This window comes from Nannobrachium achirus, assembly GCF_963921795.1.
Source record: "Nannobrachium achirus genome assembly, chromosome: 12".
NCBI lineage: Eukaryota > Metazoa > Chordata > Actinopteri > Myctophiformes > Myctophidae > Nannobrachium > Nannobrachium achirus.
The window spans coordinates 21,170,763-21,242,851 of NC_137832.1; the positions used below are offsets into that span (position 1 = coordinate 21,170,763).

A 72,089-nucleotide genomic window follows, 5' to 3' on the forward strand; every position below is an offset into this window, starting at 1 on the left:
CGCGCGGGCGTGCCTTTGGCCTGGCGGAGACAGTCAAATGCCAAAATAGGGACACCAGGTTCAAAGCGGTTTAATTGTTTTTCAGGGTTCTCTGGTTTCTCCCTTTGTAGGTTTGCAGTTGAGCAACTCATAAGACATACCGTACCTACGCTACGCCCACAAACAAGCTTGTCATCCATGTCCTGTTGTTTTAATGGCTAATCTGAACCAGGACAAAACCAGGTAATCTCTTAAATACGAGGGGGATCAGCATGATGGGCTCCTGAAGATGTACACCATGACACAAAAACACACCTGACGCAAAGAATCAACAGGGTCAACACCCAGCACTGAGCCGCACTGCTTCCTGCCACGGCTTCCAAACAATAACACACAGAGAGAGATGGGAAAAGCTATTCTCAGACAAACAAGATTAAAATCTGCCGGAGCTCAGCAACAGGCATTCTATTAAGTGCATCTTCCAGACAACAAAGGCAAACAGACTGTTATTTTAGCTTTTAGGAGAAGCACGACACGCACACACACACACACGCACACGCACACGCGCGCGCACGCGCACACACACACACACACACACACACACACACGCACACGCACACACACACACACAAAACACCACTATGCGCTGGCAATCTGCAGTAATCGCCTTGGAGAGCACTGGTGGACCATCACACTATACAATCAGCCACTCAAGCAGTTCACTGCTCTTGATCTGCTCAGGACTCAGGGCTCTATTTTGTACCAGCTCTTATGCCTTAACTTAAAGGCCTGTCCATACTGTCGCCGACCAACTAACTTTTCGTTGGAAAGGTCCGGTTCAAGTACAAAATGACGTCACTCGCATCTTCTGAAAAGTTCAGTGGTCGGAGACAGTATGGACAGGCCTTTAAGTTAAGGCATAAGAGCTGGTACTTAAGACAATCAAAATAGAGCCCTGAGTGGTAACTGGAACGCTTGCCCAAAAACACACTCTCCCCATGTTCTTCGCGGACTGCTCGCCCTCGCCGGTTCTTCTATTCTTGTATTTGTTTTAAGTTTAGGATCAGGCTTAGTTTTTCTGAGGTTAGGTTTGGGAATACATGGTGGCGGCTGGTCCGAGGTCGCCAGATTAGACCTGGGGCGTGTGAGTTTTGGGGCGAGCGTTCTTTGTATCCCTCTGAGTTCCTTTGGGCAGTAATGCAGTCGGTGAGAGTATAGGACTATAAAGGCTAATTTCTGTGGTTCTCAAACATTTACATGTCGACCCCCAGATTGATATGTATTTGGCCGCGGACACATTTGAAAAAATAGAAAGAAAAAAAGGGTATTTGGGGCCCTGGCTCACAGACCGTAAAATCCTGCAATTATTCTTTTTAATTTTGAATGGGGAGAGACATGCAGCAAAGGTGCTCGGGAACGGGACTCGAACCCGCTACACGCTGTCGGGCTACATTTAGCCTAGGTGCCCGGACCGCTAGGCCAGCGATTCAGGCCCCTGCAATTATTCTTTACTTCCGTGATGCCCATTGTTATGCTGAATTCATCACCAGTTTGTGCTGCACACACACACACACACACACACACACACACACACACACACACACACACACACACACACACACACACACACACACACACACACACACACACAGAAACTGGTTGATGCTGTTGTGCTGTGTTCCCACCCATCTCCACCCAGTCCGGAAATAGGCTAAACTAGGTTATACATCATACACGCGCACACACGCTCACAGAAAGCATGAGGTGACTGAGGCAATAGAGGTAAACCCCATAATGCAAAAAAATAAACTTAGTGTCTATCTAAAGTGCTTATCAGTGCTGCTGTGTGCAGTAGTCATGCCATGCAGACCCTTAAACATAGGTTCTAAAAGTGGGGTCCGGTCCGGGGAGTCCCGGGGACCCCCATGAGTCCTTGAGGGAGTTCCAGGGGGTCCACATGGCTAAATGATAGATAGGAACCAAATGTAACTCTGAGAGTGTACAAATGGAACCAAATGGACCCAACACTCTCAGAGTTAATTTATCATTGATTTAACAATAAGCCTATACATTGGGGTCTCAGAGATAGAAATACCATTAAATGGCCTAATGCATGTCAAATAACTGGGGGTTCTTGAAATTAAAATGGTTGAGAATCACTGCTAGAATTGTAAAAAAGAAAAAAAAAGAAAAAGAAAATCTCCTATGGGGTCCCTGGAACCCTGGCATATCTTTTCATTCAAAGGGGGGTCCGTGGGCTAATAAGTGTCAATTTTGGGGTCCTTGACAATTGACATACATGATACGTTTGAGAACCACACCACTGCCCTAAAAGCAAAAGTGAGGACTTGCTCGCCCTATCGGCCGTGCATGGTAGTGTTCCCGATCATAGGGCTGGACTGGCTCCAAGTGCAAAAAAGCTGGCAACCTCATTAGAAAGAGAAGAGCTCCTCGGGATCCGCTGATCACTTCAGCGCAGCAGCAGAGGAGGAGACCGATCGTTGCCAGACGCAATGCTTTGCAACAGTTGGAGAGTTGTTGTTCAGTTTAACGTGACTTTACGACTCTTGTCTCGTTTCTGAACAAGAGTGTTTGTCTTTCGTCGGTTTTGGTAGTTAAATTCCTGATGCGAGTTTCGACAGTTTCGGAATAGTTTTTTTTCACATGTCAAATGAAACAACATAGCTGATCAGGAGCGCTGGATATTACGCAGATAACATAGAAGTGCAGGTAATGGCCCGACGTTTTTAAACTATTATCCTACTGCTTGATAAAATGCTTACAGTATATGGATAGCCTACTATTTAAATCTAATTTCACGTTTTTTACTCTTTTGCAGAAGTCGGCTTGGAAACGTTCAAGGATTGCTTTATACTCTTTTTTTTTTCTTTTTGCGCACGGCTGACTTGGATTGGAAGCGCCTCAAACGAATTTGTCAGTCACTGCGAAGACTTCGTCTGACTTTTTGACTCCGATCCTGTCCCAGAAATGGTGGGGCATTTACACTTACAAGCTATGGATGACAGTCTGAAAGGCAAGAACCGGGAAGGGCTGCTTGACAGTCCGGATTCAGGATTACCCCCGAGTCCCAGCCCACCCTTCTGCTCGCTGTCTCCCGGGCTGCTGGAGTCGCGCTCCGGGAGCTGCGCGACCCCGGTGGAAAACCATCTGGGATTTTACAAGAAAGAAAGCAGAGAGGGCAAACTGGTAAGCAGCAGTGGTGGTGGAAGAGGTTCTTACATTTCTTGAGTAAAAGCAGTGGCGTGAGTTCAGCCAAAGCTAAGGTATGGCAACATGACTGGTGTCTTGCACGCGCGCCCTCGCGCGCGTGCAAGACACCAGTCATGTTGCCATACCTTAGCAACAGACACAATGAAAAGTACATTTTATTATTTCCCCTGTAGCCAAGGTATGGCAGCTGCCATAGCTTGCCATACCCAATTGATGCCTCTGAGTAAAAGTATCAATACTGAAATGTGGATATAGGCTACTCTGTCTGTTGCAACTGTTGCAAGTGAAAGTCCGGAATTCAGAATGTACTTGAGTAAAGAAAGTAAAGGTACAAAAAGTATTGGTATCAAAATGTTGGCCTACTTATAGAGTACCAAAAGTAGAAGTTCTCGATTGTGCTAATTTGTGCAGAATGTCACATTTCAAAAGTTTTCAAATTCTATACATTGTATAAAAATCGTTTGAAAAATCTGCTATTTTCAAATGGCCGAAATGTAGTGGTTAATCTGTGTTTTGTAATTATAATCAAAATCTTCAAAGTGACTTGCAACTAAAGTTTTATTTGTAATGGAGTAAAAGTGCAATAGGCCTATTTATTTGCCTCTGAGATAAGTAGAAGTAAAAGTTTTGAAAACTGGAAATACTCCACAGTAGCCTAAAGTAAAAGTACTTCAAAATTGTACCTCAAAAAGTAGACCTACACTACTTGAGTAAATGTACTTAGTTACTTTACACCAGCATAATTGTTCTCAACACAACTCAACACACTTTCCGGGTTATTCTATTATTTACTTTTGCATTGCCGAGGGAGGCCTATATGGTTCATTTGACATGTTGAATCGATTCGTATAGCCTTAAAACACCAGCCAAACTCATTGTTGGTGTGGAAATCTCTGGGTAGGGTAGGCTGTTGTTGGCCTGAAATGGATTTAACTTCAGCCCCTCTCAAACATCTGGAAGCCCTCTCTCCGTGGTCTCTGCTGTTGTCTCATTTTCTGATGCAGCACAGTTGCTGAAGATGCCAAGTACATTTAAGTTCATTTTTTCTTCTCCCTGGTATACAGTGGCAACTTGTTAGACATAACTAGGTAGTTATGTGATATTACAGCCTATATGATATTCTTGTATTCGGCTAGTCTTCAGGTGACAGGGTCAGTGTACTATGATCCGTCCGTTAGACCAAAGTGGATACAAATGGAACCAAATGGTTCCATTTTTACACTGTCAGAGTTAAGGGGAGACCTTGAAATGTGAAGGTTTGAGAAACACTGCGTTAGACCTGTAGGCTACCCTATTTAGAAGATGGATCTTTGGTTTGTCTGTGGATTTAAATAAGAGAATACCAGCACTCACGGAACTGTCATTTAAGGCACTTTTATTATATATAAGTTGTCTGTGGATTCCCTGACATTATAATCTCTCAAAACAGACTGATGCTACGCAACTGAAAATGAAGAGGAACAAACAGAGTGGGCGTTCCCTTTTATTTGATGATGCTTAGCCAGACTGCTGACATTCTAAGTGGGGACTTATAGCCTAGTAAGCCTACCCTCGATAGGTTGAGGGTAGGCAAGCCATTACCATAGATCTAATATGGTTTGTTTGTGGTTATACTGTCTTACAGTATGTGTATATTAACCAGAGTTAAGCCTCAGGCTACTCATTTGACAACAACACAAACTCACTACGGTTGTATCCTACTGAGTGACTACTAGTGAGGCAAGTGAGGAGCCCCCACCGGGATGACATAGGGCAGGGTTCCCCAATAGGCGGCCCGCGGGCCATTTGCGGCCCATGGGGGGCTACTGTCTGGCCCCCACCAACCCCAGTAATAATGGTGGTGTAAGAGCAGCAACAACACTAGTATATCGTCGTTGTCGGGTGGAAATCTCGTATCTCCAAATTTGTAAATTCTTTCGCAAATCAAACAAGGCCGTCGCACAAAAGTAGTGGAAACAGCAGATCTACAAGCACACAACGCCTCGCACTGCGAGGCGTTGTGTGGTTGTAGATCGGCTGTTTTCACTAGTTTAAATGATTTTTAAAATGATAAATTCAAAACGAACGGTTTTGGACATACAAGATTTTCACCCGACAACGACGAAAACTGTCGCTGTAGTAGTGGGAACGCCACCGTCGCCCCCTGCAATGTTGTGGCCCTCGGCTTGGTACCCTAGACATAATTCAGCCCTTGGGGAAAACTAATTGGGGAACCCTGACATAGGGCCTTCCTACTGCTCCCGCCCAGCACTCTGACAGGTCCTGTAGAAATATGTGCAATGACCAATATCAACCTCTGCCCAGCTCCCCTCCCCCGAACACAGGCCAATTTATGTTCGCAAAGACGCCCGACAAAGCCGGATGCACCACGGTGGGTTTCGAACCCACAACCTTGTGGTGGTGGGCACATGGACGTTTAACCCTATACGCCTGCAGAGTGCCCCAAATCTTTGATATTGTTTGCCGGACTGTTCAGGTATAGCCATAAATTATAACTTCCAGTAGAGGGCGCTAATATGCGGAGGTTACGTCTCTCCTGGAGTTATAAAGCAGAGTCAAATAGCTCTGGCTGGTTGAGCCTCCACGTCCCTAATCGCCTCAAAACATGTTTAAATCATGAAGTTGCTCACCTCATCGTCGAAACAGCTTTATATCTACCTATGAGCCCACTCGTTGGCATGTGTTAGTCCATATGTTTCTAATAAATTAATGTTTACTAAAACTTCTCCGAGACTCGCGTTTCCTCGTCGGAATCCTTCCGCCTTCAGAACGCTTCAGAACTACAGAACGTTGGAATACTTCCGCATACAATAAAACGTCATGTCCTAGTATGAGCGAATCGCAACGGCGATCAACGTCACGTGATGTTCGGCCATTTTTACCCAAGCAGTTCAAAAACAAGGAAAGCGATGAGACTCGGTGAAGTTTTAGTAAACATTAATTTATTAGAAACATATGGACTAACACATGCCATCGAGTGGGCTCATAGGTAGATATAAAGCTGTTTCGACGATGAGGTGAGCAACTTCATGATTTAAACATGTTTTGAGGCGATTAGGGACGTGGAGGCTCAACCAGCCAGAGCTATTTGACTCTGCTTTATAACTCCAGGAGAGACGTAACCTCCGCATATTAGCGCCCTCTACTGGAAGTTATAATTTATGGCTAGTTCAGGTATCTGTTACCTGACGACCTCAAGTGCCCTACTCATTGTCAACACTATTCCCGGACCCCAGTAACTAGGGATGGGACGATACGCGATATTATCGTTTATCGTGATAAAAAACACTCACAATAATCGTATCGTGGAGATTTAATTTATCGTGATATCGTCCTCCGTCATGCACTGGGATCAATTCACCTTTTATTTCCCAAGCTGCATATCCGGTACCACTTAAACCCTCTATAATTGGTAAAAGCTACTTATAATATACGTACTTGATATACAGTCTTTTTTTCACTCTTTCAAATGTCTTTGCCAAAAAATAGCTGTCGCGTCGCATTGCGACGCGTTGTGAGCTTGTAGATCTGCTATTTTTTGGGAACTGTTCCGCCCCAGGATAATGGATTTTGATTATCGCGATAATATCGTAAATCGCGATTTCTTGTCACAATAATCATAATATGAAATTTTCACATTGTCCCATCCCTACCAGTACCTATATTCTTATAGGTCAGAGCAACAGCGACGTGGTCATCATAAGAACATAACATTTCCCCAAAGATTAAATATCTGACTAAATCAGTGGAGGATAAGCTAATGAATAAACATGTTGACCTTGTGTGCACGTGGTAGTCATAGAAATACGTTCCTAAATAGTGTGGTTCCAATCCATTTCTGCCATCTCAGTGATTATCAGGGACTATCCAATGTCATTGGTGTTGACAGCATTAGTATTGACTAACTTGTTTCCCCCTTTTTTTTAGGGCTATTTTTCGTCAGTTTCACAGAAGATTAAGTTGCATGGCTGCTATCAGAATTTCCCTATGTTCTTGTCTCTGAAAAATCTGTTGTTAATGTATAATTAATGTATAATTCCTTATTCTTGTGGCAGCATGCCATTTTGAAGATGTTTAACGGCACTATTGAAACGGTGCCATCCTTTTGACTGCATTTGTTTTTGGAGCAGCCATACAAAAATTATCTAAAATGGTGCATTTATATATCGTTGTTGTCGGGTGGAAACCTTGTATGTCCAAAACCGTTCATTTCGTATTTATCATTTAAAAAATGAACTAAACTAGTGAAAACAGCCGATCTACGAGCACACAACGCCTCGCACCGCGAGGCGTTGTGTGCTTGCATATCTGCTGTTTTCACTACTTTTGTGCGACGGCATTGTATGATGAAGCAGGACTTCGCTTTGCGAAAGAATTTACAAATGTGAAACTTGGAGATATGAGGTTTCTGCCCGACAGTGACGATATACATATATAAACATGATGAAGTACAGTATTGAGTATTGTGATAATGCAAACTGCAAACCCCAATTTGTCGTTGTTGTGGAGGAAAGCACTGCTGTGATCACTGATTTGCAATACAAATGACAGCTAATGCCATTATAGCAGAAAAGGGCTGATTCAGTGCAAAATAATTACCTGGTCGCTCCCAGTTTCAGAGAGTCTACATGTCAGCACAGGTCGAGGGTGGCTCTTTAGTGTCTGAAGGAAGCCCTAGATATGCAGTGATGCATCCTGGGAGTTGACACTGGTTTGTTGAGACCTGAACATGTGATGGCCTTAATCCTCTAGACTTGAGGGTTGAGTTCTGGGAACTGGTGGTTTGTGGTTTCTGCTCGATATCTGTTTTGAATAGTAGCTTCTGCTTGGTATTCAAAGTCGCTAATGTAAATCGTCGTTGTCGGGTGAAAACCTTGTATGTCCAAAACCGTTTATCATTTTGCATTTATCATTTTAAAAATGATTTAACCTAGTGAAAACAGCCGATCTACAAGCACACGACATCTGCTGTTTTCACTACTTTTGTGTGACGGCCTTGTATGATGAAGCAGGGCTTTACTTTGCGAAAGAACGTACACATTTGAAAATTGGAGATACGAGGTTTCCACCCGACAACAACGAAATGTATTTTGCAGAAAGTATTCTTTCTTCAGTATTTCCAATTTTCAGTACTTTTACTTCTACCCCACAACATCTCTGAGGAAAGTATTGTACTTTTACTCCACTGCAGTTATATGAAAACTATAGTTACTTTGCCGACTCGCATTTATTGTAAGATTATATGAACACGCTTCAGCCTTATTTTTGTCCATTTGAAAATGGCACATCTACAAGCTACGACTCTGCACCTAAGAACAATCCCCCCAGTTCTATTTTGGGGCACATGGTGCTAATGCTTGTTAGTGCAGTTGCAGGCCCATTGCATAAGACATTGCTGAACTCTCACTTCAAATTTAAACATGGGCAATAATGCACAAACACAGCCCCACTGTTTTGAAAACATTTATGAAGACTGTGCATGCCAAATGTGCTTCTCTGTAGTCCAACCTCCTTACTGTTACTCCCCAAACTTGTAAGTTGTAACCAAACCCCATACATGTAAATGTTTCCAAATAATGCCACTTTGAAATACTGGTAATATTTACTGTAGGCCTATGTAGTATAAACCAGTGGTTCTCAATCTTTTCAGGCCGCGACCCCCCAAAATAATCATATTTTAACTGGTGACCCCCCCACTCTGACGAGCACTAAGAGGTTTACATTTTGTATAACACGGTTCTATTGTGAAAATAGTAGATCTACATGCTCACAACGCCTTGTAGATGCAGATCAGCTATTTTCACAATTTCTGCCGCTAATATTTGACAATTTGGCCAATGTTTAATTTGTCATTTTAGAGGTATTAAAAAGTCCTTCAATTGTCACTTTAGAAATGTGCTGATACCCTCTATTCACTTAAACTTTATGTTGGTTTGTTTTTCTGTTGAGTGAGAAAACAATGTGTCACTTTAAGCTATCATCTGGGGACCCCCCCCCCCCCCCCCCCCCCCCCCCCAAAAAAAAAAAAAAAATTGGGGACCTCCCCCCCTGGAGGTCCCGACCCACTGGTATAAACTACTAAACTAGGTGTATAAAAATACAGGGTCTGATTTAGTAGCAGGGCTGAATATTTGCTGCATCAAACATCAGAAAGGTAATTTGATAATACCCTCCAGCACTTTACATTCTGTCTGCACCAGATAGTTCTGGGACAATCCAGGAGATCATTAACAGAACAAACTGTCTCTGGAGGACGGGATAGCGAACTGATCCCGTGACCGTTTGTAAATCCAGCTTCCACTGTTGCTACTGATGCACTGATATCAATGCACATTCTGTGCTTCAGATATGACGTCTGAGGTTTTATTATCGCACCAAATGGCCAGCAACATGTGGAAATTTGTTTTACATTGAATGTTGTTTGGCTTGGCCTCAACGGTGCTGCATTGTGCATTGTACATTGTGTGGCTACTGCTCAGCTGCAGCCTATTTTTCCTGGGCAGAATTGTACTTCCAGTGGGGGTTCCGTTGTGCACGTGCGTGCGTGCGTGCGTGCGTGCGTGCGTGCGTGCGTGCGTGCGTGCGTGCGTGCGTGCGTGTCACCCTGAGGTTAGCTAGCCTTCCATTCACAAGTGTTTACGTTTTACAGAAGTTGCCAGAGCGCTCTGTGGCAGTAAATAGCCAGCGTGGTGTTCATCACGCCAAAGCAGCGACGGGAAGCCAATCAAATACTTACAGTAATTTCATGCCACAAAGTGCCAACAGCAGAGGGGGGGGGGGGGGGGGAATGAATGGGTTTGCAGATTAACTCCATTTGTGAGGATTAGGAGGAGGAGTCACTAGGATTGTCAACTATAAGACATCATTTCTCCATTCTCATTCCAAAATATCTCCCCATTGACCTTGTATGGCAAGACCATTCTGCAGGCTCTTTTCCAGCCTGTAAATGAATGCAAATCACTGATAGAAATAACCACAAATGTGAACTTCCTGTTGATTTTATTATTTCCAGATCCAGATCCACAGATCCAGTTCAGCTTGTCTTCGTAATAAAAGTAACAAAATCAACAGGAAGTTGACATTGTTTTATGTAGAATGTAAGTCACACGTAGAATGTAAGTCAATGGGGGAGCATATTTAGATTTCTTGTCCACCTTTTGGAGTTACATCATGACAACCCAAACCTCTTAAAACATATTCTTGCCCTTAAAATGACTTTGGACCGGTGGAAAGCTATGGCTCGCTATGAATCTATATGAAAGCCATATGAATCTTGTCAGACATGAAATAATGTGCATAATCCCACTACTAGAGTTTCGGTGATGGCGCCCTCAAGCATAGAATCATGGATGTACTCAAGGCTCGTTGAAAAGGCTGGAATAAAGATACAAGGATTCATCATCAGTGATGTGACGCTGCGTATCTGTGTTAGAAAAACAATCGGTGTGCACTGGCTTGGTTGAATTGATATAAAACATTGAGTCCCCACTTATTGTGTATCATTATTTTATTGCGACCGTAGGTCGCACTTACTACAGAAAGCTGCTCGAGGTGTCCGTCTGTCCGTCCGTCCGTCCGTCCGTCACACACGTCACACGTCACACTTTTGCCCTGCTCATATCGTCGCAACCGTTGCCCCGATCCATGCCAGATTTTGCACACACACTTCCTTACCTGCCAAACTACAACCTCCAAGGACCCCCCGGAGCTCCAGGGACCCCCAGCTCCCTCGGGGACCCCCAAGTGTAAAAAATGAGCACATGTGCAAAAATTACCAAATGACCACCCCAACGGGGCTGCTCACAGGGCATTCCCGGGGACCACCCACTCCTGGTGCTCCAGAACGGATGCAAAAGTGGTGGCGCCCCCAGTGGAGGACCCCCTGCCACTGCAGCTCACATAAAATGCCGTAACTCGGGGGCTAGAGCGACCGGGAGAGCCGGGGCCGGGGTACCTATTCGTCCGCCTTGGCGGCGCGGAGACCCCACCCCTCATTTCTCACATGGCCCTCTAGCGCCACCATGAGGCCGATTCAGATTTTGCCCTAAAATCACGAAAAATCACTACACAGTATGTCTACACTCATGTCATCAACATGATCAGGAAGATTTTGGAAAAACACATTTTTGCTCTATTTGTGGAGATAAGTGACCTACGGTCGCTTATCTCCCGATTAGGGAGTCTTACTGGTGCTTTAACTATTGAAAAATAGCAGATATACAAGCTCACAGCGCGGCACCGAGTGCCGCGCTGCGAGCTTGTAGATCTGCTATTTTTGAAAAATTGTGAAAATTAGAATTTTGACCCGATTCTATAAGTGTCTTTTGAATCCTTCTAAGATTTTTTTTAAAAACCTATGTTTCTATGTGAGCAATCTAACTATAGCCATCATCAAAGAAAAGGTCCTTTTCACTTAACTGGTGCCCCAGTTAACTGCAGAATCTGGGGTGAATGAGATCAGTGGAGCTCCCTCTGGTGTTGTGCCTGTAGAGTGTAGACAGGTACATGAGCACTGGTCCCTTGTAGTATCTTGAAAACCAGGCCATTTCAGGTTGCTGTACTCTGTCCTCTACCAGTAGGGATGGGACCATATGAAAATGTCATATCACAATTATTGTGACAAAAGAAATCGCGATTTATGATATTATCACGATAATCAAAATCCATTATCCTGGGGCGGAACATTTGGCAAAAAATAGCAGATCTACAAGCTCACAACGCGTCACAACGTGACGCGTTGTGAGCTTGTAGATCGGCTATTTTTTGACAGAGACATTTGATAGGGTAAAAAAATACAGTATCAAGTACATATATTATAAGTACCTTTTACCAATTATAGAGGGTTGAAGTGGTACCGGATATGCAGCTCGGCAAAGGTGAATTGATCCCAGTGCATGACGGAGGACGATATCACGATAAATTAAATCTCCACAATAATGAGCATAGCATAATGAGCAGGGGCTAGGTCCTAGGTGTGAGGTCTAGTAGTAGTATGACTTGTTTGTTTCGAGAGTTCTGTAGTTTCGTTTTTAGTGCCTTTGAGTTGCTACTGTACCATGACATGAGATGAGTGCTCTGGCTAGTGTCGTCAGTGCATCCCTACTGACCAACGAGGAGATCCTGCCCCTTTTCACCTCCCTTTCAGGAAACAAAACAAACTAGGAGCAGTGCTCTTCCGAGCACAGGTCTCCGCCAGGTCAGGCATCCTAGTGGCGCTATGATAGGCCAATGTGAAAAGGGTGGCATGTCTTCTTGGCCAATCTTAGGCCTTTCACGGCAATCGGACACCTAATGCATGATTTGAGGCATTGTGTTCCAAAAATGTGTTTTGCAAAGATCTACCTGCTGGTGGTGCTATAACAGGCCAATGTTAAAAGGGTGGCATTTGTTCCTTGATCTAGCGGGAATATGTTTGGCAAATTTCATGGTAATCGCAAGCTGCATTCATGATTTGAGGCATTTTGTTCAAAAACTGAGCAATCCTGCAAACTTTGTAAGCCAATATTAGCCATTTAGGATGGAATATGAAATATCGGACAGATCGGGCTTGATCACATGACTATAGAGATACTGTGTAATTTGCGTGATTGTTGGGGAAAATCTGAAGGAGTAATGGCAAAGAATGTGTTTTACATAAGTTGGCCTCCTGGTGGCGCTATAAAAGGCAGATGTGAAAAATGCAGGGCAAAGGTTTTTCCTTAGCATCTAGGAAGTGCGCAAGTTTTCCACTGATGGGCTGGTTTGAGAAATTTGTGGAATCTCTTCCTCTGTCTAGTGGGAATGTGCGTGGCCAATTTCACCAGATTGCATGCTGTGTTCATGATTTGAGGCATTTTGTTCAAAACTGAGCAATTCTGCAAACTTTAGAAGCCAATTGTAGCCAATCAGGATGGATTATGGAAAATCGTCGTGACCCATGTTGATCACATGACTGTAGAGATACTGTCTACCAATTTGCATGATTTGTGGACAAAATCTGTAGGAGTAGTGTGTACAGAAATGTGTTTTGCAAACATCGGCCTCATGGTGGCACTAGAACAGGGCCATGTGAGAAATGTGGGGCATAGGTTCTGAATTGGCATCCAGGGAGTGTGTGTGTGCATAGTTAGGCCGCGCCCGGGCCAACGGCGCCGGAGATTAGCTGGTAACAAACTAATCGGACGGACGGACGGACGGACGGACGGACGGACGGGGCGAAAACATACTCTCCTGGTGACAAAAAGGTTCTGACATATATTGCTCTTAGTCTTGAGTGTAGTCAGAGTTGAGCTTGCAGGCTCAGTCGTACTCGTCCAGATAGTGTGGTGCTGATTGTAAGCTCTGGGTAAGATGAGAATTTGCGTGGTGCTCAGTGATCTGCCATGCCCTTGGCCTGTTGTAGCCTGTCCCTAAAGCAGCAGTGAGACGGTGGGAGAGAGAGAGTCAGTGGCATGTGTGCTTATTGCAGCCAAACCACAGCATGTGACAGGTTCACTCTATCCACCCGGTGTAACGTGAGAGCTTGCAGCATTGGGCTTGGGGTTGCCATTTGATTCAGATTGTTCAATGTTTTGAGTGGCATATCATGCAATCAAAAGCATCTCTCTGACAAGCACATTTTCAGTGCTCAGGCAGTTTTTCTGTGAGCGCAGTGTACACAACTGTCAGTCACAGAAGCGTGTGTGTGTGTGTGTGTGTGTGTGCGTGTGCATGTGCGTGTGTGTGCGTGTGTGTGTGTGTGTGTGTGTGTGTGTGTGTGTGTGTGTGTGTGTGTAGAGGGAATGTGGGTAGGGAGTTGACATAGATTGTGACTGCATGTCTCCAAGCCAAAGCTCAGGAAGTTTGGCATTCACCATTCCAAGCCTGCGGGCCAGTTGGAACTGAACTCTGTGAGATCCCATTGATTGTGCTAGTAATGATATTACTCTCTCACTAAGCTGGTTGGTGGCCAACAGTAAAAGACTGTGGTTTTTAGTCGGCAGCTTCCAGGTGTGAATGTGAAGGTCATAAACGTCAAGCTTTTATCCTCACTGCACAGCGAACCTACCCTGGATAAATAAGGATTTTAAACTTCTGGATTTTCAGGCCACTACGCAGCATTATGTTGCGCTGATAAGAGCAATGAGCACCCACCAAGTGGAGTTATGGCTGTTTCAAACCCAGCCAATAGGAACACAGAGGGGCGGGGCTTAAGCCTGTCGCTGTTGGCCTACCAAGTTTGGGAAGTATACCTTGCTGGGAACTTGAGTTATGGCTGTTTAAACCCCAGCCAATAGGAGAGCACAGAGTAATAATGGTAGCCACACGTGGTCCCTGGTGTGGCTATTCCGATGGCAGACCCCTGACCAGTGTTGGTGCCAAGTTTGGTGCAGTTCGGAAGCAACGGTGTGCCTCGCAGGTCGGTAACCGGTAGCGTCGGCGGAAAGAAACTCACGAGATAGTTATTCTTGTATTTGTTTTTCTGAGAATAAGGTTAGAAATATTACACATATCTTTCTGACGTTAAGATTAGGAATAGGGTTAGGTTTTGGCACCGTTTTGCTGCGGTTAAGGTTAGGAATAAGGTTAGGTTTAACCGTTTAGGCATAGTTTACAGAGGTAAGGATATTAAGGAAAATAACAAATAAGCCTTGCCTTACCTAAGTTTCCTTTTAGTTGACATTGTATCAGTGAACTGTACTGTCATGAAACTGTACCTTTTCCTATCCAAAACTTCTAATAAATACCTCAATCAATCAATCAAAAGGCATAAACCATGATCAGCCCAGGCGAGTTTCTTTCCAGCGACTCTTCTGGTTTTCCGCAGGTCTGCATGTTACTGTACGTTTGTGATGTCCACCCTACGTCTGCCCGCCGTCTACCGTCCGCCATCGGTTGATATAATAAGTGGTATAAGTGAAATCGCTTTTGGCTGTGTGTTGGGTAGAGGCCCCTCAATATGTGAGTTTGAGTTGATCAAAAGATGCATTCGTGATTTTTGCAATTTTGTTTTTGTAAAATTGGCTCCTCCTGTAAAAGTTATAGCCAATCGGTATGGAATATCATAAATCTGATAGGAGTAGTTGCAAAAAAAGACAATGGGGGCACAGCTGTGGCCTCTGGGGGAAAGGCACAGCAAGATAAGAGGGGAAACGACGACAGAATTGATACAAAGTACCGTATTTTCCGGACTATAAGGCGCACTTAAAAGCCTTTAATTTTCTCAAAAAACTACAGTGCGCCTTATAGTCCAGTGCGCCTTATATATGGATCATTCATTGACATTGACATTCCCTTTAGCACAGCTCCATCTGTTGGATGCATAACGTAACGGTAGCGTCTATTATGCGCGCCTTATAGTCAGGTGCGCCTTATATATGAAAACAGTTTGAATATAGACCATTCATTGACAGTGCGCCTTATAGTCAGGTGCGCCTTATAGTCCAGAAAATACTGTACATACTCCCTTTCTGCTGGACAAATGTAGCAATGTCGGTTGGTCTGTTGGTCCTTCCAAATATTGCCGTCCTTGGTTGTGAGCGGTGTTTTAACATTATGTAAATTAATTGTGCTCCTCTCTGTCCCCTTAATTAGGCCTAAAATTATTGGGTGCTTTAACTATTAACTATTAACTATCTACAAGCGCTGCGAGCTTGTAGATCTGCTATTTTTGAAAACGTCGTGAAAATGTGTGCAAATCTTTGGATGTATTTTTTAAGATATCTATACTATAATTTTGCGAATGTCTGAGTGAGTGTCTGAGTGTCTGTCACAGCGTTTCTCCTCAGTGGCTGGAGCAATTGATCTGAAATCGCATCACCATAAGCATATGAACACACCTGACATAACTTTGAAGCCCGTTTGTCACTTTCACAAATCGTATGCTGTATATTAGCATTTTTATGGTGTATCTACTATCTATTCTGCATCTAGCATGAGGCACATCTATTCTGCATCTAGCTTGAGGCAAAATGTTTAACCAGCTCTGTGTGTGTGTGTGTGTGTGTGTGTGTGTGTGTGTGTGTGTGTGTGTGTGTGTGTGTGTGTGTGTGTGTGTGTGTGTGTGTGTGTGTGCAGGCAGGCGGGTGTGTGTGCAGGTGGGTGGCGCGGGGCGGGCGGGGCTGGGGGGGGGGGGGGGGGGGACAGTATCTCTGTAGCCATTAAACGAAACGGGTTTCTTACATTGATGCTCCTACATCATGCAAGCACCAGTTAAAGTTACTTTCCATCCCTCATATACTGTGTTCACAGTGCACATCCCATAACCCACACACTGCACATCATTTTGGAGCTCATATCTTTGAACGGGTAAGGGCTAGTAATGTAAATTTTGCTTCTGGGTGGTCCATGGAAGTAAATATTTTGAGATGAGGGTCCGTGGACAAATACATACCCTTTTGGGGGTCCTTCACACGAAAAGGTATGAGAACCACTGACATAGTAGTCTCTCAAGAACAGACTAACTGAGCTCCAGTTAAGTGAAAAGGACCTTTTCTTTGACGATGGCTGGCCAGATTGCTGACATAGAAACATAGGTTTTTCAAAAAACCTTAGAAGGATTCAAAAGACACTTATAGAATCGGGTCAAAATTAAAATGTTCACGATTTTTCAAAAATAGCAGATCTACAAGCTCGCAGCGCGGCACTCGGTGCCGCGCTGTGAGCTTGTATATCTGCTATTTTTCAATAGTTAAAGCATAAAATAATGATACACAATAATGTGTACCCGTTCTAAATGTCCCCAGAATGCAGAGTTAAGTAAATACCGTTACCAAAGTGTTAAGCAGACCTGGCTGAAATATTATTTCAAAATAACATATTGTCAATGACAACAATAGATGGCTACACATTAGTTATGATTGGCAATGTACCTGACACAGATCTACACTTTACCCTTCTGGTTACTGAAGTAAAACACATCAATAATTGAAAACAAAACAAGACAAACATCTCTTGACCTAGTGATTGATGTCAACTCTTATCTAGCTGTTTGTAGGGATGGGATGATAAGCGATATTATCGTTTATCGTGGAAAAAAAGATAATCGTATCGTGGAGATTTTATTTATTGTGATATCGTCCGTCATGCACTGGGATCAATTCACCTTTTATTTGCCGAGCTGCATATCCGGTACCATTTAAACCCTCTATAATTGGTAAAAGGTCCTTTTTTCTTCACTCTCTATCAAATGTCTGCCAAAAATAGCCGATCTACAAGATCGGCTATTATCGGCTGTAGATCTGCTATTTTTTGGAAAATGTTCCGTCCCGGGATAATGGATTTTGATTATCATGATAATATCGTAAATCGCGACATTTTCATATCGTCCCACCCCTAGCTGTTTGTGTTATTTTAACGTGTTCTTTGTGCTTTTTCATTCAGAAAGCATTCAGCCACTTCTCCGTGGGACAGTAATGTCTTGTGTGTGTGACTCTGTGCATGTGTGGGTGATCACTGCTGTGCTGCGGGGAAGCAGAGCACAGGGGCGTCACAAGGGGGAGGAAAGTGGGACTGAGTTACTAGGGCCCATGGTGGAGTGGCCCTAGCAACTATTGAAAAATAGCAGATATACAAGCTCACAGCGCGGCACCGAGTGCCGCGCTGCGAGCTTGTAGATCTGCTATTTTTTAAAAGTCGTGAAAATGTGTGCAAATCTTTGAATATATGTACTTTTTAAGCAGACATTTGTAACTCAAATTTTGCTCTTGGGGGGGTCCCTGGAACGAAATATTTTGATATGGGGGGTCCGTGGCCAAATACATATCATCTTGGGGGTCCTTAACATGAAAATGTTTGAGCACCACTGACAAGGAAACATAGGTTTCTTGCACACATTTTCACAATTTTTCAAAAATAGCAGATCTACAAGCTCGCAGCGCGGCACTCGGTGCCGCGCTGTGAGCTTGTATATCTGCTATTTTTCAATAGTTAACATTCATGGGGGGCCCCGCAGTGAATCCTTGTACCCAGGGCCCAGAATTTGGTGTGACGCCCCTGGCAGAGCATAACAGACGACTGATAGCTTGAGCAGGTGGACCAGTGAGGGTGGCCAGCTTTAGAAGCCAGTGACACAGAGAGGGACATTCCTTGTCTTTCAACCTCAGACACACACATATTTATTACTTAAAATGTAATTAAACTTTACATAGTGCATTTCTAAACACAGGCATCTTACATCGGGGGGACAAAACAGAAGGAAAAAACTGTTTGAAATGAAGAGAAACCAGGGGCGCCCGCTGGCCCTACTGGTCCAGGCGCATACCACATGCCGCAGGCATGGATGCCTGGCGGCGGCGCCGGTTCGATTCTCGATCCAGACGACCTTTGCCGCATGTCACTCCCCAAGTCCCCATCTCTTCCCCCCATTTCCTGCCAGTCTACTGTCCTATCAATAATGGCATAAAAGCCCAAAAACAATCTTAAAAAAAAAAGAGAAAACTATTTTTTTTTAATGCCTGTCTTAAGAGATTCTGAGGGCCTTTTTGAGTCCTGACAGGGTGTGTGGAGGGGTCTTTAATGTGGACTGTGGGAATGTGTTCCACAGAAAGGGGTTAGAATAAGTACGTAAGTAGCCTCGGGAACCAATGGTTCTCAAGCCTTGTAGCCATAGCTCAGGAGAGAGACTTGATGTACCTGGACATGATGCTAGTGTGTCGCACTGTCGCAGGGACTTACCGCCAATCCAATCCGGCCAAGCAGGAGGCATTGGGTACATTTTTTATAGTCTTGCTATGACTCGGCCCGGCATTGAACTCTGGGACCTCTCAATCTCAGGGCGGACACTCTAAACACAAGGCCTCTGAGCTGAGGGTACAGTAGCAACTGAAGAGGCCCTGGAAGGCTGGATAGGGCTGTCACGATTATGACATTTTACATGACAATGAATTGTCACACAAATAATTGAGATTAACGATTTAATTGTGTTTTTGTCATTGACAATTACATTTCTGTTTGGCTTTTAGGCTTTGAAGTTGCACATGGTAGATATGACACATAACCTAAATATACAAAGAAATTATTGACGTATTATTTGACAACTTTATTCTTAAAAAAGAACATTGATAGTGGAAATAGCCGATCTACAAGCTCACAACACTCTGTGATGTGACGTGTTGTGAGCTTGTAGATCTGCTATTTCCACTATTTTTTACTTTAAAAGAAATATATGAAACATTTTCAACATGGAAACAATTATGACGATTATGAAAAATAAAAGCGCGATTAGACGATTATGTAATAACTGCGACAGCCCTAACGCTGGAATCTGTAAACCTGAATCAGATACACACACACACTCACACACGCACACACAAACACAAACACACCTCTGGGCTCTGATTTTAGACTGACTGGAGGGCTGTGAAATCCCTTCAGCCAAACCCTTCAAAGAGATTTAACGCTAACACTTCATTTCGCCGTACCCGACATGGTATAATTATCTCTATTAAAATGGAAGTGTTGCTTTGGCTGCCGTTCCTTGTGGAGTAGTTGTTGTCAGGGGCGTCACAAGGGGTAGGAAAGTGGGACTGAGTTACTGGTGGAGGGGCCCTATTAACTTTATCTATTGAAAAATAGCAGATATACAAGCTCACAGCGCGGCACCGAGTGCCACGCTGCGAGCTTGTAGATCTGCTATTTTTTGAAAAGTTGTGAAAATGTGTGAAAATTTGTGTGAAACATTTCTAACTCAAATTTTGCTTCTGGGGGGGTCCCTGGAACTAAATATTTTGAGATCGGGGTCCGTGGCCAAATGCATATCACCTTGGGGGTCCTTGACATAGGTTTCTTGCACACATTTTCACGATTTTTCAAAAATAGCAGATATGCAAGCTCGCAGCGCGGCACTCGGTGCCGCGCTGTGAGCTTGTATATCTGCTATTTTTCAATAGTTAACATTCATGGGGGGCCCGCGGTGAATCCTTGTACCCAGGGCCCAGAATTTGGTGTGACGCCCCTGGTTGTTGTACTGCTTTTGCTATTGCACTGGCAGGAATGTCATGTGGGAGGATCAGTGGGTCTCGGGGGTTGTCAAATGTCCATGCAGGCTGAATATTATTGTCTAGTAGTGGGTAGTTTTAAAAAACAAAAAGTCCCTTCTGTTCTTTTTGGCTCCCCTGACTAGGGATGGGACGATAAGCGATATTATCGTTTATCGTGATAAAAGAAGAACTCACGTTAATCGTATCGTGGAGATTTAATCGTGATGTCGTCGTCCGTCATGCACTGGGATCAATTCACCTTTTATTTGCCGAGCTGCATATCCGGTACGGCGGTTCCACTTAAACCCTCTATAATTGGTAAAGGGTACTTATAATATACGTACTTGTTACCAGTCTTTTTCTCACTCTATGTGAGCTTGTAGATCAGCTATTTTTGGGGCAAATGTTCCGACCCAAGATAATGGATTTTGATTATCGTGATAATATTGTAAATCGCGATTTCTTTTGTCACAATTCTCCTTTTGCACAAAGTGGTGCAATGCAAGATCCCTTTGAGTCACACCTTACCACTACTTCCTGTTCATCCACAAAGCATTTATTCTAGTCATTTTCTCCATTAGATTTCTTTTCACTTTTTCCAACTTTTATTACTTGGGATGGTAAAAAGATGAGGCAGACAAATAAAATGTATTTTGACAAGTAATAAAAGTTGAAAAAAGTGAAAAGAAAGCACTTTAATCTAATGGAGAAAACAACTAGAATCAATGCTCTGTGGATGAACAGGAAGTAGTGGTAGGGTGTGACTCAAAGGGACCTGGCGCCCTCTATCTTGCATTGCACTACTTTGTGCAAAAGGAGAATAATCGTGATATGAAATGTTCATATCATCCCATCCCTACTCCTGACATGGTGTGCCTTCTCCTTCCATAGCTTCCCTACCTGCTGCTGAACGCCACAGGAACAGACCCCAGAGCACGGATGCACCCTGTGTTCTTTGGTGAAAGCATCGAGGTCAACCCCAAACCAGAACAGGAAATAAAGTAAGTGAAAATACACCGCCGTTGATTAGAACAGGGGTTCCCAAACTTTTTTGTCTCAGGGCACCCCATACATATTTTCTTAATCCGAGGCACCCCTACGTTATAATTTTCACTCCTGGAAACCTTGTATGTCCAAAACCGTTCGTTTTGTATTTATCATCTATAAAATGTACTAAACTAGTGAAAACAGCAGATCTACAAGCACACAGTGCTTGTAGATCGGCTGTTTTCACTAGTTTTGTGCGAAGTCTTGTATGATGAAGCAGGGCTATATTTGACCAAAAGACGTACACATTTGAAACTTGGTTTCTGCCCGACAGTGACGTTATTGTAGTGATTATGTTGCGAGGAAAACGTTGAGATAATAGCCATTTTGGTTATAGTAGGGGAGCCTATGAATCAGATTCTGTTGGCCGTAATTTTGGAATGTAAATTTTTGGAGACATGTATATCTTGATTCTTGGGGTTCTCAGAATGCCAAAAAAACATGTCTCCAATTTTTCTTTTTAGGTTTAGCTGGTGTAATTAGCATAATTAGTCAATTAATTGCCCAAAACAGGAAATGGCAATAACTTTGCTTCTAGGTAACTTATAAAGGTGATCTAAGAGTCTAAGTCGATGTTTGTGAGGTCCAAAAATTAATCTGTTACCATTTTGAAGTCATACAAACTTTCCTAATTAGCATAATTAGCATAAATTATGCAACAACGAGGTGAAAATAAGCAAATTGCTTATTTTTTTCAGTTTTAGTCAACTTTGAAAGCTTCTCACAGACTTTAAGATGTAAGTTTACAAATCATCAATTATCATCATCCTATAAATAAATCATGCAACCCTGTATCTGTGTAATAATTACGTAATAATCACACCAAAACCAGAAAGCTATATTTCTTTGCTTCAAGTTAATTAATAAACATGATCTTACAGACAGTGTAAGTCTGTTTGCAAGACTAGAAAATATTCTCTTTCCATAACTAGGATATCTAACCTTCCCTTATTAGCTTAATTTGCATATATATCCTTCATATAAAATAAAGAACAATATGAGAAATGGTCACAGAATTATCAGATTGTTTATTCTCAGAAAATATTGTAAACACATTTAAATATAAGGGTCTCCATCTTTTTGTCGTCAACACCAATTCCCAACACCAATGCCTTGCTTACATTACAACACACCTATTCATCTGCCCCACACATGCACATCTCAGAGCAGTTAAAACGTTAAGATCGACAAGAACAATGTGACACGCACTGGGATTTCTTGCAGCCACATTTGATCAGTTGGGTATTATGGGTAATGGTGGCTGGAGCTGGGGGTTCCCGTGTTGTGACTGGCACCAGTTGTTCTCCCTCAGCCTCCATCCATATTCAGTTACTGGTGGTATCTGTGGGTTATGTACGTGGTCCTGACTCCTCATACCATATTGCCTTGTAATGGGAACGGGCAATGGCTTGATGTAATGCTCCTTGTGTAGGTGGCAGCTTATCGGCTTCTAATTGGTTCTTTGTGAATAACCTCCACCTGAGCTCACCAACATCCACAAGATTTGTACCAGGCTTGTGCAGCTGGCAAACAAATGTTTCAACCTTTTTTTCTGTGTCAGAACTGAGCTTTTTTGTAATACCTAGAGTAGCAAATGCAAATGGGAAAGCCATCATGGATCAAGACATGTTCCCAGTGGGCTGACCACTTCATAGCCACACTGGACAGGAACATAGTGAGACTCATGTAGTATTTGACCGCTATGGCATTGCATCTTCACTGAAGGATGCCACATGTAAGCGACACCAGGGTGGCAAGCCCCCTACCACTTATGATGTGGAAGACAACACACCGATAGGGAAGGTGTCAGAAAAACTATTCTTGTCAGGTATCCACACCAAAGATGAGCTGATTGTCTATCTTGCTAAGAAAGCCCTCCAACTCTTCCAGGGAAAACCCAACATTATCATAATCAAGGCAAGATGTCCACTCAAACTCTATTGATGTACAGTAAAACATACCAGGGTATGAAAACTTACCAGGGTTCCATGCCATCATGGAACTGACCAGACAGGCCATTTTGTTGGCAAGGGAAAGTTAACCTGTTGGCAAGCTCTAAACCGGTGTCCTGTGGAGGTGGTATTTGCATTTGATACTCTAGGCACTACAAAAAAGCTCAGTTCTGACGCAGAAAAAAAATAATAATAAGATTTAAGCATTTGTTTGCAAGCTGTACGAGCCCGGTACAAATCTTGTGGATGTTGGTGAGCTCAGGTGGAGGTTATTCACAAAGAAACAATTGGAAGCCGAGAAGCTGCCACCTACACAAGGAGCATTACATCAAGCCATTGCCCGTGCCCATTACCAGGCAATGGTATGGTATGAGGAGTCAGGACCACATACATAACCCACAGATACCACCAGTAACTGAATATGGATGGAGGCTGAGGGAGAACAACTGGTGCCAGTCACAACACGGGAACCCCCAGCTCCAGCCACCATTACCCATAATACCCAACTGATCAAATGTGGCTGCAAGAAATCCCAGTGCGTGTCACATTGTTCTTGTCGATCTTAACGTTTTAACTGCTCTGAGATGTGCATGTGTGGGGCAGATGAATAGGTGTGTTGTAATGTAAGCAAGGCACATCTGTTGGGAATTGGTGATGATGACGATGGAGACCCTTCTATTTAAATGTGTTTTCACAACTTTCTGTAAATATTAGAATAAACAATCTGATAAATCTGTGACCATTTCTCATATATATATATATATATATATATATCCATCCATCCATCCATCTTCAACCGCTTATCCGGAATCGGGTCACGGATATATATATATATATATATATATATATATATATATATATATATATATATATATATATATATATATATATATATATATACATGCAAATTATGCTAATAAGGAAAGGTTAAATATCCTAGTTATGGATAGAGAATATTTTCTAGACATGCAAACAGACTTACACTGTCTGTAAGATCATGTTTATTAATTAGCTTAAAGCAAAGAAATATAGATATTTCTGGTTTCGGTGTGATTATTACATAATTATTACACAGACAAAGTGTTGCATGATTTATTTATAGGATGATGATAATTGATGACTTGCAAACATACATCTTAGAGTCTGTGAGAAGCTTTCAAAGTTGACTAAAACTTAAAAAATGCAGCAATTTGCTTATTTCCACCTCATTTTTGCATAATTTATGCTAATCAGGAAAGGTTGTATGACTTCACAATGGTAACAGATGAATTTCCTGACCTCACAAACATGGACTTAGACTCTTAGATCACCTTTATAAGTTACCTAGAAGCAAAGTTATTGCCATTTCCTGTTTTGGGCAATTAATTGTCTAATTATGCTAATTACACATGCTAAACCCCAAAAGAAAAATTGGAGACATGTTTTTTTGGCATTCTGAGAACCCCAAGAATCAAGATGTACATGTCTCCAAAAATTAACATTCCACAATTACGGAAATACATAGGCTCCTCTACTATTAGAACTGACTGAAAATAACTTTGTACTTCAAGTTTAAAACAATACTAAATATTTTTTCAAGTGTCCAAATAAATTCCAAATATTATCAAATTATCTCGCGGCACCCCTGGACTGCCGCCACGGCACCCCAGGGTGTCGCGTCACCCACTTTGAAAACCCCTGGATTAGAATGTGCCAACTTGTCTTCCCCTGGTTTAAATGTTTAGGAATCATATTGTTACGCATGTAATATGAAATCCAGGACACTCATCGATGAAATGCACAAATCTGCGAGGCATATGGGCCTTAATGTATTCATGCGTTTGTTTTATCACGTTCCATTTTATATATTTTGAACATTCATGGGTGTTTGATATTGCTTTAATGTCTTTCCTTATGTATTCACAATGTCGGCTTAACATGTAACCTAATGTGTAAAATGTATTTTTTAAATATTATATGTTCCATATTGTTTTCCTGTTTAAAAGGATATTCCACTTTCAAAAAAGGCTTTTGTGAACACCCTGGACAGTTTTTAATTTGCTTGATTCAATATTTAGATATTTGATATTCATTTTATCGGACACTCCCCCACTCCATTTTAACCATGATAGAACTTTTTTCATTTATTTTAAATAATCTTTTATTGTATTTATTGTATTAAATATTTTCCATCCCCCCCACATTATCAAAAAAACACAGCCAGCTCACCTATTAGGATGGTAGTATGAGTCACCAGAAAAAAAAGAGTTTGAAGTTACAAGTTGGGTTTGTATAGGAAGGGCAACATCCCTTTAACATTTCCTTACTAACACTGCCACCTAGTGGTGACTTACTCCATTAGTATTGTGCTAAAAGCCCACTTTCCTTCCCTCCCCACAGGTGCAACTCTGAAGTGAAGTACGACTCGGACAAGCACTACCAGGACCACGTGTACTGCGTACCTGTTCCCACGCCCACCTCCTTCAGCGAGACGGTGGTGGCGGTGCAGAACTGCACCTGGCGGAGCTACAAGTCCCAGGTCTACCTGGAGCCACGCCAGAAGCCCCTGAACTACCGGAGCACCACCATTATCTACCCTAAACATGCCAAGAACACTTACCGCACGACTCTCAGCTACAACGCCGCGGGCTCCCGCCGTTGGTTTGTTTCCACAGTCCAGCTGGAGTCCAGCGAGGACACAAGCCCCTGTATTATCTACACGGAGGACTTGTAGTAGTACCTGGTACCGACCACACAGTCTGGACCCTTGTGGGGACAGGGCTGCCTGAGTGACTGACTAGTAACAGGCTGACTTGAAGATTGGTGGCTATCTTGCTTAATGAGGACGAGGCACTTAGAAATGCCCATGTTGGAAAGTACTGGAACCCCCATATCTTTTTTTTTTCTTGTGTGTATGAATTTGTGTGCCATTGAGGAGGGAAAACCTGGGACGTCCTTTTAGGGATATCTTTGCTGTTTTGAGTATATTTTATTAGACTTTCTACTGATGCAGTCTTTAAAAAGAGACTTCCTTGGCAGTTCGAAGCTGCATTTCATGGATTCGTCGTCTTATTTAATATAAAATGCGGCCAAAATCATTCTGCTCCCAAGAAGAAATGGCTGCCAAATGGACAGAACTCTTGTTTTTAACTTCAGTGAAGGTAATGATAACGTTTGACTGTGGATGTCTAATACAGTGTTTCTCAACCTTTTTTCTGCATGGGCACACTTTTCATGTCCCAAGAATCCATGGGCACGCCAACATAATACAGGGGTGTAAATATCGTCACTGTCGGGAAGAAACCTTGTATCTCCAAGTTTCAAACGTGTACGTTTCTTCGCAAAGTAAAGCCCTGCTTCATCATACAAGGCTGTCGCACAACAGTAGTGAAAACAGCAGATCTACAAGCACACAACGCCTCGCGGTGTGCGAGGCGTTGTGTGCTTGTAGATCGGCTGTTTTCACTAGTTTAAATCATTTTTAAAATGATAAATACAATACTGGCTTTCAAGCAGTTTCAAGGGGCACACTTGACCCTTCTCAGGGGCACGCCAAAGGTCCCCAGGCACAGTGGTTGAGAAACACTGGTCTAATAGATCTAGGAATCTACTGCTCTTACCCATCTTCCATTATACTGATGTTGATTCGAACAGAGTTCATGTCGACCCATTTCACACACCAATGCAAACATTTCGAATGGCTTTTATTGCACTTGTTTTCTATGTATCATAATGAATGCCTGTCCTGTCATTGGAATAGTGGTGCAGAGCGGAGTGCTGATTTACAATATTGCATTCAAAAACAACAACAATGGACCAAAGATAATTGAAACGCAGGGATATTTAGGTGACAGATCATCACCTCCCTCCATCACAATTCTTTACTCTGAAACCGAAGACTATGCTTTTAGTCTTCCTCTTTTTCTCAACAGAACACATTCGTACAGTACCTTTGTGTTTGACTCAAACTAGACCTCAGAAGATGGACCCCATTTACTCCACAGATTATCTTTTTTATGAGGTTTACTCATAACGAGTACGGTAACAGTACGAGGATAATATGGAGAATGCCACATCATGGATATAGTTTGCCACAGAGCAAAGGACACAGATTGTAGGTGCTCACAAGAGCGATCCGTAAGAGAGGTACATTTATTTCAGTTTAGTATGCTTTTCTGATTTGACCACAAAACACAATTAGCCAGTAGCTATGCCCCTCCCCTAAAAGCTTTTGTCCAATGCTAGCTTAGCAACCGGCAGCTTGCCAAGGCTGTTGCCAAGGCAAACCTTGGTAAGCACAAAGTTAGTCTAAGCTAGCATTGGACAAACGCTTTTTGGGAGGGGCATAGCTAGCTACTGGCTAATTGTCCTGTTATGATAAACCTAATCTGAGTTCCCAGAAGTTTTTTTTTTTTTTGCGCCACTAGGGGGGTGAGAAGAACTTCTGGGCCAAAACTATGATATCCCTGGCCAGGAAGTTGTCCCAGCTCAGAATCTGAGCCGGTGCAAACCTTCAAAACATTCAGAATAGAAACCAAACAACAAGACTAGAACAATCTGCAGCCCTTGTTTCGAGGTGAACCCTGCCCATATAAAACAAACGGTACAGTAGGAATGACACGCCAGTTCTCTGAGGTCTGTTTTGAGTGTCTTTAGTGAGCTGTTTGACGTGATCTACAATGCCTCTTAAAACTCTTCCTGACAGAGAGGAGGAAGGGCCGTGTTGGTTACGAAGCCAACAAGAGGAACTTAAAGATTTACAAAACCATTTTCTCTGAGGTGTAGGTGTGGCAGTTTGGTCAATGGGTCAACTTGAAGGTTTGACACTTCTGTAACACAGTGGTTCTCAACCTGTGGGTCGGGACCCCCAGGGAGGTCCCCAAATTATTTTGTGGGTTCCCCAGATGATTAACTTAATGTACAACATTGTTTCCTCCCTCAACAGTAAACAAACCAACGTAAAGTTTAAGTGTACGGAGGGTATCTGCACATTTCTAAAGTGACAATTTAAGTAATTGTTAATACCTCTAAAATGACAGATTAAACATTGGCCAAATTGTCAAATATTAGATGCAGGAATTGTGAAAATAGCAGATCTACATGCTCACAACGCCTCGCGTTTGCGAGGCGTTGTGAGCATGTAGATCGGCTATTTTCACAACAGAACCATGTTATACAAAATGTAATGCCTCAACTCTTAGTGCTCGTCAGGGTGGGGGGGTCCCCAGTTGAAATATGTTTATTTTGGGGGTCACAGCCTGAAAAGGTTGAGAACCGCTGCTGTAACACATGATTTACAGCATCAGGTTTTCCTGTTGAAGATGTAATATAGATTCATATTATGGGTTTCTCCTCACAACTTCCTTGTCTGTCTTATATGTAGGTTATTGATCTTGGTAAATATTGAAACTTATTTTATGAATTCAGATCTTACCTCAGTTTTGTTTTTTTATATTGACTTCATTTTGTCGCGAACATTTATTCCCTAATGTAATTGAGAATTATTTCTTGAGACTTTGTTTTTTTTTGTTGACTTTTTTTTTTAAGAAGCTATTTTTCCTAAGCAAGTGGACCGTAGTACGTGTCTTGAGGGGGTGGGGGTCAGACTGAGATATCTGAATCGTTGGTTGGGGGTACAGATTAAGTTGCAATGCAAATTGTGAAAAAAGAAAGACTCAGTAGGTTTTAGGGGTGGGCGATATGGAAAAATACAACGTCGCGATATTTTCCCAAGCTGTATCACGACGATACACGATTTTATCACAATCTTTTTCACGTTGGTTTGGATGGTTATTTTTCAAGTTACTTGACAAAAACTAGACTCTGGTTTTCCTTTTGGGAGGTCTAAATTGAACTTTACAAGTATGTAACTCTGACAGTATACAAATGAAACCAAAAGGACCCTGGCGGGTCCATTTGGTTCCATTTGTATACTGTCAGAGTTAAGTGGAGACCTTGACATTTTAAAGTTTGAGAACTACTGATTTAGACCAAAATGCAGGTTTAAATGGAATTCTGCAATGAATCTCTGTATTAACGATTAAACAGGATCTTTTACAACGCTCCCTCAATTGTATCCCGATATATACGATACCTCTGAAAAGGCATATCGTGGAGACATTGTATCGTCTCAACGATATTTATCACCATATCGCCCACCCCTAATAGGTTTGATCTAAGGGAGACACACACACAATGAAATAAGTGAATAAGGCTTGAGGTATGGAGCCAGTGGTAATTGCACACAATGGGAAGATTACTGGCAAGACAAGCTGAGGGTTTTGTTATGTATAGGTGGTCTGTGAGAGTTGCTGAGAAGGCGTACACATTGTTAGCAAAAGGGAGTGGATGGCAAGTACGATATTTGTGATGGTTTTTATGTAAAGATATGCTTTGTGTTCTCTCCTAACCATTGACTTTGTTACTGTAATATATTTTTCCTGTTGTATATGTGGCATTGAGGCACTTCATAATTCTCTTTATATTTTTGTACATTTCGTGTCGGTCATCATTCTCGCTCTGATCAAAAGAAAATAATTTAAAAAAGATGTATATTCTAACTGAATAAAAAAAACGAATTCCCAAACCCAGACTTGTGTTAGTTCAGTATTTACAGTTCCCCTCGCAAAACTTAGTTTAGAGTCTAAACTTTAGACCATATTAGGCATTACATACTGTACATTTCAGCAGAGAAAATACTCCTACAACCCCACAGAAAGCCCTGTGTAATATAAGGACAAGAACAAAGTGGACTAGTGTGTGTGTGTGTGTGTGTGTGTGTGTGTGTGTGTGTGTGTGTGTGTGTGTGTGTGTGTGTGTGTGTGTGTGTGTGTGTGTGTGTGTGTGTGTGTGTGTGTGTGTGTGTGCGTGCGTGCGTGCGTGCGTGCGTGAGTGTGCTACTGCCTACATAGTCAGCACCTGCTGATATCTTCAAGTTGCTAATTAATTTCATAACCTCCTTTATGTTAATAAGATGAGCCACAAGTGATTCACAACTCAACTAGTTGCAACTTCAACCACTTGCAACTTGCAACCACGTTATCAACATAATCCCAACATTGCACTGACCTGCAACTGGTCAATTCAGACTGCTGCAATGTTTTGCAACTGGTTGCATTGGTTGCATTGGTGTGGACTGGTGTTTAATAGAGAAGTCCAGTGGTTACATTTTTATGCAATCTAACTATTGGTTTTCCCATATCCTTTTACAAGGACAAACCCACATTTGTCCTTGTAAAAGGACAAACGATCATTAGGCCTATGTCATACTAATCATCAACTCTAGTTCTCAGTCCTCCATCAAATTAAAAGGAGTACAATGCCCCCTTGTGGCCAATGACTGCAATAACCCCACAATCACGGGATTTTTCTACATCATTTGTAATATTTGATGATATTTCTGAAGTTCTGAAATGTGTCTTGCATCACAAGTTACCATATTTTTTGCATCACATCACACAAGACAATATCCCCGGTGTTTGGGCTGCAGGTTGGGAAAAGCCATCTAAAACTTTAATTTAATTCAACATTGCAGTCTTTTCAATAGACCTCTGTGCCCACTAGAGGGCACACAACCAACGGATGTTCAAGTCAGACCCTCTGAACGTCGTCGCAAGCAGACGTTCCTACAACGTCCATACGACGTCCGAATAGTATCGGGATAGTATCGGGCCGATACCGATACCACGTCGCAAGCAGACGTTCATACAACGTCCATACGACGTCAGTCAACCCTGAGCTGAGCTGCACGTGCAACATTGAATTATATGGCCTTTGGATTGGAATTGAAGTGTTTTTAGATGGCTGTAGCCTAAGTAACTCATGAAAACCAGTGATATTGTCTTCTCTATGTTATAGTCTACCAAATAGCAATTAATTACCATATGATGCCTGGGATTTGATCATGGAATCTCTGAGAACATTAGACATCTACACTAACTCAGTTTGTTTAATGCAGTTTAGTTGTCTCTTAGTCTTTTGAAGAGTTATTTTATATGATTGCCTTCAGTTAGTTAAATTGAAACTCCAGCATTGAATAACAGGAGGCGTGGGATTTGAACAAGGACTGGTTAGTGTGTGTGTGTGTGTGTGTGTGTGTGTGTGTGTGTGTGTGTGTGTGTGTGTGTGTGGTGGTGGAGGTGGAAGGCAGCTCAGCTGTTCTTGGCGTCGCCTGTTCGTCATTCATCGGCAATCATCGGCGCCGCCGCCGCGCCGCTCGGGGCGGCAAAACCGGGATGGTGTTTGGAGGTCTGTGCAGCAGCCGGAACCGGGACGGTGTTTCGTCTTCTTGCACCACAGAAACGGAGACACACCGTCCGAGTTCCGGCTGCTGCACAGACCTCCAAACACCATCCCGGTTCCTGCAGGTTGCCACACACACACACACACACACACACACACACACACACACACACACACACACACACACACACACACACACACACACACACACACACACACACACACACACACACACACACACACACACACACACACACACACACACACACACACACACACACACACACACACACACACACACACACACACACACACACACACACACACACACACACACACACACACACACACACCTGTTTTTGGAAGAAGTCTGTCTCCTGTTATTTGACCATGTAATTTTTTTTTTTTTACCATTTCTCATTTCACACTTTTTGTGTGATAAGTAGGCTAACCCATGTGTCAAAGACGCACGGATATGCAGCCACTGCCATTATACTGTTCTGTAGTTCAGGGGTGCCCAAAAGGTAGATCGTGATCTACCAGTAGATCACAAAGGCTGTGCAGGTAGATCACATGACATGCCCTACAAATATATAATTAAAATGTAAAGAAAGGTGACTGATTGATTGACATAAAAAGTGGCCTGTCAGCTCCCTTCATAGCTTCTAAAGTAAAGCAATGCTTTGTTTTCAAGAGTCAGTAGCATTAGAAATAACCCCCAAAACATACCACTTCCATACAGAATGGGACGAAGACCTTTTCCTCCAATATTTCCCATTTCAAGTGCTGTGTCTTATATGTAACGCCAGTGCCACTATTCCAAAGCCACCTCGGGTACATCTTTATTGGGGTGGGTAGATCATGTCGAGCTGGTCATTTTAAAAGTAGCCCTCAAGTAAAAAAAGTGTGGGCACCCCTGCTATAGTTCCTTGGCTATTTGATATGGGGGGGCCGTATTTGATTGTTCTTTTTGTTGAAAGCAGGGGCATAGTTCTGCCGATTTAAAATGACTCCAATACGGAAGTAAAACTTCCTATGATTGGCCGCTAGTTGCGCTGTCCCCCCCCCCCCCCCCCTCACATTTTTGGGGATTTTGGGGGATTTTGGGGACTCACTTTTCTCCAGGTGTTTCGCCTTGATGGGACTCACATTTTTCCAGGTGTTTTGCCTTGATTTTGGGACTCACTTTTGGGGGGATTTTGGGACTCACTTATCTCCGAGTGTTTCGCCTTGATGGGACTCACTTTTTTCCAGGTGTTTCGCCATGATTTTGGGACTCACTTTTCTCCGGGTGTTTCGCCTTGATGGGACTCACTTTTTTCCAGCTGCCCTACTGTGCTACTGGGGGACTGCTACTGGCCAATTTTAGCCTTAAAATGCCAAATGGTGTACAGATTTGATGACTGAAGCAAAGTAAGCCATCTTTATATATTACTTCTCATCTTTAAGTCATTACTTAAGTGAATATCTGTATGATCTTGCATGCATTGCCCACACGCCCCAAGCAAACCCTGCCTCGACCACGGCCAGATTTGAACGAACCTATTAAAGGTATTCTACTTCACAGACCGCATTACTAGTCCGCTGCTCCAGCGCGGCGAGGTCGTCTCACGATGCTTTCTAAGCTGGTTTTGAAGTTATTCTGCTGGAAATCAGTCTTTAAAGTAAGATCTTCAGTGGGGCTTGAACCCACAGCCTCTGGATCATTAGCTCAGTATCCTAACTCATTAAGCTACTTGCTGCTTGAACCATTATAGTATTTTTTCTTATTAGACAAACAACAAACACTGTTACAAAAGAAAAAAAGATCCTTACTAGCATATGTGTTGTTGCTTGTAGTTGCTTGTCTAGATGTTTGAATGTTTTGATACCGCAACAGAAACACGACTCTACCTTTTGGTCTCATCATTATCCAGCTAAAATATTGAAAACCTCACTGACTCACTGGTCTAAAAATCTTCCTGAGGGACAGAAGGTTATAAATTCAATTCCTGGCTTACGTTTTGACAGGAATGCAATTTTTGTTGCCGTTTTAAATAACAATCTGTATAAATCTACATCCTCCCCCAGATACTGTACATTTGAACATAGTAGATGTAATTTCCTGTTTTCTGGTGAATTTTGGGAGTTTGATACCAAATTCAGGAGAAATTCAGGAGAAATTACAATTCAGGAGCATGGCTGGAGATGGGGTCACAATTCAGGAGACTCCTGCCTGATTCAGGAGGGTTGGCTACCCTGACCCAATATGATGATATATAAATAGTAAAATAGTAAAACAAATGGAACATGCGTGTGCTCGCTGAAGCGAGCCCACAACGACACCCATCAATGTACATTTGTTTGCAATCTCACCTATTAAAGACTCGAGATTGAGTAGATGCTACCAGGCCTGGAATTTCATCATTTTAGGGGCAAGGCCACTTGGCCTTTCGGGTTGTCAATTATTTTAGGGCACAAAGGCCAAATGCCAGGGCAGGAAGGCCATAAAATAAAACAAGATTTTTTGAAATAATTAATTGAATTTAAGGGTTACATTTAATAAGTAGAATATCGGCTGTGAAATAAACTGGTATTTACAATCTGATGTTCAGCCCTGCACAAATCAAAGATACTGGATTGGTTTAACAATGGGGACTCGACAAGACACTGCTGTCTACATGACAAGAAAGACACTGGTGATTACATATTGACAAGACAAAGACAGTGGAAAAAGTAGTAGTCAGCCGGGGCATTAAGGCCACTGTGGCCATTTTTTGTTAGGAGCACAAGGCCAAACTGAGGGGCAACGATGGCCATGGCCTTCATGGCCTCCATGAAATTCCTGCCCTGGATGCTACAGTTAATCAAACTAATTTATTTAATCCAAATGTAATAAAATAATCGCTTAGTAATCAATACCATTTCAGGAGCATTTGTGCTCCTGGCATACTAATGGTGGAGCCGGGGACCTGGGAGGCAAGGTTTTAACAAGCCTGGATGGAGGAGAGTAACCACCCCCCAGGTGCTGTAGTACTCCCTCCAAAAGGTGTTGGATTCTGTTGTTCCCCAGGGGAGCATTCAGGATCTCCTGCTCTTCAGCCATGGAAATGTGCTTCTCGGCATCGAAGGACCATGAATAAAAGGTGTAGGTTTGGGGCTGGTTTGTTGCACATCACCATGGGTGCATCGGCAAGAATGCCATTGAAGAGAAGGTTTTTTTTTTTTCATATATGTTATGGTTTATTTCTATAAAATACAGAGAAATCATAATCAATACATTACATCAATATAATTCATCATTAACACATATGGTGCCAACCCCGAGTTTGACGAGTTTGTATTGATAGCCTACTAACGCTGTGCCAACCCCGAGTTTGATGAGTTTGGGCCGTTTTTGAAAAAAAAAAAAAAAAAAAAAAAAAAAAATCAATTTTTTTTTTTCCAAATTTTTTTTTTTGGACCTCCAGAAATGTATTAGGCATGATCGCGATCGCGAAATTGCATGTTTAACCCCCATACCAACCCATTCTTTCAAACATGGCAGCCATGTTTGTTTACATCTGAAGAAAACATAATGGCTGATAAATCATGAATGCCTGAACGGATTTCCAAGCGGATTTTTTTGTTTGAAAGCTGTGAACAGCATCTACACACGTGGTGCATCATCTAGGCATGGGCGTGCACTTTTTACACAATTGTACAATTACATGGAAGTCTATGGTAACCATGGCAACGCGAGACATTGGCCGGAAAAAATCATTGCAACATAAGTGTTAATAATAAACACTATAAGCTATACAAACATTATTTACAAAACAATTCAATGACATTATATACCCCAACACATTCTCTACTGCTTAAGGCTCACAGGTAAGTTAACATTCACTCATAACCAATGAAGGCAACATAAAACAAAGAATGAGCAAACATGAACACTGGACTCACTTCATCAACGCATAACAGGCTTGGTTGTCCCAAGACACAGGGAAATGTTGTCGCTGCTGCTGCCAAGGAGAACTGAATGGCTGAGGCATGAGGCAGTTTATATAGGTGGGCCTGATTGGAGTGAGTGAGTGCAGGTGTGGTGGGTGGAGCTGTCAGTGATGATGGGCCAGGGGGAGGGACTGTCCAATATGACTCTTTTGTACAATCTCAGTGCTGGATTGGGATAGTGATTGGCGTAATCTGGAGATGTTGCGGATATGGCAGAAGGCAGACCGGGTGATGTTTTTTATGTGAGGTGCAAAAGAAAGGGTGCTATCTAGGATGCGCCGAGGCTCTTAACTTGGGTGGAAAATGGAACGGGGAAGTTGTCAATGGTGATGTTGGGGACAGTGGTGGTGGTGGACAGTGTGTGTTTGGAGCCGATGAGCAGGGCCTCGGTTTTGCTGGTGTGTAACACTTTGCTAGCCAAAATAGAATGGCTTGTTGTAGATTAGCCGTGAAATTTCTATTATTGTATTATGATCTGAGACATAATATTATGTTTATAAACATGAGCCCGCCACCCCTCCATCTTGGACCGCGCCGTTGTTTTTTCTTTTCTTTCACTCCCCAGGTCGTTAGCTACACCGTGATTATCTGGATCTCCATTGGGATAGAGTGGCTGTTTTGGCCGCGGTGTCTTCTCCCTGTGCGTTTCGCGATCCGTTCACGTAAATGTCTGCTCAAATAATCCATGGATGACTCAAGAGTAGATATGAACAGTTTCGCTCGCAAAGCCCGCAGCACTCCTGCTGTAGTAGCACTCGTGTATAAACAGTAAATGGGTGGCTGCTAGGGAGCGGAGAGTGGACCTGACGTCACTTCTGCTTCATGTCAGACGAGCCATGCGCTATCGATGGACGAGTGGTGACTAGGGAATGTTAGACGATTTTCGGATACAAATTATTTATTTCGTTTTTAATGACAAAGTACTAGGGGTGTAACGATACATTTTAATAGCGATTCGATACATATCACGATACATGGTTAACGATACGATACATGGACGATATTGGTTCATTCATGGCAAAATGATACGATTCGATTCAATGAATAAAAATCGATATAGTAACTATTTAGCAAAGCAATTAAATCTGTGTAAAAGGTGTGGATAGTGCAGGTTTTTAAGGGAAACATGTATTATTATGGATATAAATAAGTAAACACAGCGATTATCTGCCAAATACATGGACATTGTATATTGACAAACCTGCACCTTGACATGAACCCAGAGATTACACACATTTATCGATAGACCAGTGTAGCTATATGTAAAGGAAAAGTAATTAAACCCCTCCTTTTAATTTGTTCTTCTTAAAAATGCTAAATACAATGCACAAGTAGGTAGTATCGATACAATCGATTCTTTGCACTGCGATTCGATACGATACAAAATAAAACGATACGATACGATTTTAGCTGTTTTCATTTCGATATACTTCGATTTTTTAAGTTAAAAACGATATTTCGATACAGTTACTATATCGTTACACCCCTACAAAGTACGGTAAAAGACAGCATACGTGCAGAAATAGACCTGTACGATCTCTTTGACTGCATTTCTACCCTCAGTGTTGAATACTGAGGGCTTTTTTTTACTGTGCAGGTGTCAGCATGTGAACTGGACACTATTAGACACAACATTACTAATGAAATGATTTTAAAATAACTCAAATAAAAACTCTATTCAGCTGCATGCCAACTGCAAATTGCACCTCATTGACTAAGGTCCCTACCTTTGTACTGTCTGCGGCGGAACTCACTATATAAATAATGAAGATAACATAGTGTTCTCGCCTTTCAGGCGAGCCCACAATGATTAGACCACCAATGTCGTCCAAAAACTAGTGAAAATAGCATATCTACAAAGTAACATCATTGGCTATTCTTCGTAATGACATCATCACTCCACGACATCGCAATGTCATGATCGCATCCATGTCCTTTTAAAATGAAATGTCAACTAAACAAAAAGTCATTCAGCAGTGTAGCGTGGAGAATTCAAATTCCCTTATTAGGATATCAACAGTCATCGGCTTCCTTGATTGGCCAACACAACTCATTTGACAAAAAGATTTGTCAGACTTAAGGACTCAATTATTTTACAGAACAATATTTTACAAATCCAACTTGATCTACTGTGTGAGAAATGTTCCGCTGGACAGCACATCTGAATGGAGGTCCTTCTGGTCCTTCTGGTCCTGGAGGTCCTTCTCTTCCTACCACAGTGTGGAAGGAACTTCTGAAAATGAGGACTTTTGCTTCTGTCGCAGTGGAGCACGAGGTGTACTACTTTGGAGGGGTCTGTGACAACTACATGAAACCGATTGATGTGCATGTTTTCAACACAGTGTCTTTATGCTGGAGGAAGTTGCCTGAAAGAAGAGAACATTGTTTTGATGTTCCCACCAAGCGTGAGGGCCACACAGCTGTACTGATAGAAGATACCATCTACATCTGGGGAGGATATCCTTACTGCAACGTTCTTTGTGCATTTGATGTGGACACCCACAGATGGTCCAAACCGGTGGTGTCAGGGATAGTAGTTCCAGAGGGGAGTTCCGGCCACTCAGCCTGTGTCTTGGGGAAGGTCATGTTTGTCCATGGAGGGCAGACCCGTCATTCTAGAAACACTAATGGCATCTACAAGTTGGACACCACCACAATGGTCTGGTCTTTAATTTACACAAGAGGCACTCCCCCACCTGGTTCTAAAGAACACTCTGCCACCATCATTGGGTCAAAGATGTTCGTATTTGGGGGTACATTCTGGGACTGGGGCAAATTGTACCAGAACCACAGAGTTTTTGACACAGAGACCAACTTCTGGCTGGACACACCTACACCTGCAAAACCTTTTCCAATAGGACGCAAGAACCATTCAGCCTTTTGCTACAATGGAGAGCTGTTCATATTTGGGGGCTACAACTCCAAATTTATGTATAGATATTTGAAAGAAGAGTATTTGAAAGAAGAGTGGAAATTGAATGATCTGTGGAAATTCAGCCCAGAGAGCTTCTGCTGGAAGGAGGTTTGGCCCAAGGGGAAAGGGCCATCTGAGAAGAAAACGCATTGTTGCATGTGTTGCATGCTGGGAGATCGTATAATCATCTTTGGAGGAGACGGCACACTCCCCCACCTGTACATCTTAGACATTAGTCCTAGTCTTAAGACGTTATGTAAGCTAGCGGTTTTTCAGTACAGTCTGGAGACGTCGAAACTCCCACACAACATCAGGTGGGAACTGGCAGCCATAATAACTAAATAAATGGTTCATTTATTATTTTTTTTGGCCTTTATGCCTTTATTGATAGCATACAGTAGATTGACAGGAAATGGGGAGAGAGAGAGATGGGGAGTGACCGGATCTGGAATCGAACCGGCGACACCGCGGCAACCATGCCTATGTGGCAGTGCCTATGTGGTATGTGCCTTGACCAGTAGGCCACCGGACGCCCCTATTTTTTATTTAGTTTTTTTTAATACTTTTTATTGAGTTTTGTCATTTTTGAGTGGTGCAAACCACTCCTATGTCCTTCCTTTTGTTACCCTAATGATGATGTCACTAATGATGATGTCATGAGTTAGCCAGACCAATCAAACACTTCAATTCTGTTGATTTGTTCATGATGTCATAGACAGAGAGGCTTCCGATTGGTTTTCCATGATTTAGAACACGTTTAGCCAAATAATTTGTACTGACCAATCAAACGCTTATTTGTTCATGATGTCATAGACACAGGCACAGACCAATCAAAGAATGTGTTTGCAGACCAATCAAAATAATAGTACGTCATAGACACAGAGGCCATTTGAATTTGAATTTCAAATTTGTTTAGATGAATATCCATAACCAGAGAAAGTAATCACGCTTTTAGACAGATGTGTTTATGTCAGGAAGCCTCTAGGTGGCTTTGGATAAAGAGGGTGGATACGTGGTTGAACGCTGCTGGGGCACAAGCTGAGTCGTCATGAACCTCAGCTGGGCCGCCTGAGAGAGGGTGTCTGATGATCGAAAGGCCCAAAACACTCAATGATCTCATGTCCATCACTGATGATGTGCCCCAGCTAATCATCAAAAGTGGTTTCACTACAATTGTCAGACTGAAGAAACCAGTGACTACCAGGAACAGTCTGGTTGACAACCAAGAATAGTTTGGCGACAGCTGGAGAGACAGATGGCAGCCCGGAAAGATGGCAACCGGGGCGACATGGGTTAGCAGCCCTAACCGCACCTCCTGTGAAAGAGGACCCAAACAACAACAAAGGGAAGAATACCCCCAGGGGAACCCGAGGGGGGGAGGATGAGGTCCCCATCCGGACGGATTCAAGGTTAACGAACAACAGCAATGGACAAACGTTGACGAGTAGAGAGTGCTTTCTTCAATGGAATACCAATATCTATTTTAGTGGTAGTAATTTTGTAACACCAAAATAAATATGCTTTAAGTAGCAAATTGCAAGCATTTGTTTTGCACAAAAAAACATTCCTTGGGGTAAAAGCGGCTCCCATATAACTGTGAAAAGTGATGACTCATCACTAAACCATAGTTTTGTGGGGCCTTTTTAGCCCAAGGAATGTTTTTCGTGCAAAGCAAATTCAGAATCATGAAAAAAAGTTTGACCTCTCACATGCTACTTAAAGAGGTGGTGCCATAGTTTTGTACCTTTTCTGTTTTTCATGTGTCTAGGAGGTTGAAAGTACCTCATTAGACCCCCTGGTGTGTTTTTTATGAGCAATTATTCATTCACTTGGTATTTGTTTGTTTTCTCTTGGAGGCTGCCACCTCTGGTCAAAAGTGTCAGTTAAAAAACACAGATAAGATGACATCACAGAATCAACTCCTCCCCTAATTGCCATTCACCCAACATTGTGTGGGGTGAATGGGGTGTGGCTAACTCAGCTAGGTCACCACCCACCATGACATCCATGCATACTTAATGAAATGGGGGTGTGGCCACATAAAAACCCAATTTGAACTCTTTCTGTATACTTTTTTGGAAAAAATCTTCCTCCTAGTATAATCATAATACCTGATAATCATGTTTTAGAGGGGGGAAATATCATGGCACCACCTCTTTAAAGCTATACTGTGTAAGTTGCTAAACTAGTGGTCAGTAGCGGTATTGCTTTTTTCTGCTGTTTTTCGCCCGGAGTTGTCGCGGACCACCGGAGCGGCGCCGCAAACCACCGCGACCGATACGAATCCGTGGAGGGGTAGAACGTAATTTTCTGGCCAGGATTTGGGGATTAAGATGGTTAAGAATCCTTCAACATCGTAAACACTGTAGCTGAGGGAGGCTACTTCCTGAAGAGACGGCAGATACGCTGTGATTGGCTGGTAGTGTATCATGTGTGTATGATCCACGATGCAATTGGCCAACGTGTATACACAACGTATACAGATGATGCAGATGACGTAATTTTGCCGTGAAATTCTCCCCCCCTCGCGGCTCATAGAAAACATATAAAGAGAAGGCTTTAGAAGCTGAAAATAACGGAGAGGGTGTTCTAAAACTTCAGAGATTTAACAATTTTAAGATTTGTTTTATAAAAAATCGCACTCGTGCGAAGTGAGCGGTGCAAAGGCGATTTTCATTATGCACGATCCTTAATAGCGTAACGAAAAAAGAAGTATAGATTGTCATATATGTATGACCATTGTATTTTCTTTGGCTCGTTCTTCTGTACCTTGTTTTGATGTCTGTAAACTGATGAGGGGTCGCGCGGGTGTGTATCGTTAACACATCTCTAAAGAACTTTAGTGGCCTGGACGGATGGGAGCCGACCGAGGCCATTTCTTATTAATTCTTGCATGAGGCTGCCCTCTACTGATAGTATGACCAAGGTGCACAAAAAAATAAATAAAGAAAATAATAAAAAAGAAACAAATAGATCTTTGTCTATAACCTCGCAAAGGTAAGCTGAAAAAAGAAATATATATTTTCATATATGTATGATTATTAATATTGTAAATTAAAGAATATGATCATTAATACTGTACTGGAGAAAGAAAACTGGGAAAAGAAAAGGAAAAGGGAGGTTAGGGGTTATTGGTTTGATAATGAACATATGTTGAAAGCATATCTATTTTTCTTCTTTAGTTTTTGTTATCATTATAAGTAAAGCATCATGGTCGTTGGCTGTGTAGTATGAACTGTACAGAGAAGAATGTGCGTTGATGTTCTTTCTATTTTGAAAGTATACATGGTCTATGTGTCCTCCTTTAAAGTGAGTTGCTTGTTTTATAAGTTGAGTGAATCCCAATTTTAGAAGGGAATGTGAAATGCGATTATTGGGGTTTTCAGCAAAGCATATATTGAAGTCACCACAGATCAGTGTCGATTTAATGGGGTTGATTATCTCCTCTAAGGTTTGGATTAGGTTGTTGTTGTCTTTACTTCTGTAAATACTGATTATGTCTATGTCTGTTGAAGTCATCATGGTTATTTGCATAGTATCATCATTGAAATCTATTTGACGTTGGAATTGTTTAGGTTTGTAGTAAGTGGCTAAGCCTTTTCCTTGTCCTTTGCTGTTTAAATGGAGTGAAAAGCCATTTATTTGCAGGTTTTGTGCCTGGTAGTCGTTGTGATTCAGCCATGTTTCACTGATACATAACATGTCTGCATAAGCTAGAACAGTATCTTCCTTAATCTCAGTCATCTTTGGTGTTAGAGAATGGCAGTTTAGACTTGCTATTTTTATAGTCCAATCATTTGTATTTTCCCATTTGGTGAGGTTCATGTTAATCGACACATTTTCCATCCTTCTCAGTTCTTCCAGGGCTTGTGTATCTGCATATAGTTTTTCTTTAGGTAAAGAGTCAATGATGTATAGTTGTTCTAATGAAGGGACTCTGCTTAACATCACATATCCCATTACTGGCTGGAAGATTGTTGTTAAATCCACAGCTGTCCACATCTGTTTGTGAGTCTGTCTCAAACATGATTTTAGATGTGAACAAGAAACTAAGGCAAATGCTAAGGAATGGACTGCCTTTAGCAACCCTTGACTATAATCCATTGAGTGATCTCTGACGTTATGGTGATATATGTCATAGTAATAAATATGGAGAGGTAAAACAGCATGCGCAAATCTTCATTGCAACCAGTCATGTTTATATGTTACGTAACCAGAACTCCTGGTCAGTATATAAAATGTGAGAATTTAGATTATATTATCCCACTTACAAGACAGAGACGTGCAACTGAAGAGAGGGTTATAGTACAGCGCTTAACTCTTATACTGCTTTGAACGTTCCTGTTCGCCCCAATTCTTGAGGTCGAGTAGGGCCAATACGGCCGTTCGTTCGTTTGATGTTTTTTATGGATTATGATAAAAGACGTCCTTGCGCAACTTTTGAATGCATAATTGGTCGTCGGTGTCGTTTTGAGGACAGCCGGAAACCGTTCATAAAAAAAAAAAGTAAACAGACTGTCCTGGCTCCGCCTGCCCAGAGCGACTCTGCGCCTGCCTAGCTGCCAGGGGCGTCAATTGGGTATGGCAGGGGTATGCAGCTGCCATTCCTTGACATCGGGGAAATAATAAAAATGTACTTTTCATCGTGCCTGTTGCTAAGGTATGGCAACATGACTGGTGTCTTCACCAGACACCAGTCATGTTGCCATACCTTAGCTTGTTCTGAACTGACGCCACTGCTAGCTGCTAGCAGCCTTGAGGGACTATATTGTTTTATGCATCGGGCTGTTAGTAGAGAAAGAGAGAGAGAAACGTTGGTAAAAGCGATCATTTTGTCGGAAATCAGTTGTTTTATAGTATTAGTAGTATAGTAATTGTAGTAGGTAGTAGTATTTAGCAGTACTAGAATATTGAGATGTATTAGGCCAACTCAGCCTCAACTTGCTGGTATCATTCCGCCGAAGTGCGACCCAACCCCCCCTGGCCGAGGAGAAGCAGCAGCAGATCCACCGATAGAAATAAACTTTGTTAGAATTAGGATTACACAACCTACCCGTGTTGGTGACCCAGGACCAGCGCCCATGGTGGTGGTGGTCGTGATGATGATGATGATGATGATAATGATGATGAAGAAGAGAAAAATATCACTGTAGCCATTGTTATTGAAGATAAAAAGATTGAAGATGGTGCCAGTCGCGAAGAACCGGGGTCCAAAAATGGATCAAGAGCCTCGTGATATTGTGGAAACCGATCCCGACGGAGCTCGACCCCCGTGTAGGATGGATCCCCCCGCCCGGGGGCTCACATCGCCGCAGCAGCAGAGACCCATGTACCGCCGCGAAAAGACGGACGAACTGGGCGATTTGGCCAATGAAGAATGGCTTCCGCGTAGAGACCCCTCGGAGAACAGAGGCCACGATTCTACTGTCCAAAGTAAGACTTCCAATCCAGTGCATGTATGTATTGTATAGTTGTATAGTTGTATACTGTATATAGTTGTATACTGTGTGATAACAGAGCATCCGTGTGGAACTGGAAGCCTGGGATGGGGGGATGGTCAGTGATCAGTGAGATGGGGTAGGGTAACGGTTTTCCATTGCGACGTGTTGCCACTCCGACATTGGGATCCGGTCTAGAGCCCGCCTACTGCATCCGGCTATTTACACGTACACATACATGCAAGAAATGTTTCCGTATCCGGACCGGATCAGTAACTTGATCCAAGCAGTTAGGATCCACGTGCTTGGTTTGTTTTTGTCGCTACTCAGGACACACGTGGAGTTCCTATCACGCGCGTGCACGTACCGCGTGTAGTGTACGTGCACTGCACAGCCTACTAGGATTATTTGATGGGAATTTAGGATTTATTGGCTTAGTTTGTGTGTGCATGCGTACGATGCGTGTGTGTGTGAGAGAGAGGGAGAGGTTTCTTTTTATCGTCATCATCATCATCATCGTAGCTTTTCAGTTCAATTCAAAGGAGCTTTATTGGCATGAGAAAACCAAAGCAAGTGTTACAAATAAAAACTGTTGAAAATGGGGAACATATATACAGTTGGAGGGAGTACAGCTTTGTGTAAACAGAGCTATGTTGCATTGTGACATTTTATATAGGTATACAGGGTATAAAGGGAATTTCACTGTGACAGTAAATGCATGGTAACTATTTACTATAACTGCATTTTATGTTATATATGAACTTATTGTAAGTCATTTGCTAAATGTCAAAATTGTAAATTGATTTGTTTAGATATAAACTATTTGATATTTTCCTGGCTATGATTTTAGATGATGAGTCGACGATGATGATGAGCCTACTTCTTCATTTCCACATCGTGGTCGTCCAAGGACAAGGATAGGTAAAGAAAAAACAAACTTTTTTCTGTAAATCAGACTTAGCACCATGCACATGCTCACATAGACATCAAAGGGGGCTTGAGCCCCTGCCCTTTTATCCATCTGTAAAAAGTGCCCTCTCCAGACCATGAATGCTGTTTTTACATAATTACTATATATATATATATATATATATATATATATATATATATATATATATTTGTGTGGTAAGCAGGAAGTGCATAGAATGTTAGAGAGGCAGGGGTTGACATTTCTAAAACGGCCTTTTGATGAAAATAGTAGGCCCCCAACCTCCACGCATTCTGCTGTGACGTGTTGTGAGCTTGAAGGTGTACTATTTTTCATGTATTTTATAGTAATTATGTATTTGTATAATTTACAGATCGACCATGGGCTCGTGTACGAGTTCAGCAGACCCGGTGGAGCCCTTCCGGAGGAGCCTGGCTGGAGTGAAACAGAATGGAGCCCCAGGCCCTGTGCAGGCTGAATGACACGCACGCACGCACGCACGCACGCACGCACGCACGCACGCACACACACATATACACTCTGTAGACATGTAGTGTCACAGTGAGATAAAGAGAACCCTGAAAGCTGAAGCAGGATTCAGGCTGAAGCTCATGTCACTGTGTCAATGTTCTGCACTGCTCTTACTACTGCTCTTACTTCTCTTACACACTAAAAGTGTGTAAAAAGACACTTTTTCTTGTTTTTATTTTTTTGAATTTGTTTGTAAACAACCACTGATCATAGGTGTGATGTTACTGAAGCCAACAATAAAAGGCTAAAGAGAGATTTCTGCCTGAAAATGTATTCTTCACAAAAATGCATTTTTCTCAGCTTTATGTTCTCAAAGAGCTGTTTTTAGGCCACATTCTGCAGCTTCTAGCTAATGAACAGAACAAGATAAAAACTCGAAATCTTTTTCTGTTGCAAAGTAGACATTCTATTCTTCGTTGCCATATAATTGTTGTCTTTATAGTCGAAACCAAATTTCTCCAGTAGGCCTTCAAAGATGAGCGACAATTCTCAATTTAGCTGGCAGTGGATTGAGCTTTTTGTTCAATTCTGTGGCAGTAAAAGAGTTAACAGCAGTATTTTGGGAGAATCGTTCACTCGGTGATACAAGCGTGAAAATTGGTACACATCATCTTTGGAGGCCACTCTTTGATTTAAGAAGCTGAGCCACTTGAAAATCCAAGATGTCCGTCCAAAAAGTGATTTTTCCTTTATAACTCCAAATGAATTGATTTTAAGACCCATAAATGTATTAAAGTTGAATATAAAGTTGGGCATTGCGGATATTTCGGTACCAAGTACATGTCTGTATCTATTTCAGTTCTTGAGATACAGCATATAGGTACACCTGAGCCTGTTAAAGTACCTATATGCTGTATCTCAAGAACTGTAATAGATACAGACACATAATTGGTACCAAAATATCCGCAATGAACAACTTTATATTCAAATTTAATATGTTTATGGGTCTTAAAATCAATGCATTTAGAGTTATAAAGGAAAAGACATGTTTTCGGACGGACATCTTGGTTTTCGGGGGCCGCCATCTTGGAATTTCGCGTGGCCAGTGTTTTTTTTTAAAGAGCATCACCAAGTGAACGGTTCTTCACTTAAAAATCAAACCTCGGTTCGAGCGGTGAATGAGCAGGTGTGTGTGTGTGTGTGTGTGTGTGTGTGTGTGTGTGTGTGTGTGTGTGTACTGTACATTACTGTACCTTACTGTACTGTAACTTACTGTACCTTACTGTACCGTACTGTACCTTACTGTACTGTACCTTGTACTGTACCTTACTGTACTGTACTGTACTGTACTGTACTGTACCTTACTGTACTGTACTGTACCTTACTGTACTGTACTGTACTGTACTGTAACTTACTGTACTGTACCGCACTGTACCGCACTGTACTGTACTGTACTGTACTGTACCTTACTGTACCGTACTGTACTGTACTGTACTGTACTGTACTGTACTGTAGTTAATTGATTAAGAAGCGCTGATCCACACTGTGTGTGTTGTGTGATTTCTGTCTAGATCTATGAATTCTATGTGTTCTAGATCTATGTTTTTGATTTGATGTGTTCTAGATCTATATTTTTACATTCTATGTGTTCTAGATCTGTGTGTGTGTGTGTGTGTGTGTGTGTGTGTGTGTGTGTGTGTGTGTGTGTGTGTGTGTGTGTGTGTGTGTGTGTGTGTGTGTGTGTGTGTGACGCTGGCCCACGCACATTAACAGCCAGTGTTAAAACTGGTACCCTTGTCAACACCTTATTACTTCACTTGCTAATAAATAATTGTATTTACACCCTTTTTGCATTAAGTGTATTATTTAAGTATTACCATTAGCATGTTATAATTACAAGACTTCCGACAACGCCACCTCTGTTAAAGAGGAACAAAAGGAAAGAGGTGCACTAAAGTAGCGACACCTCGTAGGACACACAGGTTCGTAATTTCGGAGTATCAGAGCAATATAATATCGAGAGAATGGACCCGGACACCAAGTTAGAAAGTATGAACAAATCTTTATTTCTAAAATTACAGCGGCCTCTATCACGCCTTAAAACAATGTTTAAAGGAAAAAAGAAATAATAAACCCTACTTATCCTGATGGTACCACTAAGCTAAAAAACCTAAAAATAATAATAGTAAAAGCTTTCCAACCACCCCCCTTTATAACATTCGCTCGAGCAGTTAAAGTGCTTTTACTTATAGCTAGCCCTCCCCGGCCTGTGACAGCCTTGACTTATAGGGGGAATATCGATAATAATAGTGAATATGGCAAGGAGACTAATAGGATATCTATATATAATAAGCAGAACAATTAAGCAGATATAGATAATAACGGATATAGTGGAGAACGTCTACAGCAGGTATGGATGTACACAGTGGGACACAGTCACTCTCCGGCCCGTCTGCTTCTTCTGGTCCTCGTTCTGCGAACACAGAGAAGACGCCAGTATCTCTGTCGCTTCCAATATACTGCTCAATACTAGGTCGGTGGCTATAACAATAGTAGTGTACAGGAAACAAATACTCACAACGAGGCAGGCTTTATGGGCCTGCCTTGCGAGTAAATCGCACGACACTACCAAAAGCCACTGCGGACCCCTCTCGTCTGGTTCGCTCGCCTGGACCTCCTCTGCTGGCACCGCTTGGTCCCGAGGGCACTGGCTGACCCCACTGCGCTCCTGGACACCCCGATCACGATCTGGAATCGCTGTACTGTAGAGTTCTAGTTTAGGTTCAGATAAGAGTTCATTTACTGTTCAGTTTCATTTGCTCAGAGGCTACACGGTTATCCGGCTCCACGAGCCGTTAACTGTCCTGCTGTTCTGCCTCAACCTGCTCACACGGAGCTCCACACCGTCCGTCCGTCTCCTTTGCCGTTTCACCCTAGAGTGAGCTGCTCTCAGCTTAAGAGGGCCGCCCCTTCGCTCCGCCAGTCACCCATTGGCTGGCGATGACATCAGTGTCTCTGTATTGGCCACAGCGACCAACGAGCTAGCCTATCAGTCCATGTTCACAATCGTACACGTAGGCACAGGAGGAGGGTTCTTAAAGAAACACAGCATTATTATAGAACACACAAAGGAAATAATATAAAACAAATCATACAACACATGCTTTAAGGAGGAAATAATTAGGTTACAACAATTATTAAAGAAAACAAAAAAATGAAAAATAACGCTGGTTCTACCCCCTCACATGTGTGTGCGTGTGTGCGTGCTGCCTGCACTGGGAAGCTACAGTTCATTGAGGGAACTATGAATGGCAAAATGTATTGGGAACATACTGAAGCAGAACATGATCCCCTCCCTTCGGAAACTGGGCCGCAGGGCAGTATTCCAACATGATAATGACCCCAAACACACCTCCAAGACGACGCTGCCTTAATAAAGGAGCTGAGGGTAAAGGTGATGGACTGGCCAAGCATGTCTCCAGACCTAAACCCTATTGAGCATCTGTGGGGCATCCTCAAATGGAAGGTGGAGGAGTGCAAGGTCTCTAACATCCACCAGCTCCGTCATGTCGTCGTGGAGGAGTGGAAGAGGGTTCCAGTGGCAACCTGTGAAGCTCTGGTGAACTCCATGCCCAAGAGGGTTATAGCAGTGCTGAATAGTAATGGTGGCCACAAAAATATTGACACTTGGGCACAATTTGGACATTTTCAATTAGGGGTATACTGACGGTCCTCCTTGAGAAGCTTCTGCTTTGAGGGTTCTGCAGAAGAAGAGTCCTGTCTGAAGAAATCAGCTTTTTAAGTGAAGAACCGTTCACTTGGTGATACAAGCATGAAAATTGGTACACATCATCTCTGGAGGCCACTCTTTGATTTAAGAAGCCGAGCCACTTAAAAATCCAAGATGGTGGCCCCCAAAATCCAAGATGTCCGTCCAAATAAGTGCTTTTTCCTTTATAACTCCAAATGCATTTATTTCAAGACCCATAAATATATTAAAGTTGAATATAAAGTTGGGCATTGCGGATATTTTGGTACCAAGTATGTGTCTGTATCTATTACAGTTCTTGAGATACAGCATATAGGTACTGTTACATACTCAGGTGGACTCAGGTGGTTATAAAGCAAGGGGGAGTTCAGGCAAGGGGGAGTTCAGGCCGCGCCTGAACTCTAGACTTTCTAGAGTATCTAACTTCTAGTTTAGATACAATTTAAGCAGCTCTAGATATATAGATCTGCACTTGGTCTGACAACAGTAACATAAAAACTCTTACTCAACCAACATTTTGGTGCTTGTACCAGTATACTGGTACCATTATAAAGTACTGGTACCATTATAAGTACTTACTGGGGAACAAATACATGACACAGCCATTGACTGTTCGCACAAAACTAAGCTGTTCATCCAAACCTTTCATCCTATTTGGAAATGCTTCTGTTGGTGCATTTCTAACAACACTGTAATCCACTCTTTTGCTCAAAATGAAACAATAGCCTTCAAAATCTGGATAAAAGTAATTTGTGTTGCAACAAAAAGTGAAAATATTTCACACAAAAAATTGAATAATGTAGAATGCAATTTCACTGCACATATAGCGTCATACCAATATTCCCTATTAGTTATTGTCTCCACCAGCCGAAGGCTGAGGGGAGAGTATGTTTTCCCCTCCGTCCGTCCGTCCGTGCGTCCGTCCGTCCGTGTGTCCGTGTGTCCGTCCGTGTGTGTGTGTGTCCTCGCAGTTTGTGTGCAGCTAATCTCAGTCGCCGTTGGCCCGGTCGCTGCCAAAGTGAGCACACACATTCCCTGGATGCCAATCTAGAACCTCTGCCCTAAATTTTTCAAATGGGCTTTTTCTAGCGCCACCTAGTGGCCGATGTTCGCAAGACACATTTCTGTGCACTACTCTTACAGATTTTGTCCAAAAATCCTACAAATCGGTAGGCAGTATCTCGACAGTCATGTGATCGACACGGATCTGTCCGATTTTGCATATTCCATCCTGATTGGCTAAGATTGGCTTCCAAAGTTTGTGGGATTGAGCCGTTTTGAACAAAATGCCTCAAATCACAAACGCAAAGTGCAATTATCATGAAATCGCGCACACACGTTACCACTAGGCCGAGGAAGAAATGCCACTTAATTTTTTTTTAATCAGCCTCATGGTGGCGCTATAACAGCCCGATTTGTGGTTTTACCTATAACTCCACCGATCAGTTTCAAACTTTGTAAGCGCACTCCCTAGAGGCTAAGGATAAACCTTTGCCCTGCATTTTTCACATCAGCCTTTTATAGCGCCACCTTTGGGCTGACTTATGTAAAACACATTTTTGGATATTACTCCTTGAGATTTTATCCAAAAATCATGCAAATCGGTACACAGTATCTCTATAGTCATGTGATCAAGTCCGATCCGTCTGATATTTCACATTCCATCCTGATTGGCTAATATTAGCTTCCAAAGTTTGCAGGATTGCTCCGTTTTTGAACAAAATGCCTCAAATCAGCAACGCAGCTTGCGATTACCGTGACATTTGCCACACATATTCCCACTAGGTCAAGGAACAAATGCTACCTTTTTAACATTGTCCTGTTATAGCGCCACCAGCAGGTAGACTTTAGCAAAACTCATTTTTGGAACACAATGCTTGAAATCATGCATGCAGCGTCCGATTGCCATGAAAGATCTAAGGTGAAGAACATATGCCACCCTTTTTACATTGGCCTATTATACAGTAGCACCACCAGGACGCACGGCCTGGTGGAGACCTGTGCTCGGAAGAGCACTGCTTCTAGTTCCATATGATATAAACTAATTGTATAGAACTTTAAAAAAAAATGGGTTGCAAAAATCGTGACAAAATGTTATCATGTTTACACACCAGTAAGACTCCCTAATCGGGAGATAAGCGACCGTCAGGTCACATGTATACACAAAGAGGGCTGTAAGTGGCATTGGGGTCTCCGCGTTGCCTTGGCGGACGAATAGGTACCGGCCCCGGCTCTCCCGGACGCTCCTAGGCCGAGTTACGGCATTTTATGTGGGCTGCAGTGGAGGGGGTCCTCCACTGGGGGCGCCACCACTTTGGCATCCATTCTGGAGCACCAGGAGTCGGTGGTCCCCAGGAATTCCCCGTGAGCAGCCGCATTGGGGTGGTCATTTGGTCATTTTTGCACATTTGGTCATTTTTTACATCTAGGGGTCCCCCAGAGACCTGGGGGTCCCTGGAGCTCCGGGGGTCCTTGGAGGTTGTAGTTTGGCAGGCAAGGAGTGTGTGTGCAAAATTTGGCATGGATCGGGGCAACGGTTGCGGAGATATGAGCAGGGAAAGAGTGTGACATTTGAGGTGTGACAGACAGACAGACTGACGGACGGACTGACGGACAGACAGACAGACAGACAGTTTGTGCAGGTTTTGACAGTAACTGCGACCTGACGGTCGCAATAAATGAAATAACCCCTTGTAATCAGATTGATAAGTCACAAGATTAGTTGATCAGTCTTCCCCTGCAACCTGTTCAAAAGAAAACAAGGTGTAACAAAACAAATAGAAGAATATAAGACAGAATAAAATAAAGAGGGGTCCATAAGTCCAAGACTCGATATGATGAGGGCTGGAGACAGAGCAAAGTCCAAGGATCGAGTTGAGGTCTTGTTGGAGATGGGTCGGAGATGGGCGGAAAACGGGACAGAGAGTGGAAGTGGGGTTCTTTAGGTGGGGTTCAGCACACAGACATAGAAAGGTAGACGCCTCTTCCGGCTGGGGGGTACTGGTCCAAGACCGCTGGCAAGCCTCCCCTATAACTCTACGCAAGCCTCCAGAATTCTGAGGCGGGGCTCTTGGGAATTCTGAAGGACGCTTCCTTGTTCGTCACAGAATGGGAAGCTCGGTAGGCCAATCAGATGCAGTACTGGCAGGACTCCCTCTTTCCCATTGGAGGGGGCAGAGTGCCTTCCGCAGTTCCACAGTGATGCACTTCCGCCAGAGGTGTTTGACCAGTCGCGCTAATGAACTGCAGCGGCAGAGGAGGTATCTAGCTTTTTATATCTGTGGGTTCAGCAGACAGCTCCTACGGACAGAAGTTTGCGGCAGTTCACTAATATCGATACAATGGATTCTTCAGTCATAAATATAGCGGCTTAATTCTTCAACAGTGCGATTTCAGAATACTCACAGGCCCGGGAGGCAATGGCCTCCCGCTGTGATGATGGCGCGTTCGCACTGCCCTCTGGCCTCTGGTGGTTCCTCGGCACCGCCTGTCATCCGTCGGGCCTAGAGGATGACAAGGCTTGGTGGCAGGTCACTTGTATTTCAACAATTTACAATCATGATTTCTCCACCTAGATGTTTTTCTTCACAGTGCATTTCCGTTACTCACCGACAACCACAGCATAGCTCTGGTCCTGCGGTTGATTGGCTCATGCACTGGTGGGCCACGTCTGTTGGTGGAGCCCCTTTCACTCTCTGCTCTGTCTTTTTTCTCCGCTGTGGTGTTGTCATGGATAGCCCTTAGGTGTTGAGTGACAACGTCTCTTGTGCGTCATACACAACTGTAAGCCATTCTGATAGAGTCTGTTTGTGATTGGTGGGCTTGTGTGGCACAACAGAAGGATTAATGCACACAACACAAACATACTCAAAACATACAAAGTTTTAAAATCAAAATTAAACAAAATTCAAAGCATATTCCAATCAATCAAGCATATCCCCACCTCTTGTCACAAGGTGTGGCATAAAATGATGATGTTGATGTTTGGGGCTAAATGGATAAAATAATAAAACATAAAAAGTACATTTCCAAACCACAATCTGTTCACAGTTCTTAAATTATTCTCAAAACAAATAAAAAATTACTTATAATCATAAGATATAACACCCAAAGACCTTGGCTTAATCCTCCTCAGGACTGGGATGACATGACATTGAAGGTTGTTATGGCAACTAAGGAGATAGAGGACTATGGGTATCGGAGTTCTCTTCTAAAATGTTATTGTTAATTCCTTCCAGACTGGAAGGAAAACAAGATACTGTAGCCACCTGGAGTGGTAGAAAAGTATCTAAGTATCTTTACTCAAATAAGGAAATCTCAGAATCAAGTCAAAACAGAAGAAAAAAATGTCAATATTATAAACATTTAACTTTTCTGTTATGCTGCTGCAGCCATTGTGTCCTGACTGATGCAGCCTTTTAAACCCTAGTGCCACAGCTGAGCTTAATCTCTCCATGACCAGATACTCTGCAGCTGGTTCAATCAAATTAGAGCTTCCATTTTTGCATGACAACACTGGTTGCAAAACACCTTCAAATTAAAAGTCTGGACTGCGGGTCTGTTACACTAGCCTGGTTAATAAACCAGACTGCACAACACCACCCCCTGTTGGTAGTGGTGGTGTTGTGTAGTCTGGCCCTTCACATTAAATAAGCTTTTTACACCAGCCCTCAGAAAGGGCGAGCCAATCAGGGCTGTAGGCTTGGGGCACGTGGTGGGTGGTGGCCTGGTTCAAAACCATTCAGCCAATCAGGCGAGTCTGTGTGTATTCAAACACATTCCCCCCTCCACTCTTATTACAGACATCAAACAGATTGTAGTCTTTGATGCTTTCAGTGACTAACGAGCTATTGACACTTTGTTAGGGGCCCCGGAGCACCTGCTCGTGACCCCAAGGGTGTGGCACCCAGGTCCTTCAAGCCATACTACAATGACCGTGACCACCGCGATGCCCGCCGCAAGGGAGACAACCGCCAGGAGAAGCGCAGAGGATCTGTGGGCTCAGACAGACAGCAGTCACCTGGACCCACTGCCACTGCGGATCGCCAAGCCATGCCACCACCTCCACCACCCCAACAACAACCTCTGCAGCAGATGCAAGCTCCGGTGGCACAGCTTGGGCCTCACATGGCCTTTTATCCCATGCAAAACCTGCAACCTCTGTACCCAGCACCTGCCCCAGTGCAGGCTCCAGCCCAGGCACCTACAACCCCTGTGACCTCTGCCCCAAAGGAGAAGCAGGCCGGGAAGAGGAAGGAGAAACGCAACCACGTTCCTCGCCAGTGAGCTGGTGAAGAAGTAATGTTATGGCCCAATATATTCTCCATATGTTAATCAACAAAAAGGGACATACATTTTATTAAGCAGTTAGTGTGCTAGTACTGTAGATGCATATATACTGCTAATGTAGAAAAGCTTCCTTTAAGCATAGGCTGTTGATTTTTGATATACTGTATAATGTATGCTGTATTTCTGATATACTGTATGTGCATGCGAGAACTACATATATACGTGGTTTCTTCACTGACATTGGGTAAAGGTTAAAAACTGAATGTACTCATAGTCAGAACATGACATACTGTTTACACTAGCCGCTTCGTTGCCTGCACCTGCGAGGCACGGCCTTGGACTTGGGGTGAAAAAGGGGGGGGTTGTAGATGGTGCCAGGCTGTATCATCGACTCCCCGACATTCCTGTACCGCGCTAACGAACCGTTATCTTCTTATTGCCAACATGAGATAGCGCTTCCTGAGGGAGTAAAGGGCAACATGTCGACTTCTAACATGTGAACCGGAGAACTCCCCAAATTCACGTGGACTGGGGAGTTGGTCTGGCCTTCAACTGTCTTCATTGCGAAACATCGTGCATGTTCATGCATGTACGTGCACAAGCGCGTGCCAAATGTGTGTGTGCTAAACTGAAGCTGTGTGTGTGTAACCCTATTGAGATGTTGTAGCGGAGCACCCTATAAAAGGCTGTGTATCCGTAGCTCAGTGCAGTTCTTTTCTGTCTACTTAGAGAGAGTTTGACTCTGTTTAGTTAAGTACACATACTGTACTTCTTTTTGATTTTCATTACCAATTTCTGTATTGGTGAGCTTATAATTTGTAACTGTTTTTACTTCACTAAAGCTTTTTATTCACTTTTGCTTGGTGTCGGTCTGAATTCATTTTCTAGAGTTTACAACTTTTAAGGTTTTGACTTTTTAACTTCCCTTCGGGGAAGTTCCGCTTCCATGGGAAAGAGGTGTTAGCATCTCAGGGCACTCAAAGCAACTTCTGGCTGTTGGAGCTGAGTTAGACTTTTGGTAAGAATCAACAAGTATATTTTCTTAATTTAAAAGTCTTTCACCTTCTCAGTGACTGACACTGCGCGTGCAGGTGTCAGTTGGGTATGCTTGGCAGACAATAAAATACAAATTCCCAACCCTAACCGGACGGACAGTTTGTCCGCAGTGGGCTCTTTTGTATCAAATAAGTCAAGCTGCTTTTCTCCAAAAAACAGTCCCTGGGAGAAAGCTACAAGGTAACAGTTTCACACTTTATATTGTCTTTGTGGTTTTGGCATTCTCCATCCAGACCTATGGTCTACATTTCTCAAGAAAGGTGCAATATTCTTGGTCTATAAAATAAAGTCGCTGTAGATAGTAATAATATTCACCAGTTAAAGAGGGTTTCATAGACAGTTCAGTCTTTATTCAGAGAAAGTTGTATTTGTACAGTAATAGGTGCATATACAGTAATAGTAGGTTTATACAAATGAGAAAGGTTATAACACCTGTTTGTGTTAACTTAAAGGTATAGTGTAGTGTTAGTGACAGTGTTTATTAAAAAGAGATCTGGTAACTTCTTGGGCTTAGGACCTGAGGAGGGTTCCGGGCGGCTTAGAGGAGTGCTTTAAAAGGTGAAAGGGCATTCAGTAACTCCAAGCTCATTACATGGCGTCCCTGGGTGGACGTTGATTGATTATTGATTATTGATTAGTAATTGATTAATTAAATTCGTGTCCACCGCCACATAAAGAATAGCCGAGAGACCCTTGGAATATAGTTATTACTACAGAAGTAAAGGATAGTTAATATTATCAAGGCTTAAGTGTTTTTATTCACAAAACTCCCCGGAGCGTCGGAGATTTTGAACATAGTGAAGTGGAGGTCTGTGTGCGCAGCAGACGGCCAGTAAATCGGTAAAAACATCTCCATTAGGAACTAGATAAAATAGCAGTTGAGAACAACTAATAATATTATAACAACCTTTGCGACCAACCTAAAAAGTTTCAGGCATGGACTCTGCCTATCCCACCGCCACAGACAACGCTCCTGCGGGAGCGGTTGGCGGGGCGAGGCCTGCCTCCCCTACTCCCTCGAATGGCACCATGGCACCCCCATCGGTGGACTCGTGGGACGAGGACATTGACAGCAGTACCTACGACAGTATGGGCGTAATGGCCCCAGTAGTACTGCATAACACATGCGGAGGACAAGCGGCCCGTTACGAATCCAGTACGGGGAGCGCATATCCTGATCTCCAAACGTTGCTGAATTGGAATCAGGGAGCAACGCGAGCCGACGCTACAGCCCCCCTTCCTTGGCTACATGGCCCCACAGGGACCGGTGGCCTAGAATGGGATCCCCAGACAAACGACGGGGAACAGGCTGAACCTGAGCTGCAGGGGAGACTTCCCCCGCCGCCTCAGGTGCTGGACACTTTCTCCTGGCAAATCCCCGCCAGGACACACACCATAACCCCCGAGAGAATGGTGAAACTAAAGATTTCCTCCGAAAGGTTCGAACAACTCGTGCCTGCAGGAAACAGGCCCTTTGTGGTGAATCCCGCAAATAGGTACCTAGACAACAATGCGGGCATGGCGGCAGCCATAGCACACGGTGCAGGTCGAAGCTACGCCACATGGTGCCGAAACATAGTGGAGTCCCGACCAAACCGAAAACTCGAGAATGGAGAAGTACTGGTATGTGCACCATACCAACTTGCCCATAAAGGATATCAAGGTATTATCAACATGGCTATGCAGAATGTTGCTAGAGGCACCAGGGAGGAAGACCAAAGGTCTACCCTTCTGGCATACTATGGCAAGCTCTTTGCTCAAGCCTATGACATGCAAGTTTATAACCTAGTTATGACCTTGTTTGGAACTGGTACGTGGGATTATGACCAGGCCCTCAGCATTTGGTGCTTTATGGAGATGTTCCAAGGCCTGCCCGACGACCGGCTAGAAATAACTTTGCTGATCCCAGAGGCATGGCTGGCTAACACTCTCCGCCGAGCCCAGATGGAGGCCTGGCCGCCACACCAGAGGCACGGGTGGGGCGACACATTCGCAAACGCCCGAAGGACTAACGTGGTGCAAGATCTCATACAACGGGTGGAGAGTCACCGCATAACGGCCAATCGAACTTGGCCCATGACAGGCGAACAAAACAATGGGATGAGAGGCCCTCCCCCGGAGGACCGGAATGCGTGGTTAACCACCTATCCCCCGGCAGGGCCTTCACAAAGCCCACTTCCCGCGGAGGAACCTAGGGGGCAGCCTCGAGAGGTGAGAGGTCCTGACCTCGAAACCACACCGCTCCAAACCCCCCAGGCCCCCGTTGGGGCGCATAGACAGCTGCCGGCACCCGGTCCCCTATACCAGGATACAGGCCGGGTGCAGACACGGTCACAGAGAAGAGGGGACGCCCACAGGGATCCACCGCCCCTCTACCGGGGAACTATCCCTCTGGACCCCTCAAGGATTGTGGCGCCAGAACAGGCCCCGAGGTCATCACCTGACCTTGGGAGGCCTTTGGCTGCCTCAACACCGGGACAGGTTGAACAGTCCATATCTATGGAGCGAAATCCTGTCTCACCTACATCCCGACGACTAGAGGTGTCAGATCACGGGGCATTCCCCGGACCCTCCAACGAGGATCTGGGAGTGGTGCTGGAACCCCCTAGGAACACCCCCATGGAGATTGACGTTCAAAATGGGGACCTAGTGGAACACCCCACTCATGGCCTGTGGGCAATACTCACCTTTACAACCACGTCTTTGTCAACGACGGAAAAGTGGGAGACGTATCTCACAGGAAAAGGTGGTACTCCATACAGAAACCTCCGAAAGGACGTGATGGAGGCCAGAATACCATACAACCTGGATGCTGGTATACCTGTGGTGACTCCCTGCCTGGGAATCCTCCCGGGTGCCTCCAAAATAGTCCACCTGGCTCTTAGGGAATCCACGCTACAACTTAGAACCCTCAAAGACCAGGAGAAGGCTAAAATGGAGCGGGACATAAGGAAAGCACTGCTCGCACGGTCCTCTTTCGAGGGGACCGGAGCGCCAGGTAACCCCTACAGACTGGCGATCATGATGAAGTGGGGCAAAGGCAAGGTGGTGGAAGTGCCCGAAGACGAGGCCGACCACATAATCCGGACGATTCATGTGGGTCTCGGTCACGTGGGCAGCCAAAGGCTACTCAAGTACCTGCGGACGCAGGATTTGCTGATCCCAAAAGCTAGGCAAAGAGCTATCACAGTGCGTAAGGCATGTGAACGCTGTGCCCTAGTAAGGGGCACAAAACCGGAATTTGTACCTCCAGGGCAAATTGCGGTGCCCATAGCGGGCACGAATTTTTCTGCCGATGTGTTTGGGCCTATGTCCCAGACAACGCGGAAAGGACACAAACACGGGCTGGTTATCGCTGATAACGGGCCTGGTGCCATAAGGGTGTATCCTATTAAGACACCTACTGCGGCGATCATTTGCCACTGTATATCCCAATTCCTACGGGAAGAGAACGGGGTACAGTCCCTGCGAATGGACAATGCGACTTATTTTACGCACACTAGCGTTAAGTCTTTGCTGGAGGATGAGGGTATTCAGGTGGAATACTCAGTTCCGTACCATGCTAAGACTAACGGAGTTGCGGAGAGGGCTGTTCGCTCAGTAAAAGAACAGATAATTAAAGAGGGCATGGAGAGCTCTTGGGATGAGCCTTCTCCTCTTCTCAAAATTCACCAATCGGTCAACCTTGGGAGAGAGGAGAAGAGATGTGTGTCCAAAGATAACACGGGTGTCTCTTGTCCTTTCTCCACAGGTGAAGCTGTTTGGGTGCTGAGAAAACCCCTGCCAGGAAACCCCAGCAAGAAGTGTGAATCAAAAGACACCGTTGCTGAGATCCTTGGCCCACATAGGCTTAGGTTGGAGAACTCGGGCATAGTTCATATAGACCAAGTTCGCAAGACCAGGTGAGCACTGAGAAATGGCCGAAGCTTCGGGTTGTACACCCTTAGTCAGGGATGGAGAGGTTGCGCCAGGCATGGGGCAGGTAACTGTTGGTTCTCGTAAGGAGATGCCCTTTGCTTTGGAGTGCGCCAGACAAAAAGTGTTGATCTGTGTAGCGCCAGGACGGTCCCCAGCCTCTGGGGACAGTGGAGTTGGAAAGAGTGCCAGCGCCTGGCTAGGCGTATCCGATGGAGCGGTGAAGTTGGCCAGGGAAGGCTTCATGCCGACGGTGAGGTCAGTGGTGCATAATCCGAGCCTAGACATGGCAGAGGATGGATGGTTACCTAAACCAGAGTACGTGGCGGGGCCTGCGGGCCACCCCATTCTCTGGCAAAGGTATGGACACAGTCTGGGGAAGTGCATGCTATGCCTGATCCCAGTGACCAACCTGCTGTGGCAGGGTCCATCTCGCAACCGCCCGCCCCAAGTGCCGCATGATAGCAAGCCCCTCCTTCGCCCTGGTGGCGAGGCCTTTACCTTTGGGCCTAAAGAAGGACCCAGGGGATGTAGAGCGTTGGTATGCCCGGGGTGCTACGTCCTGTACGGACCGCGCATTGCTCTGGCTGCCTATCCTGTCATGACCGCTGAAACAGCGGCCAGTTGCTCATGCACATGGCTAGGTTTCGCCCTGGCCAAATGCAAAAACCATGAGGGAGTGAAATTGAACTCAGGTATCCATCTGACCAAGGGCGGTGGTTTCCTGCAAGCCGGTGACGCACCGGTTCGCAAAGGAGCCCACGGCCGTGGAGGTATCACCTTCAAGGGCAGCATGGAGAATCTGGACAGTCTGATGGAAACCTCCCTCGAGCGAACTATCAGCCTCTCTTTCCCTAGGGCTATGCCCTCCAGGGGATCCAGGTTGTATTCAAACCGTGGTCCAGATACTTTCTGGGTGAAGGACACGGAGGAGCGAGCCAAGCTCTTCCCCAAATATCAGTTGCCTAGCGAAGCTAGTAACATTAAGGGGATGGACCTGTTGCTTGACTGTGCTAGTCTGTTTCGCATGATGCTGGCGGCTAGGGCCCTTTTGGCGATCCCTGGCCTGGTGGCAGTGTCGTTCCAAACAGATATGCCTAAAGATGGCGATACACCTGACTGGTTTACCACAGTTAGCGGGGAGTTAAATGATAAAGGTTTCAGAGAAACCCTATCAACCAAACTCCTGGTGAGGAATGGCCCCGTTGTGACCCGCAAGGGGTCAGGAGGTGAGCCTATCGCTGTGGGGTCTACTATCCGGCCTGCCGGAGGGGGAGAGTACCAATTCGTGGTTTTCTCAATCACTCTGGAGGTGGGGGCTATGCCACATCCCATTAGAGGGATCTCTGTGGACATAACCCCTGGTACCGAGAATCCAGTGGTGGGAGACCCATTAAGGGTCTCACGGATCAAACCACGCAGGGTGCACTTCCAGGGCAGTGCCGGGTTGGGGCCTAAGGGGGATACCCTATGGAAGTTTTTGGCTGGCCTTTCCCTTAAAAAGGAGAGAAGGTCAAAGGATTCCGAGTAATTGATGCTGTTCCACGGCGGGCCCCTAACCTTGTTGCTCTCTCTTTCAGGTAATCCAACCGGTAAGAGAGAGTGAGAGGGGGGGAAGCCGAGATGGATGCCCGCCTGGTCCGTATAGCCCTGTTGGAGGCTCCTGGAATGGGTAGGACAATCACCTTGGCCCGCTCAACGCATCTTGAGGAGTCGAGAGAGGGCCTGATATCCTCGACAGAAGAGGAAACCGTGCAGTCTGGGGAACCAGTAACAGAGCCCGAGGGGATTGCCCCTAGTATGGCTCGCAAGCCCAAGGTTTCCATCACCAACCTAATCACCAGGCACATTATGAAGGGGACCCTTCTGATAATGGCAGTGGTGATGGTGCTGGGATTCGTAAGGGCCCTCAGGTACCCCAAGACTCGCACGGAATGGGAATTCAGAGACCCAACTATCAGAGAGCATGAGGGGGTGCCGGTAGTATACGCACGTATAACCAGCCCTATCCCCTGTGTTCCTGAAAATCTCACTGACCGGTGGTTGGCCTATAATAATTATAAGGCCACAGCACTGGGCAGTAGCCCGCCCGCAGACGGCTGGGGTGAGCCCCCAGAATGTTCAGTAGCCAGCACGGAACCTGAGTGTTGGGTGCTTGAACCTAGACATGGTTGTAACGGTCATATCACATGGCAGGATCTCAGTGACCAAGTAGACGAGGTATCCCAGGGGGCAGAGGGGGCGGTAGTACTGAGAGTCTACCCATCCGACCCTGTCGGTGAGATATCTACAAGCGTCAAACTGGCCAAAGGGATTCAAAAAGTATACCAATGTACCACGGTCACTGCCCGATCTCGCTACAGCAGTGAGAAGGAATGGGGACTGTGGGAAGACATATCCAATTGCTCCGATGCCTCAGTGGATGGAGCCGAGGCGGTGGAACTAAGGATATATCGCAGAGAGTTAGCCTTGGAAGGGGATATAGCCGCTGAAAAAGTGACTTTGCTCACTGTTTGGCCACCGTCCCCTGAGAGGGAACTCCAAGTGCTGCTGAGCTACGTGTCACCACTGAGGAATAATTCCTCTTCCCCGAGAGCAAGGAGGGCTACGCCCGGATACAAGCCACCACCGGTCACCGACCAAGCGGGTGGCTGTCCCCACAGAATCACTACCAAATGGTTTAAGTGGATTGTGGGGATAACCAAGCCAGGCAAGAAGATGTACTCCTACCCACCTGGCTTGCTGTGGATGAAAAATCGGCCGCTCGCTGGTGGGAAAACTCTATACTACATGGACACTCCGGTGTTATCAGCTGACCAGGTTGGGGCAATAGAGGGTCCATGGGGAACCAAGGTGGTTGATTCATTGCTCACGTGTGTAGCAGCCAAGCTCGACCCCACCGACCTCCCATGGAGGGGACTTACGGTGGAGAAAGTCATCAAACGCCTAGCGAACAAGATGGGGGAACTAATACCCATCTGTCGTGAAGGAAAACGGATGGGGATCCCACGGGACTCCCTAACTGTCCGCACGAATAGGACTATAATCCCTGGTCAATCCTCATGCAGAGTAGACTTCAGAACTATGCTGAGGAGGTTTAGGGTGTTCCCTGACTTGACAGCCTCACAGACCTCGTGGGGTAAATGGGATCATGAAGGGCCTTTAAACAACATAAAAAACTATGCGGGTTTGGGCCTGACGAACGAAGAAGTGAAACTCCTCGATAAGTGCTGGGCTAGACCTGGGAACACAGAGGAGGAAAGGCTGAAGATGTTCCTTCATCAACAGTTTGCGGCCCAAGTTTTGGGATTCCAACTGTATTCATGGCGCCAATTAATCGGGCGGGGTGAAGGGACATCAGGGGCCAACCCTACTCTTTACCCGGGCTCCTTCATGGTCACTCTGGGGGGAAATAACAAAGATCCTCCAGAAGAGACCAGGCCGAACCCTAATATCAATCCGGACAAGACTGAAAGGCCTGTTCGGGAATGGATATTGGATTGGAAGAGGGAAGACCCCCAAAAGCCGTTCTCTAGACTACCAGAAGACGATCGGAACCAAGGAAAAATCTCTCTTCCTCCACCCCTCATATTAGCGAAGAAAACCGACACTGGTTTTATCCTGCGCTGGGGGTTGGAACCTACGTACAAGGCCACAGGAGCCCAGGTGGGAGCGTATCCTCAGACTACATATGGTATCAGGGGAAAGCAGTATTGTACCTTGGAAGATCAGAGCCAGTGTACAACCCAAGACACTCATCCAGCAACCCATGTGGATGAGGCGACTTCTGCCATGGTGGATATAGCTTCCACCAGAACCATAACCCACGTGACCGAGGGCGATGGTCATGAGGTCGCATGGATCAATTGGGGTCCCCTTAAAAGGGACCAAGCTGCCGAAATAGGTTGTGACGCTAAGAAAATGGTGGCACGATATTATGTCACACGCAATCCTCCTCCCCAGGAGCATGCATGGAACAACATGCACTGGTATGACTCTCCTGTGTTGGAGAAAAAATATGATTCCTGGAGGTGGAGGCCTGTGATAGGAAGACAAGAAAGGGAGTTTGTCAACCCAACAGAGGGAGTAGGGGCACCGGCGATGTTGGTACGTTGCTACCAGGCCTCCCCTACGTCTCCACTAGGACCGAAGCAGGACACCCTAGACTGGGCAGGGCGGACTGAACGGTGTGGACCCCTTGACTCTGTGTCAGCTAGGCTCTTGGACAAGGGGTTTCCTTACTTCTGGCCGCCCGATGCGTACCTACTGAATCGTTGGGGATTTGCCAACGGTCCATTTTGTAACAACAACGGCAAAGGCAATTGCCATTGTTATGGCACCTGTGGACAGGCTGGTTGGGTGGGAGCCCTTTTAGGGCCATGTGATTCAGTGTTCATGGACTTCGGCACACCATGGGCTCCCCCATCTGATTACCTAGTCTCAGGGAGGCCATCATTGAATCCGGGAATCGGATGGACGGCCCGAACATTCTCCATGCAGGCCGTGTACCCCAAAACTCATGCAGTCAACATGACTAATGGTACGTGTCACCCTAACCGATGGCCTGAGGCGGATTACAGGAAAAGGCCTAGGACCGGCTGGGGTGATTTCAAGTCGGCCACATTTCTGTTAACCTCAATAGTAGGTTATGCGGCTATTGACATAGGAGAGTCCGTAAAGGAAGGGACTATAGAGGCGTTCGAAGAAGTCACATCTGTATTTCAGACCTCCTGGAGAGTTGTAGCAGGTGTGCTCAAATGGGCTATCCCTTGTTTGATGTTACTGGGATGGCTTATCGTGTTCTCAGTACTGTACCGCCTGGGCCTTTTGGGGGGCGTGGGCAGAGCTCTCAAGGACATGCTGAAATGGATGTGTGCAAAGAGAGGAGGAGCTCAGAGGGAGGGGCGTCCCCTCCCATGAGGAGGAGCCGTGGCCTGAGGCGCTGCATAAAAGGAGCCCCTCAGGCTAGCTCTTGTCATAACTCCCGTTGGCTGTTATATGGACGTTGCTCAGGCACTTAATATTCTGCGTGAAGAATTTAAACCCATCTACGACCTAGCCATGGCCAGCGAGAGACAAGAGCAGATCATCAGCCTGGATGACATGGACGATGACAATCTTCTTGCCATGGATCCTGAGGAAAATGACTTACTTTCCGAGGGCCAACCGGAGGAGGACCGGAGTGGAGCAACCACTCCGGCTCCAATGGATGAACACTCTGAGCCCTCTGGGCTCGAAGGAGGGGCAGTCTGGAGGGTGGTGATTCCTCCCCCTGCCGATACCCAAGACGACGAGGACGAGGAGGCTGGGATGCCCAGAATGCAGCTGTATAATACTAAAGGTGCTAAAATCGCCGATGACAGCCTGAAAATCCCCCAGGTCTGGGAGGACATCGTGGGCATTCGCAGAGGGCATATGTCCAACAAAGATCCGTTCCTGACACCCAACTGGGAGACCTACGTGCTGCTGAAAACTGTTTCCATCAAGCGGTCGGTGATCTACAGCCGCTTGGTGGGAAACAACTGGCGCTCCATCGTTCCTGTGTGCGTGACCACCTACAGGGTCATGCAAAACAACCTACGCTACCAGTCTGGCGAAGTGTGGGCAACTATCGAGACCCAGGCAGCAGGGCGAAACCGCTTCGGCATCCTGGAAACCATCCTGGGCCCCAGGATGATCCGGGGAAAATGGGAGAAGAATTCCCAGGGGATTCGAGAGGTTACTCGAGACCCCAAAGTGTGGCCATCCGATGATGTTGTGGCTGCACTCGAGAAGAACCAGGGTGCCAGAGGGGGTGTTAGGGGCCCCGGAGCACCTGCTCGTGACCCCAAGGGTGTGGCACCCAGGTCCTTCAAGCCATACTACAATGACCGTGACCACCGCGATGCCCGCCGCAAGGGAGACAACCGCCAGGAGAAGCGCAGAGGATCTGTGGGCTCAGACAGACAGCAGTCACCTGGACCCACTGCCACTGCGGATCGCCAAGCCATGCCACCACCTCCACCACCCCAACAACAACCTCTGCAGCAGATGCAAGCTCCGGTGGCACAGCTTGGGCCTCACATGGCCTTTTATCCCATGCAAAACCTGCAACCTCTGTACCCAGCACCTGCCCCAGTGCAGGCTCCAGCCCAGGCACCTACAACCCCTGTGACCTCTGCCCCAAAGGAGAAGCAGGCCGGGAAGAGGAAGGAGAAACGCAACCACGTTCCTCGCCAGTGAGCTGGTGAAGAAGTAATGTTATGGCCCAATATATTCTCCATATGTTAATCAACAAAAAGGGACATACATTTTATTAAGCAGTTAGTGTGCTAGTACTGTAGATGCATATATACTGCTAATGTAGAAAAGCTTCCTTTAAGCATAGGCTGTTGATTTTTGATATACTGTATAATGTATGCTGTATTTCTGATATACTGTATGTGCATGCGAGAACTACATATATACGTGGTTTCTTCACTGACATTGGGTAAAGGTTAAAAACTGAATGTACTCATAGTCAGAACATGACATACTGTTTACACTAGCCGCTTCGTTGCCTGCACCTGCGAGGCACGGCCTTGGACTTGGGGTGAAAAAGGGGGGGGTTGTAGATGGTGCCAGGCTGTATCATCGACTCCCCGACATTCCTGTACCGCGCTAACGAACCGTTATCTTCTTATTGCCAACATGAGATAGCGCTTCCTGAGGGAGTAAAGGGCAACATGTCGACTTCTAACATGTGAACCGGAGAACTCCCCAAATTCACGTGGACTGGGGAGTTGGTCTGGCCTTCAACTGTCTTCATTGCGAAACATCGTGCATGTTCATGCATGTACGTGCACAAGCGCGTGCCAAATGTGTGTGTGCTAAACTGAAGCTGTGTGTGTGTAACCCTATTGAGATGTTGTAGCGGAGCACCCTATAAAAGGCTGTGTATCCGTAGCTCAGTGCAGTTCTTTTCTGTCTACTTAGAGAGAGTTTGACTCTGTTTAGTTAAGTACACATACTGTACTTCTTTTTGATTTTCATTACCAATTTCTGTATTGGTGAGCTTATAATTTGTAACTGTTTTTACTTCACTAAAGCTTTTTATTCACTTTTGCTTGGTGTCGGTCTGAATTCATTTTCTAGAGTTTACAACTTTTAAGGTTTTGACTTTTTAACTTCCCTTCGGGGAAGTTCCGCTTCCATGGGAAAGAGGTGTTAGCATCTCAGGGCACTCAAAGCAACTTCTGGCTGTTGGAGCTGAGTTAGACTTTTGGTAAGAATCAACAAGTATATTTTCTTAATTTAAAAGTCTTTCACCTTCTCAGTGACTGACACTGCGCGTGCAGGTGTCAGTTGGGTATGCTTGGCAGACAATAAAATACAAATTCCCAACCCTAACCGGACGGACAGTTTGTCCGCAGTGGGCTCTTTTGTATCAAATAAGTCAAGCTGCTTTTCTCCAAAAAACAGTCCCTGGGAGAAAGCTACAAGGTAACAGTTTCACACTTTATATTGTCTTTGTGGTTTTGGCATTCTCCATCCAGACCTATGGTCTACATTTCTCAAGAAAGGTGCAATATTCTTGGTCTATAAAATAAAGTCGCTGTAGATAGTAATAATATTCACCAGTTAAAGAGGGTTTCATAGACAGTTCAGTCTTTATTCAGAGAAAGTTGTATTTGTACAGTAATAGGTGCATATACAGTAATAGTAGGTTTATACAAATGAGAAAGGTTATAACACCTGTTTGTGTTAACTTAAAGGTATAGTGTAGTGTTAGTGACAGTGTTTATTAAAAAGAGATCTGGTAACTTCTTGGGCTTAGGACCTGAGGAGGGTTCCGGGCGGCTTAGAGGAGTGCTTTAAAAGGTGAAAGGGCATTCAGTAACTCCAAGCTCATTACACACTTGTATGGCTCAATCAATTACAGCAGCTCACAAGCCCTTTGAAGTTCAGGGAGCAATTAAGAGCAAGTCAACTTAAAAAAAAAAAGAAAAGTTTAGCCCGCCCCCCCCAGAAGTGGAATGTCTGCCCGAAATCTCAGACTCTTCCCAAAATGAAGTGTGTGATAGAGTCTGACGCTTGCAGTCAGGCAACCATTTACACTACTGTGTACCGATTCACGTGATTTTAGGGCAAGATTTGTAGAAGCATTGTCGAGAAATGTGATTACTATAACTATGTCCTTGTCTATGGACATGTACAGGTATGTCTACTGCAGGAGAAACCTACCAGTAAGACTCCCTAATCGGGAGATAAGCGTCAGATCTCTCCCGGTCACTGGGGGGCCAAGTTACAGCCTTTTTAGCGGGCTGCAGTGGCGAGGTGGTGCTCTACGCATGAGTGTTTATGTCTCTTTGTCCCTATGTATGTCTCTTTGTTTGCAGTATACTCATACGCCTCGTATGACTAGCAACAGCTGCAATACCGCTGGGTGACCAGGTGGTGGTGTTGAGCAGCCTGACATTAAAGGTAGGGTAAGTGATTTCACTTAAGTTTCAGTTTCATGTAGGTGACAGGCCGGGGCCTTCATCCAATCATGATCAAGTGGGGACGGGCCTTGGTGCGCGTAAGGCCTGCCCCCACTTGACCATGATTGGAGGAAGGCCCCACTCTATCCTGATTGGAGGAAAACCTGTCACCCAACAGTTTTGATGGAGCAACTGAAACTGCTTTTTCTCCTCACAGGGGATAAGGCTGAAGTCCAAATGTGGACCAAACACTCTATAGTAACTAGTACTATCAGAACATAGACACATTTTGTTATTATCTCACAACCTAATTGGAATGGGGTCCAAAAGCAATAGTGTGAGCAATAGTGTCTCCCTCAATCTGTAACTCCACGTTCATTAGTTGTTCAGTTGTCTAAAAAACATAATGCAAAAAACAATAACGCCTGAGCCTTGCTGACCATCTACTTTTCCACCTTCAGTTGTGTCTCTACTTCTCATAATCCCCAAATGTTTAAAACATTTTCCCAAATCTTTGGCCTGTAGGCGGCATATATTGCGCAATCCATAGTTGTGTCATTATCATCACCACAGTCTCAGGTTACAAGAGGGAAGGGGGGGTCAGATCAGATGCACACACACACACACACACACACACACACACACACACACACACACACAGAGAGAGAGAGAGAGATCTAGAACAAGAATCAAAAACTTAGATCCACAACACATATAATTCATAGATCTAGAACACACAGAATTCATAGATCTAGAACACAGAATATATGTACAGCTAGGTACAGTACAGTAAGCTACAATACAATAGTGTACAGTAAGGTACAGTAGAGTACAGTAAGGGCCCCCACAGATTAACAGAATTCGTACACAATGTTGTGGCATTTGAGGAATTTATGACTGTGACGAGAAACAGCCCAAGATCGCTCACGAGCCACAGTTTTTCTCGTGTCGTGTGGAAGCGCCTGCCGATATGTTAATTAGCTTTTTTACGACCTTTTTTACAACCCATCCGACAGGAGAAAATATCAAACTTGCTTGAAAATCAGCGCACAGCGGGGTAGAGAACTAGCAGTATTCCTGTAGTGTGGAAACGAGTGACGATATTGCTGCAGCAAATCTATGAAGTCCCTCCTTCCCTCTCTCATCTCTCTCTCTCTCTTCCTCCGTCCTGGCTCCCACTCACTCCCATCACTAGTTAACCTATTAACAATTCTAAACATTCTAAACATCCATTAGAACTAGGGATGTGTGCGGTTATTTGGATATCCGACTAATAAACGGGGCTGATCCCACTATTTGGCTTGTAAATACAATTTGGTTATTGATGGGATTTTGGTTTAATTCCCATATTTGTAATTCCTTTTCCAGAAGACGTTTCCACCCACAGAGTAAACCCACAGTTTGTCAGAGTCAATGAATATCCCATATTGATTTGAAGACACAATAAAGGGAGACCACACCGGGGAATATGCGTTTTTTGATAAGTTGTATTGAAAGTATAGTCAGAGTTCAAAGTGTAGCAAGTACAGTACACCCATCGTTGGACCAAGGTAAACTTGCATCCATTCTACTTCTCGACTTTACAGCGGCATTCGATTTGATTGATCACACAATTTTAGTTAATAAATTAAATCATTATGGCTTCTGTCAAAATTCTATGAATTGGATAAAATCCTATCTGTATGGCAGAAAACAGTCTGTCTATGTTAATGGATCATTTTCATCCCCCCGTTTTACGACCTGTGGGATCCCGCAAGGGAGTTGTCTTGGTCCTTTGTTGTATATATTATACACAAACGATCTTCCACTAGTATTAATTGACTCAAATGCACATATGTTCGCTGATGATACAGCCATCACTGCAGTAGCGCAGTCACAAACTCAGTTACATGAATATTTAGCTAATGATTTCAAACGCGTCATCGAGTGGATAGAGAACAATAAACTGGTATTGAACACCAATAAAACTAAGAACATGGTCATATGTACAAATAGGAAAAGAAAGCAGTTGGGGCCATGGAGCCTATCTTATGGTGGAGTTCAAATTGGTGAGGTTTCAGAGGTCAGGTTATTGGGTATTAAAATACAGAACAATCTTTCATGGTCAGCTCATACCACCGATCTCTCCAAAAAACTGTTGAAAATGTCAGGAATCGTTGGGCGAATCGCAGGGTTTTTATCTAATGACACTTTGAAGGTTATATCACATAGTCTAATCTATAGTCATATAAACTACTGCTGTGCAGTCTGGGGCAATGCAGCTCAAAGGGACCTGAAGAGACTACAAATTACTCTAAACAAGGCAGCCAGAATGATTTTAAAATGTGGATATGAAATAGGTACAACTGAACTGCATAGCAAAATGGGATGGCCAACAGTACTGGAATGTGTTAGAAAGCAGTCTCTTGCACTGATCTCCAAAATTCATTTGTCTAACAAACCGGTTAGCATAAAGAACAGACTGTCACTAGTTTGTGATGTACATCAGGTCAACACAAGATCAAGACAAAAAAATTATTATGTTTTACCACGAATACAAACTGTTATGGGAAGTAGATCTTTTATTTTTAGGGCAGTTAAACTATGGAACCAGGTGCGATAACTATGATGACTTTTTATTGATGATCAATCTAGTGTTTTTATTTACTACTAACTCGGAACAATGTAAATAGGGAATGAATGCCCGCCCTTTAATGCAAACCCCATTATACCTGTTTTCATAGGACCTGTTTTGACCATCTGTCTGCCTGTGTCCATTTATGCCCATATATGGAGATATCTGTATCTGTCTGTCTGTCTGTCGGCGTCCATTTTATGTCCATATATGGAGATCACTGCAGTTATAGTTCTGGGTCCATTTTATGCCCATATATGGAGATATCTGTCTATCAGCGTCCATTTTATGCCCATATATGGAGTATCTGTCTGTGCCTCCAATTGTGTTGCAGACACAGTGCCGGTTCCCCCTTTAATGCAAACCTCATTATACCTGTTGTCATACCATATATGGAGATATCTGTATCTGTCTGTCTGCAATCCATTTTATGCCCATATATGGGGGCATTCATTTTATGCCCATATATGGAGAACGCGCGTGCCCGTGGGACGAACGGTTCTCGAGATACGCAGATTACATACATACATACACACTCACAGAGATTTTTTGTTGACTCATGTGGCGTACGTGATGTCAGAGCCTTTTATGAAGTGATGTCACAATGAGTCAGAGCTTTCGCCGATTTCCTCCGGAACAGCCTGATGTCAACAATCAACCCCGCATAAGGAGATTCCGAACGTTTCGCGCCGGTTCGGGAAAACCGCACGTCGGGTCGGGTCAAGACCCGGCACTGCACTCCGTGCCGCGGCGGGGAACGCGCGTGCCGAATCTGAAGCCGGTGGGACGAACGGTTCTCGAGATACGCGGATTACAGACAGACAGACAGACAGACAGAGATTTGTCGCATTTATAGATAGACTAGAAGCTGGGCCGCCCTTCGGGCGGCCCAGCGTCTAGTCGGCGACCTGGCCAACTCGGGAACGATGTAAATAGGGAATGAATGCCCCGCCCTTTAATGCAAACCCCATTATACCTGTTGTCATAGGACCCGTTTTGACCATCTGTTTGCCTGTGTCCATTTATGCCCATATATGGAGATATCTGTTATCTGTCTGTCTGTCAGCGTCCATTTTATGTCCATATATGGAGATCACTGCAGATATAGTTCTGGGTCCATTTTATGCCCATATGCCCATATATGGAGATATCTGTCTATTTGCGTCCATTTCATGCCCATATATGGAGATCTCTGTATCTGTCTGTCTGTGTCCTTTTATGCCCGTATATGGAGATCTTTGTGATTCTGCGTAAATTTTATGCCCATATACCATTTGCGTCCATTTTATGCCCATTTATGGAGATCTCTGTATCCGTCTGTCTGTGTCCCTTTATGCCCGTATATGGAGATCTTTGTGATTCTGCGTCCATTTTATGCCCATATATGCTATATATGGAGATATTCAGAGATTTTTTGTTGACTCATGTAATGTAAATAGGGAATGAATGCCCCGTCCTTTAATGCAAACCCCATTATACCTGTTTTCATAGGACCCGTTTTGACCATCTGTCTGCCTGTGTCCATTTATGCCCATATATGGAGATATCTGTATCTGTCTGTCTGTCTGTCGGCGTCCATTTTATGTCCATATATGGAGATCACTGCAGTTATAGTTCTGGGTCCATTTTATGCCCATATATGGAGATATCTGTCTATCTGCGTCCATTTTATGCCCATATATGGAGTATCTGTCTGTGCCTCCAAGTGTGTTGCAGACACAGTGCCGGTTCCCCCTTTAATGCAAACCTCATTATACCTGTTGTCATAGGACCCGTTTTGAACATCTGTTTGCCTGTGTCCATTTATGCCCATATATGGAGATATCTGTATCTGTCTGTCTGCGTCCATTTTATGCCCATATATGGAGATCTTTGACCATCTGTTTGCCTCTGTCCATTTATGTCCATATATG

General features: G+C 44.2%; 1 protein-coding gene across 1 annotated transcript; it reads left to right on the top strand.

Annotated features, from left to right (window-relative positions):
* The first annotated feature begins 2,477 nt into the window (after positions 1–2,477).
* On the top strand, positions 2,478–26,491 carry rflna (refilin A). Its single transcript, XM_080738391.1, has 4 exons — positions 2,478–2,709; positions 2,819–3,186; positions 21,039–21,148; positions 25,526–26,491. Exons 2-4 carry the CDS (start codon positions 2,968–2,970, stop codon positions 25,857–25,859), a joined length of 663 nt encoding a protein of 220 aa, XP_080594517.1. The 5' UTR covers positions 2,478–2,709; positions 2,819–2,967; the 3' UTR covers positions 25,860–26,491.
* The last annotated feature ends 45,598 nt before the right edge of the window (positions 26,492–72,089 follow it).

Excerpts from the sequence above, each read along its gene's own strand:
- rflna (XM_080738391.1), top strand. The coding sequence starts at position 2,968 with ATGGTGGGGCATTTACACTTACAAGCTATGGATGACAGTCTGAAAGGC. Across the intron at positions 3,187-21,038 it reads AAAGCAGAGAGGGCAAACTG|CTTCCCTACCTGCTGCTGAA; the intron begins GTAAGCAGCAGT and ends CTCCTTCCATAG. Across the intron at positions 21,149-25,525 it reads AAACCAGAACAGGAAATAAA|GTGCAACTCTGAAGTGAAGT; the intron begins GTAAGTGAAAAT and ends CCCTCCCCACAG.